At 32.5% G+C, this 72,089-nt stretch overlaps 2 protein-coding genes and 1 long non-coding RNA gene across 4 annotated transcripts; 2 read left to right on the top strand and 1 right to left on the bottom strand.

Moving 5' to 3' along the window:
• Positions 1 to 20,609: 20,609 nt before the first annotated feature.
• On the top strand, positions 20,610 to 21,439 carry LOC134282710 (uncharacterized). Its single transcript, XR_009995340.1, has 3 exons — positions 20,610 to 20,834; positions 21,125 to 21,189; positions 21,310 to 21,439. It is a non-coding gene; the product is annotated as an uncharacterized LOC134282710 (long non-coding RNA).
• A 1,303-nt stretch (positions 21,440 to 22,742) lies between these two features.
• Positions 22,743 to 24,097, top strand: LOC134282708 (uncharacterized). The gene is made up of 3 exons (XM_062765115.1): positions 22,743 to 22,842; positions 23,032 to 23,178; positions 23,782 to 24,097. The coding sequence occupies exons 1-3, from the start codon at positions 22,743 to 22,745 to the stop codon at positions 23,973 to 23,975; spliced, it is 441 nt and encodes a 146-aa protein (XP_062621099.1). The 3' UTR covers positions 23,976 to 24,097.
• Positions 24,098 to 39,620: 15,523 nt separating this feature from the next.
• LOC134282707 (uncharacterized) lies at positions 39,621 to 68,055 on the bottom strand. Of its 2 annotated transcripts, none has more exons than XM_062765113.1 (9): positions 67,969 to 68,055; positions 59,186 to 59,405; positions 58,953 to 59,069; positions 58,750 to 58,834; positions 56,188 to 56,333; positions 49,731 to 49,787; positions 49,392 to 49,463; positions 43,800 to 43,856; positions 39,621 to 40,885 (listed from the first exon to the last, which is right to left on the bottom strand). In XM_062765113.1, the coding sequence occupies exons 1-9, from the start codon at positions 68,038 to 68,040 to the stop codon at positions 40,782 to 40,784; spliced, it is 930 nt and encodes a 309-aa protein (XP_062621097.1). In that variant the 5' UTR covers positions 68,041 to 68,055; the 3' UTR covers positions 39,621 to 40,781. The 2 variants fall into 2 exon arrangements, with proteins under 2 accessions (XP_062621097.1, XP_062621098.1); XM_062765114.1 differs by having other exon boundaries at positions 49,398 to 49,463.
• Between the last annotated feature and the right edge of the window lie 4,034 nt (positions 68,056 to 72,089).

The raw sequence follows: 72,089 nt of genomic DNA, 5'->3' as shown, positions 1-72,089 counted from the left end.
CGCGACAATCCACCCACTTCATCTCTATATCGTCAATGAAACGCAACAAGCTATGAGGCCTAAATGGTGCTTGAAGTAGCAAGTTGCGTTCCAGTCTGCCCATGAAGACATTGGCATAAGACGGTGCCATTTTCGTACCCATAGCAGTGCCATTAACTTGCAGGTAATGTTCTCCATTAAACATTAAGTTGTTGAACTTGAGAACATGTTCAAGGAGCTTAGCAAGGGACTCGGTAGAAGGAACTTGTATGGATCTACTATCCCAGACTTCTCTACAGGCTTCGATACCCTCATCGTGCGGAATATTGGTGTACAAAGATGTGACGTCCATAGTCACGAGTAGGGTATGATCTGGGAGGCCAGTAGAGGGCGTCTTGTTAATGTAGTCCGTAGTGTCCTTAAGATAGGATGGCAAACTTTCTACGTGTGGACGGAGATGTAAATCAATGAATTCAGAAATTTTCTCCGTGGGGTGTCCAATTGCGCTGACTATGGGGCGACCTGGCATGCCTTCTTTGTGTATTTTAGGAAGCAGATAGAATTGTCCTGGTCTACAGTCAATAGGATTTAAGGTCTCATAGACGTTGATACCAATCTCATTTTTCTCAAACATATCGTCAAGAGTTTTGGTAATGGCGGTTGAGAATTCTTTAGTAGGGTCAGAGTCCAGTTTCTTATAGAAACGTTCGTCTGAGAGTTGTCTTTGGGCCTCCGCCATGTAAGTCTCTTTATCCATTACTACAACTGTAGAGCCTTTGTCTGCTTTCTTAATTACAATGTCATCCCGATTTTTTAATGATTGTAAGGCAGATCTCTCCTCCTTGTCAAATTGTCGGGAGTTTTGTCTGGCAGTGAAAGGAGCTTCTCTATGTCTGACTCAACGGCATCAATATACGACTCAAGCGCGCCGCACTTGCCTGGTGTAGGTTCCCAGGCACTCTTGGGCTTATAGAGTTTGTGTTCCTCTAGGTCCTGTAAATCTGGCTTGGAAGAGTCGTATGAATTTGCTTCGGAGTCTTTTCTAGAGAAGTGCTCCTTCAAACGAAGTCTCCGAAAGAATGCTCGGGTGTCCTCTCTGACTTGTTTTTCGTCGACCTCATGTGGCGTGGGGCAGAAATTTAGCCCCTTTGAGAGAAGTGAGGTCTCCAATTCGGAGAGAGGAGCACTAGATGTATTGAGCACTGGGCAGACGTCAGGAGTTTGTATGGGTCCGTCCCTCGGAATTGTCTTAATGCGTTTGAAGCGTCTCGAGCGGGGTTTGCGTGTTTTGTTAACTCTGACCTCTGACCAGTTGTTCCTAGACTGTGGAACACTGTCGCGGAGAAATTTCTTTTTCTGAGTATTGTTGACTTTATTCGTTAGGGCCATATTATAGGTGTCTATAATATTATGTGCTTCATCAAGATCGGCCTGGGACATGATATCGTTGAGGGATGATTCTAAGGACTCTATCTCACTCTTCAATTGTCCTAACTTGTGGATATCCCAAGAAAGACAGAGTGACATCAGTTGTTTAGAACATCTACTTGTAATAACGTCCCAGCGTTCCTGAAAGCGTTTGGAGATTGGCCCTATGTTAGGTGTAACATTTATCTGAAAGCCTTTCGGTATAATATCACACTCTAAGAAGGTCTGTAAATTGGAGACCCAGTGTTCGGTTTTTATTGATTTTTGGTGTTCTTTCTTTAGAAGTTTAAATGTTGGGTTATCTTTAATACACATATTTGAAAGGAAATTACAATTGCCAAAATGATAAGACTACTTTTAAGTTTTTAGTCGTATGAAGTCGAAAGATTCAACGAACGATTGTTCTGTATTCTAACGGATTTCGTAGATAACTCGTGCACGAATTCAAAAATATTAAAAACAAACGGCACGTGAGCAAAAATCGAAAGGGAAAAGCGGAAAGAACTTATTTGCAAAGGTAGGAAACAAAATAAATAGTAAAAAAAGACAGTTTTAACAGCCCTGTTACAGGCCACAGCTACAAAATACTAGGGAATTTGTCCTGTCATACTGACAACTGCATTTATCTTCTCAGTTGCAAAGTTTGCTCCAAACAGTATATTGGTGAAACAGGAGATCTCCGTAGGAGAGTCAATAACCACCGTTCGACCATTAGGACCAAAAAACTCAATGAACCCGTTGGGGAACATTTCAACCTTGAGGGTCACAAATGGGAGGACATGACAGTAGTGGTGATTTACCATAACCCAAGATGAACAGATGCTCAGAGGAAAAGCAAAGAAAAGTTCTGGATGCACAGATTGAAGTCATTCCGCCCAAATGGTATTAACAAATTGAATGACTTCACCAGAATGAACGTAAATTAGACCCAATTCCTGATAATACTAAACAAAATCATTCTCTCAGTTTAGTGTAAACTCTACAGTTAATTTGTGCCACCAACTCTCGAACAACCACATAACTATGTATTGCTTACGCCTTTGTTAATTATTTTTTCCCGATAATAAGTCCTTAAATATTTCAAAATTTATAATTGATCACAATTCATATGTATAAATATCCCTACTATATGATTTTTTTTCATTATTCTTTATTAAGTAAAGTTACGCCATTTTGAGAGAATGAAACAATGTACGATTTACTGATTGTCGTAATTAATTAGCATAATTGATTCGTTCAATTATGTAAATCGCACTTCACCCGAGTATACCCGATAGACCGGACGCATTTCATAGCGGTCCGGATTTCTTTCTTTATTAGTGTTCTTAAAAATTTCCAATTCAACATGTAATTAAGTATGTAAATATCTAGTGTTTAGTAGTTTAGTAGTAGTGCTAGTTGTGTTTGTTTCTCTTTTTCCTTTGTTCTTATGACTTTTTAACTTTTTTCTTTGTCCTGAGGAAGGGACAGGGCGTCCAGAAAATTTGACAATTTTTATTGTTCGTGTCGTTGGTCATTTTTAGTGCTTTATATAAATTTCCATCCGTGACCTTGTATCTACTTGGTAGATCCGACATATAGGATATACAGTGTTGTTGGTTTTTTTGTGCTTTATATATATATATATATATATATATATATATATATATATATATATATATATATATATATATATATATATATATATATATATTTATATATTATAAACTATAAAATGAGTTATTTAGAAATGAATATATGAAAAAAACGTTTATAATGAAACAAACTTGTTCATCTCTCTTCTAATGTCACAGATTGTTTAACCGTATTCCACAGAATTTTATCCCCTTGCACTAAACGGTACAAATAAAATTGATTTCTCAGAATAAAGTATAAAATCACCTGATAAAAAGGAAAAAGCAAAAATATTGTTGAGAATCCATAGCTTTGGTAAAGTGAAGTTGAGGCCCAGGTTAACCATCAAATATACAAAATAAATCCAATAAGAAAGAAAACCTAAACATAAAAAGGCTTAGTATCATCAAGCATTTAAATTTCAGGAGACTGATCTTTTTCTCAGTAAATATAACATTTAAAACCTTAGGATTCGTGAAGGTCATGCAATACTCTATATAACTTTATTATTTTGTAATTTGAACAATCTCAAACTTATATTAAGGACTCACAATTTCTTTCGACAGTGGCACATAAGAAAAAAACTCGGTTTATAATCTGCAAGGAATGTACTTTGCTGTGCTGTCACTAGTCTTCTCTTTTCTGATTACTGAGTATATTGAACGCAGCTAGAATAAAGCCGTCAGTAAAATATCAAACTGTTCATACCGTAGTAACTATAGTAACGTCATAATAGCAACATAACGTATCTACGACGCCATGTGAAATACAATCTGAACTTTCAAAATGGCTCGTGCAGTTTCCTTTCCATCAGCAAGAAAGTCAGATCATGTGACCAACTGCATGTTATTCAAAATATAATATCAATTTAATTACTATTGTTATAAGGAAATACATGTACATCGGCAATTATAAATGTTTGAAATTTAAATATCCCTTTCCGTTTTGCTTGTTCGATATGCACACCTTACACGTCCGTAGACAGGGATAGAATTTACAGCACAAGTGATTAACAGGGGATAACTTGAATGTATAACTTGAAGCTTTTCTGCGTGAATCTACACGAAGAGGACATCCTCTAATTTCATTTTGCTTGGGGATGGTTTGGAGTTTATCCATTTTTGAATAAATCGCGATAAAGAGTGAAAAATAACATTCTAATGTAGGAATGTTGATATATTGCGAAACATTTTCTTAAAGCCGCTTATCCCGAAACAGGCACATATTATCTTACACGATAAAAGTACGTCATTACATAGATGATATATAAAAATAAATTATAAGATTGATTTAATAGTTTATTACAAAAATCCTTACATGGAAAACGCAGATCAAAAATCTTAATGACAAACAGTAGTTCCTGACGGAAGTTAAGATCTGTTGTGAAGTCAATTTTGAAAAAAATAAGTTTATCGGATATATCTAATAATGAAGATAATTCAAACCCGAGTATTTTTTTTCTCTATTAGTAGAAGCCTTAGTCATAATACATCTTTTCAAAATTAAGAAATTAATTGAATATAATCCATAGTAATTTTTATATCAATATGCATATTTAAAGAATAAAGGAAAATCATATATTTTAAATGATTTTTTGTAAAGGAGCTAAAATAGTGTCCGTGTACAGGTAATATATGTAATTTGTTGTGAAAAAAAATACTCGGGTTTGTTCTTTATGAGATAAACATGTAAGCGATCAATTTAATTTTTCGAAGGAGATTTCACGCGATATCAACAATGATCAACATAGGATCATTTTTTGTGTGACCTAACAAAAAAATATTTTTTTTAACTTTTGAATTTTGATATCTTTTAAAAGAAAAAGACCTTGGAGATATAATTTGACAAAAATTGAAACAATTTATGGACAATCATTTTTCAAGAAGAAAAACGAATATATATTTTTAGGGATTAGAATCGGACCAAGCAGCTTTAAGAAACAAGCAAATTCAAAGAATTGGGGGGGGGGGGGCACTTTCGGTGTCTTTGTGGGTGAGATGTCATTTTAATGACATACTGTGTCAAATATGAACGCCCTATCATATGTAATTTTGAAATTTTCACCGAAGTTTAAAAAATATAAGGTCAATCGAATCGCGAAGATCAAGGAGTTAGAAATAATAGCATGCTCGGAAATGTCTTTCCACAGGTAATGCACATGTCAAATATGAAATCCCTATCTCATCTCAATCAAATGTTAAAAGGAACTAGATGTGAAACACTGATGACCCCGTTTGGCACCATCGCGAAGATTAAACTTTTCTTTAATGCAAATTAAATATATTTGTACCCAAATAGGGTCTTCTCACGAGAAATACAATTGTAAAATATGAAAGGTCTTAAAACAAGGGTTATATAAATGTATGTGAAGTATGAAAGTTATGGTCAAGATTTGTGTTTTAAAACTAGGTCTAACTCTAAGGTCAAATGTTCAAAGTTCTTGGTATCCAATGAAAGGACGTCTTAGAAGAATTACAAATGTGAAGTATGAAAGCCCTAGCCTTTACATGTACCATCCAAAAGTTATAACTGAGGTTACAATTCTTAAAAAGAAGGCCAAACTCCAATGTCATGGTCAGAGGGTTAACGTTCTTGATTTTCAATGAAAGTTGTTGTCATAAGGATTGCATATGTGAAGTATGAAAGCAAAAGCCCTCACTCTTCAAAAGTTATTCTCAAGGTTTGTCGTTAAAAGTAGGTCAAACTCCAAAGTCAAGATCAGATGGTCAAAGTTCTTGTTATCCAATGAAAGCCTTTTCACATGAATTACATATGTGAAGTTTTAAAGCCCTAGCCCTAACCCTTTTAAAAGTTATGAACAAGGTAAAGTTTTTAAAAAGTAGGTTAAACTTCAAAGTCAAGGTTAAGTCAAGGGTCATTGTGCTTGATATCCAATGAAGAGTCTTGTCACAAGAAATAAATATTTGAAGTATGAAAGCCCTAGCCCTAATTCTTCAAAAGTTATGGCAAAGGTTTAGCTTTTTAAAGTAGGCCAAACTCCGAGGTCAAGGTGAGAAGGTCAAAGATCTTTTAATCCAATGAAATTTCTTCTCACAAGGATTACTCATGTGAAGTATGAAAGCCCTAGCCTTTACCGTTCAAAAGTTATGGCCAAGGTTAAAGTTTATAGTCAAAATGTCAAAGTTGTTTGAATCCAATGAAAGGTCTTACAACAAAGAATACCTATGTGAAATATGAAAGTCCTAGTATCTACCGTTCAAAAGTTACGGACAGAATAAAAGTGTCGAATTTTTGTGTAAAAGTTGGCCAAACTCCAAGGTCAAGGTCAATTGGTAAAAGTTGTTGGTAGTCAAAGAAAGGTCTTGTCACAATGAAAGTACATGTGAAATATCAAAGTCATAGCTCCACTAAATCAAATGTTATGGGCAAGGTTTTAGTTTTTGTGTCAGACTGACAGACAGACTGACTGACTGACTGCCAGTCGGACAGACGAATGAGATTAAATGTCCCCTCGCTTTCGCGAAAGCGAGGGACAATAAAAAGCAGACTTCCCCCCAGCACTTATTTATATGTACCAGATATCACGATGAATTGAACTATGTAACAAACTTTACTCAATAATTTTGTTTTGCACTCGTGCCGATGCGATTTTTTTGCAACTTTTTAGAATGCAATAAATGTCCGTCACGTGATCAACAAAGTCATGTGGCATCGCAAAAAAAAGAATTATTACAATGCCTGATTAAAATCGGAGTCGCTGTAAATTTAAGCGAGGATTTCAGTATATTTTTTGTTACCTGCAAGATATATTACTGTATAACAAATCAATTGTTTTTTCAAAGAGATTTTCGATATCCCTTTAAAATTTCTTGGATCAAACACTTTCCAACAAAGGATCAGAAGCATCACTACATTTTAAGTCGCAGCAACTCCTGTTAAATAATTTTACAGTTACTGTATTTAAAGAATACATTAAATAATGCGTCAATTCGTTAAATAGCATATTCCGATAACACACACAACTAATATGCATAACAATACAGGTAAAGTATTTTGGATCATATTAGATCAGAAACACACATAGATTGTGTAGCCTATACAAACTGTACCGTACAGTTTTAAATCACCGCTATCACAAGATTACTGATTTTTTTTGTACAGTTTTTGTACAGATGCATTAAATAGTGATATAAAAACATTTAATTTTATATACCTACTACTGTTAATATTAATTTTCATATTTTACCTATCAGCACTTATTTTATACAATATAAAAGTTTTAATGAATAACAGCTGCCATACCCCTTTTAATTATACACAAACCAAAGTTGCAAAACACAACGCAATTACTTGTATTTAAAAAAAAACGAAAATACCGTACTTACCTATTGATATAGATGATTTAACTATTTTTTCACAAAATAGTACGTTAATGCTAACGAAAACGGTAAAAAGCAATATCCAAAGTAAAAGTGGCTGGTGATAGACCTTTTCATATGCCGACATATTTGTTTCAATCAAAACATGTCATAAAACTTTTTTATTAGTCATTTTTACGATAGGTTTTTGAAAAACTTGGTATGTTACATGAACTTATAGATAATAAATACCTTGCCGAATAAATTTATGGTTATGTTTGATACATGACATTCATAACAGTTTATTGGGTTTGTGCTTGAAATGACATAAAAGGGATTTGAAAACTATACAGTTGTTTTTAGCGGGGTGTTATTTTGGCGGTTTTCTAGTAAGCCGCCAAGATTCTAATCGCCTAATTGTTTAATGTACACTTTTTACTCTAACTATTTAATAAAAGAAAAATAACACATAAATGTCAATATCTTTGAATACGCAACATAACTTTCATCTGGTATTACAGTTTTCAAAACTGTGCTTTTTGTATACAAAATTTAATTTCTTATATCTCCTGAACTGTACAGAATTAATATCAAGACAGTGCAACCGTTAGGGCGAGTTTTTCAGTGCATTGTTATGAAATAGTATTTCGACCCATCTCTTCAAACCGCACATGAAATTTGGTGCGTCTAGATTCTGATGAAACATGACGTCGTATACGTATGTACATTGCATTTCCAAACAGACGCCTGAACAGTGCCGAATTTAATGAAGAATGTTTAAATTATTATTAATCTGCAATAATTGTTTTTATTAAATCAAGGTGAGTTAATTTTTAACTTGTTATTCTCGTCAGATTGTAGTTTATGTATGATAGAGCAGTGAAAAAAAATAACTTAACACAAATATATGCAGTTTTGTCGATAATGTCATTTAATTGAATGACATAAGATAAAATGTTTCACAAAACATTGAGGGGAAACGCCTGAGGTAGGGTTTGAGTTTACAAGGAGGTCACCAAAGCGTTTGAAACAGGCGAATTTAAACCAGCGATGCTAAGCATTCGCTGGGTAACGAATTTCCTCTGTCATACTTGATGTTTGTCGTCACTTACTGTTAGGACTGAAAACAAGGACATTTTCATGAGAAAATCTTAAAACAATTCAAAGCATAGAAATCTTAGAAACCTTTGAGATTAGCTTGTTTATTGACTTGTTTATTTTCAATACGGAACGTGGCAAGTTGCACGGTCAATCCAGTCAGAAGAAAGTCATTAACGCAGTAATTGAATATTGTGTGTTTCTCGCTTTACCACTACACTAAAATTTTAAGTGACAATGGGAAAGAAAAAAAAGACCTGAGAATATCCCTTTACGCTATATGCAGTCCGAACAGGGAAGGAAAGTCATGTTGACATTTTGATCGTTGATACAATGATAGTATTTTCATCAAGTAATAATTTAACTGTTCATTTTACTGAAAGTAATGAATGATCTACTGACTACGGATTTGAAAACGATGAATTAACGGCACGAGGGTGTCAGGATGTGACTTATATCCCAACATTGCCCAAAAAATGCAGTCATATAAGAAATTATGAAAAATAAAATCCTAGGAATTTTTAGGCTTAATATTTGTAACATTGGAACATGCATTCAACTGTTCAAGTTACCATCTGTAAATGAAGTTTGTTTTTTATAAATATCTCATTTAAGAGAAGAGATACAGATTGTGCATGACAAGAACATTCTTTGTCAAGCATTTGCATTTAACTTATTCAATTTGTAAATTTTACAATAGTTCCATTTTGATTCTTCATTGATTATATTGGAAATTTATTTTTTTCATTAAGTTTTCTCCTTTCTTGAATGTTATTGTAAAAATGAACTCATGATTTCAGATTATAGGTCATGAATTGGAATAGATAAGAATCCCAAAAAAGGACTTCAGTGTTTCCTTAAAAGATTTGTGCCATCAATCAAAGTAGAGGTCATCCTATATCAGCTCAAGAATATTAAAGAAAGTTGGATGGATCAAGCTAATTTGTTGAGCCAGACATGGCAATATCAATTGAGATTTGGAGAAGACCTCTGATTTGTTATACCAAATGCATATTTTTATTTGTCTATAGATTATAGAAGAAAATTTAATGTTTTTACAACATCCTGTCTAGTATATACGTGCTGTTTTCAGTAAATGCTCTGTTTGTCCATCTTTGAACTTGTTTTTAGTAAAATCATAGACATAAATCGATTTATGTCTATCATAAAATGTATGTACATCATAGGTATTAATTGTAGGTTGCTTTTGTCTATACTTTACAAATTTCTTAAAAAGGTTTGTAAAATTGCAAGGAAATTAATACAAGAACAATTAAAATTTATATTTTTATTCAGTAAATTTTGTTCTCACCAGGACCTAATATTCTCAAATAAGTAATTCTGAAAACTGATGAGTTTTGTACATAAAGTTGGAGTGTACATGTTTAATCATATCTACTGTACTGTTTAAAACATGGAATTTGGAAGTTGTAAGGTTGTTTATTTAGTAGGAATGATAAGACCAAATAAGTACTCAACTAAAATTAAAAAAAAATCCATAAATACGTGTACTTTATTTTAAAATTGTATACATTTATAATCTTTTAATTTTCTTCTTCATTTGATTTTAAAAAGTAGAAAATTTTGTTTTAATTAAATTATTATTTAATAGATATCCAGGAGACATACCTTTCATTGTAGCATTGTTTCCTTTTCCCTGTTCTTAACAAATATTTATGACAGTGTTAGGTCATTTTGCAAAATTTGCATTTTCTCTGAAATTGGTAATACTCTGTAAACTCATTTAAGTACGAGGACCGTTCAAAAATTACGCGGACTTGTTGCACAGAAGAAGTATTTGACGAGATAATCGGGCAAAATTTTACAAATAATATAAAAGAAACTTTACTTATATGGTCTCCAAAATTTCATATCAAAATGTTGTAAATTGGTATTAATTTTGAGTGATTTTTCAGGATATACCATTAAGTCACGGCGCAGTAAAATCTTCAACGTCACAAGGATTATAAAAAATACGTGATTGAGCTTTCATTTTCTCAACATTTACCCTTGAGTACCTGTATAGTTTGAGTTACCTTATCCACTCAACATCAAAACACCATTTCTTGTCAAGCTTTAAATCTATTAAACAAGCGAAGAATATTCGTTTTTTTTGTTTAAAAACCCAAAACTACCTATGAGATATAGTGTGATATTGATGACTCTCAATCACGTTCTTTACAGTCTGGCTAAAGTTAACTTTTCGTTTATAATCTTCTTCCCGTTCTCCCGTATCATAGTCGTCGGAACTAGGAAGGGGGGGGGGTGGCTAGGGATACTTAGTATAGACATTGAACATTGTTTCGTAGGTTTAGCGCCCCTCCCCCCCCCCCATTTTCCACAGACACGTCGCAGTATAGGTTAAAAATGGAGAAAGTTGTAGTGTTTAAAACTGAATTTCGAACTCTCCTCCCCCCTCCCCAATCCCCCCCCCCCACGAAATAGGATTTTCGTGGGACATTTACCTTTTTTTTCTCGTATGAATTGATGTCACTTAGAATTCATCTTTACTTTGTTCTTACTTTTAGACATTTCAATTTAGATTCTCAGATTACCTAAAACAATGATTGATCTAATGTCCATGAAGTGTAGAAATAGGTTAGGCCATCTTTAAAAAAATGTTTGGTTGCCGACCTCTCCCAACCGACTGACTAAAATGGCCAGACTCAAAGCTTTTTTTTTCTCAATGCAGGACCGTAATTTTTTTCTGTTAATTGCTCCTATCCTCTTAAAAAAATATGTTGTTGATGATTTTCTCACCTACCGACAAAATAATTTTACCCTGAGTCAAGAGAGGGCAAAGAAACATTACTTTAAAGTTAGCATTTCTACTTTTCGAAGTAAAGAAAACATTAAAAATAAAAACAACCGATTCGTGGATGCAATGCTAACATTACATTTTACTCAAAAAATGACATGCATGTATAATGACAAAGTCACTAGCCATAACTGGATACAGATTTTTTGCCAAAAAGATTTCTAGAAGTTAATACATTTTGGAATGACTAAGTCAGCATGAGGTCAAATTCATAGGCTTTTAATTGGTTTAGTGTTCCTGAGTATGTTTATATACATATATATCTAAAAGTGTTGCAGTATAATTCATGGACAATTTTATCAAAATATTCAGATGTCAAGATTGCCATAAATACTAGAGTTCTTCCATGGAATAAATTTTTAGACCATCATGTAGCACAGTAGGGGTGTTATTTTTAATATTTATGACCAATTTCTTCATGAAAACAATATCAAAAATAACATTTAGTCTGATGAGTACACCATGACAAAGTGATATCAATGTTGTCTTTCAAAGTGTAGAAAAAGCCTAATTTTTTGTTCTGAACCCATTATATAGCCCCTGTTCCCATGGAAATAATATTGGGAACATGCATATTTTCTAAGTTCAATTAAATGAAACTGATCATATTCATAACTTCATGAAGGAATCGGTAGATATGTTAAATGTTGATTTTTATATTTTTGTTGCCATGGCAACAGTTCCACTTTATCAAGGAAAATTGCAAAATCTTCTTTTTTACCCATATTTTCACTTTTATGATAATGGAAAATTAAAAGTGTAAATAATATATGCATATATTATACTAATTCAGATCATTTTTTTTTTGTTTGATAATTTATAAAATAAATGAATTTTTTCAATGAAAATAAAATTCGAGGTGAAATATGAAATACGTTAAATTTAGCGTCTTTTATTCAAAAAATGGGACGGGCAATATTTTTGAAAATCATTTTAAATGATGAAGCTAATCTTCCTGAATAAATTTATATTAAGCATGTGTGCATATTTAAAAAAATATGACTTTGAGGGATACGCAAACCTTACCTTAAGTTAAGTTAGATCGGGGTCATAGGATAAACCGTAACCTGAAATCAAAAATTAAAATAACACCTAAAATAAAGAAATTATACAAATTTTATCTAAATTATACCTTCAGTGTATTAAACTAAAGTAGAAAAATATTCAAAAAGTAGTTGAATTGCATTAAATTATAAAATATAACTAGCGTGGGCTAAAGTACTCTATCGTACTAGCGTACTCTGCTTAGTAGGACCGGAACACAACACCTGGAAAATCTGTAGGGTGTATCAAGTATCTAGGAGGAGTAAGTATTTCCTGTGGACATAACACTGTTAGCTTAACGTATCGATAAGGAAAACGATTATAAATGACTGCCGTCATGAGAAAAGGGCCATTATCTTTTGACGTCACAATGCTCAGAAAACGACGTCAAAGTCGCGGTATTGTAAACACGGAAGTAATTTTGTTGACTGCATTCTGTGAACAAGAAATAAATACGAATTTCAAAGTGTATCAAAAATTTGAAATTTGATGCGGACATATTTAATAGGTATATGATATTATTTACTATTTAGTACGTAAATTTATTCATAATTTTGTTTAAGTATTTAACTTGTTGATATACGGAACATTGGACATGCACATTGCTAAGAACAGCGATTAAAACGATGTCTATGCATGACTAAATTAAAGCTGCTGCATATTTTTTCTCTGAGCAATTTACAAATGCTGAAATTTGAATTAATGATAAGAAGTCTTAATATTAACATATATATTCTCTATACATATACGTATATATATATATTTTTTCAGAGAGAGAAAGAAAGAGCGAGTGAGAGATCTAAGCACATATAGTAATTACCGTACTTATAAGCGCTACTTATATACCATAATTAAAAATGTATTTAGCCATTTTAATTTTAATCCATAATAATCTTACTGATGTACCCCGATAGCCAGCCTTCGATGAACTGTCGATTTTAAAGTGTGTAAAAAAAAAGGGGGGGGGGGTAAAAAGACAAACCAAATAAATTTCCGAATTAAAAGATCGGTTAAAGTTCAAGGTAAAAACATAATCACTCTTTGATTGAATAAAAATACTGGGAAACCTTTTACATCAACAATAATTTTTTAAAATAAATTAACCGTAAGAGAACATGCTAAGGGGGAAAAAATACGGAGGATGGGGATGCCACGAAAATTTTGCTAAAAAAATTGTTTCAAAAACAAATTTATAATGATCAAATAAATACATTCAAAGGAATTGTATTTTAAAAATTACTCTTGTTTTCAAATTTCTAAAATTATTCCGATGAAATGATTGAATGAAATCCCACTCGAACCTGTATTGCAATATGTTAAGAAATTGAATACAGCTATCGTAGACTTTTCCCAAAAGCATTATACCCAATGTTGGTGGAATTAACAATATTGCATCGTCAGTGATATTATGAATGAGAATATTTATAAACCATGAGAAAAAAATATATAGATTACAGTAAGCGAAAAGACGTACGAATTTCTTGCTTATGTCAGATATATGGGTACATGTATTGAGAATACATTACTATAGATAGAGCAAAAAGTATAAGTGACAAGTGGTTATGGGTGTAATTTCCAAAAGTTATGAAAATGTGTGTAAAATATATTTCACTGACTATTGAATTCATGATATGAAATAAATAAGTCACGTTCTGCGTTGAAATCTTCAAATCTGATACATGTATCAAAATATCCCGCATATCTCTGTCGACATTAATTTCTTAAAGTTTCGTTGAAATCGAGATAAGACTTACTAGTACATGTATATCATAATCCTACATGTAACATGACTCTACGGAAAGGAAGAATTCCTATTAATTATTAATAAACAAACAAAAATATTATTTTTCTACTTTTAAAGAAAATATTGGCCATTACAGTCCACGCAAGTAGCAACGGGGGGGGGGGGCTACATTGAAAGTCCGCCACTCCCCCTCCACACACACATACCACACATACACACTTTTTGTTGCGGCATAGTCAAATTCGTGCAGTACGAAAAAATAAGGCAGTGTGTTATGTTTGATTAAAAAAAAATGATTCTGAAAGAAGCTTGAACCTAACCCCCCCTCCCTCCCCAACGAGAAATTGGATTCGAGTTTCGACAACCCTCCTCCCCCATTTTTTGGTCGAGTAGTTTTTTTTCCGGCTGCCCCCCCCCCCTTTATTTCAAATGAGTTGTGAGGGGACAGGCGAAGATACGAATCAAATGTGTGGGTTTTTTTGGTATGTTTTGAAGTAATAACTAGGAAAACAATGGTTTGCATAAATATTTTAAGCGAAAGAGAGTCAAATTAGAGCGGTATATTATTACTTAATTAAAAGCATCGCCTCATACAAAAAGCATGAACGTGTGCTGAACGTAATATTTCATTACTGGATAAGACTATCGCATCGAAATGTGAAAAACCTATAAGGTGTCAAGTTAATTAGCCATTTTTACGGAGGAAAATGAATAGATGACCTTTCATGGACGCATGGAGCATTTTTTTTTTTTTTTTTTGCTTGTCAAGGAATATTTGGTGGTTGAAAGTACCCACAACTGAAAAACATATAGCCCCCCCCCCCCTGCACACCCACACCTACATATGTAATATGGCTTCCTACGGGCCTGTCGTTCTTGCGTAAAAAATACTAGTATTTATTCAGTTTCATACGGAAGCCCATTAGTGCAAACTAAAAATATATAAAGAAAAACGGAATTAATATATAAAGGAAAACCAAAAATATATAAAGAAAAACCAAAAATATATAAAGAAAAACCAAAAATATATAAAGAAAAACCAAAAATATATGAAGAAAAACGAAATTAATATATAAAGAAAAACGAAATTAATATAAAGAAAACGGAATTAATATATAAAGAAAAACGAAATTATTACATAAAGAAAAACGAAATTGTTAAAAGTAGAAAAACTTCAACTAAAATACGGAATTTATTGAGGTGCACAGTAAGGGTCTGAACCCATAAATCATTAGTGCACCGCGTCTGATAGACCTGATTTTGTTTCAACAATAAACAAGCGTGGTGTTTGCCTTTACATTCACCTTTTCCTATATCGAAAACACATCCATTACAATACATGAATGGGGAGAATTTAATCTTTGATATCTAATTGCACAACTATTTAAGAAAACATGAACTTTAAGATTCTGTTGTTTACAACATTTAACATTCAGGAATCCCTTATCCATTATTCAACTATCGCACAATATATTCATTAAAAATGTTGTAAAATAATACGTTATCGATCGGACTTGGGTTTGTTTGACATTTTTAAAAAAAATTGTTTAAAGAGAACAGGTGCAAAAAGTAAAACAAGTCAAAGTGGTTACAAGTAGATTTTTATGATTGTTTACTATTAATATTAGAAATAAAGCAAATCACCTTCAGTTGATTCTTTGATCTTATCAACGCATAATTAGAGGTGATGTACTGGCTACTAAGTACTTGCTCTCACATATTATAAATGTCCAACTCTCAATATGTACTATTTATGAGTCAGTGGTACTATAGTTCTTGCTCTCATATATTTTAAATGACAAACTCTCAATTTGTGTATTTATAAGTCGGTGACAATGCACACACTTGTAAATAACAAATCCCACAAAGTAATGAAATCATTTTTCTTATAGTTTCAACAATCTAAGATTTATGGGTACACAGATTCGGACGCTAGGTTTAGTTCGTGGGAATCCAGTAATACGATACGCAAGGTCGTGACCTTCTAGCTGAGCTCTAATGGGCTTCTACAAAGTCCAATAGTGCAAACCAGAAATAAATAAAGAAAAAACGAAATTATTAAATAAAGAAAAAACGAAATTATTAAGTAAAGAAAAAACGAAATTATTAAGTAAAGGAAAAACGAAATTATTAAATGAAGAAAAACGAAATTATTAAATAAAGAAAAACAAAATCATTAAATAAAGAACAAGAGGCCCATGGGCCCAATCGCTCACCTGAGCACTGTGGCTAGGAAAAAGTATAGAAATTGGTTTATTATTAAAAAGTTTAAATCCAAAAGCAATCCAATGACCAATCATGGCTTTAGTACTATTTAGAACATACATTTTAAAAGAATGTTCCTATATATGTCTATGTAAAACTTTATTGGTCATTGTGGCTTCCCCCCCCCCATCCCAGGGTCATGATTTGTACAAACCTGAGACTGCACAAGCTGAGGATGCTTTCATATAAATATAACCAATTATGGCTTTGTAATTCATAAGAAAAAGATTTTTTTTTTTTAAAAATTCCTATATATTTCTATGTAAAACTTTGGTCGGCCATTGTGGCCCCGCCCTACCCCCGGGGGGCATGATTTGAACAAACTTAAATCTACACTACCTGAAGATGCTTCCATATAAATATGATCAATTATAACTTTGCTATTCTTGAGAAGAAGATTTTTAAAGAATTTTCCTATATATTTCTAAGTAAAACTTTGGTCGGCCATTGTGGCCCCGTCCTACCCCAGGGGGTCATGATTTGAACAAATTTGAATCTACACTACCTGAAGATGCTTCCATATAAAGATGATCAATTATAGCTTTGCTATTCTTGAGAAGAAGATTTTTAAAGAATTTTCCCATATATTTCTATGTAAAACTTTGGTCGGCCATTTTGGCCCCGCCCTACCCCAGGGGTCATAATTTTAACAAACTTAAATCTACACTACCTGAGGATGTTTCCACATAAGTTTCATCTTTCCTGACACAGTGGTTCTTGAGAAGATTTTTAAAACATACCATCAAATTTTCATTAATTCCCAATTATCTCCCCTTGAATGAGGGCGTGGCCCTTCATTTGAAGAAACTTGAATCCCCTTTACCCAGGGATGCTTTATGGCAAGTTTGGTTGAAATTGGCCCAGCGGTTGATGAGAAGAAGTCGAAAATGTGAAAAGTTTACAGACGGACAGACAGACGACAGACAAAATGTGATCAGAAAAGCTCAGGTGAGCTAAAAACGAAATTATTAAGTTAAGATAGCATCGTTGATAAGTTTAACAAAACAAAACGCGAGGATAAGGGTTCCAGTCACGCGTGGTTCATTCCACAGTGAGTGTGTCTTCAGCGCCAGACAGGGACATGCTGGACGAAGAATTTTAGAAATGTCCACAAGAAGAACAAAATGCCATTTTAGAAATGTGTTCTTGTATTGCTACGTCCTTATGAAATGAGGGGAATGTAGAAGTAAAAATAGTCACGAAGTAATCAAATCATCCTCGTTTTTGTTTCAACAACCCGTGATTTATGAATATACAGATGGGGCGCTAGGCTTATTCCGGAGGGAATTTTTTAATACGATAAGCAAGGTCTTGACCTTTCAGCGATTCAAGCGATTTGAATTGGATGTCATTGATTTCAATCAAGCAGAAACATCCACCCTCATGATCCTCTATGCATAATGCTACACATCAACAAATTACGTATACCGCTGAACAATTATTGACAATTTACTTCAAACATTAAATTGAAGTATTTGTTTCAGTTGATGTTTTCTCTTTCTCCCTCACTCTTCTTTTTATTTAATAATTACGTTTATCTTTATTAAATAACTTCGTTTTTCTTTATATATCAATTCTGTTTTTCTTTATATATTAATTCCGTTTTCTTTATAAATTAATTTCGTTTTTCTTTATATATTAATTTCGTTTTTCTTTATATTAATTCCGTTTTTCTTTATATATTAATTCCGTTTTTCTTTATACATTTTTGGTTTTCCTTTATATATTTTTGATTTTCCTTTATATATTTTTGGTTTTCCTTTATATATTTTTGGTTTTCCTTTATATATTAATTCCGTTTTTCTTTATATATTTTTTGTTTGCACTATTGGGCTTCCGTAGTTCCAAATAGATTTCGTCAAAATTTTAATGGAACTGTAATTTCGCATAGAAAAGTCTAGCTGCATATCTGTAGCGTTATGGTTTTACATACCGGTATTTGTCTTTGACCATGTTCAAAAACAAATAGGGCCTACATGTATGTAAAACCATAACGTTACAGATCTGCAGCTAAGAAAAGTCAAGCTTGGCGTTTATGTGTGCATATATAAGAAAGAGACAAGAACAGCACAATTCATATTCCCTTTTGATTATATCATACAATATACATAAATCTTTTTTTCAAATCATAGTAGCGGCCCTTGGAAAAAAATATAGTAATACAAATGTTGTGTTCAGGTTAAACAGGGTACAGGTGTCCCAAAATTAAAAAAAAATTAAGGTTCAGAAATATTTATAACTGATTTTAATTGTGGTATACTTTTAAAAAAGTAAGAATTTAAAAGACTGTTTCAATTTGAGGTATATATTCAAAGAAAGTTTCAACTTAAGGTACGGTACATGTATATAAACCATTCATAAGAGAATCCTTTACTAGTATTTGCCTATTTACTAATGTTTTTACTCCAAAACTAAGTGAAAAAATAAATTGTTTAAACAATGGAACCTTAGAGCTTTAAGAATTTTAAATAAAATATTCAAAAAAGTAAAAGTTTTAAAATCCTCTTGCATGGAAGTAGCGAACGTATAATATATTTTAATTCATGAATTTTTATAAACGGAATACACGTCTTTAAAAACAACTTTACATATCTTGGCGTATCTGATTTTTTCCAATTGAATTTTATCAATGATACAGAAAATACATGGTGTTTTTCATCCTATTGTAACAGTTATAGGGAATAAAGTTACGTGCGTGTGTGTTGGTTAGTGAATGCTGACTCATATGAATTTTTAATATCGGGATCGATGTGCTTTTCGCGAGGGGGTGCCCCGTTTTTCGCGCGGTGCCAATCTGCATGGGATTCTCTCTCTCTCGGTATATATTTCCTTTAATCTTTAAGTGTCCGAGTGCTTTATATATTTTATAAATTGAATTAGATTATTTTATATAAAAAGAATAATTTGTATGGATTTAAACAAATATTATTTCCCTACTGATTATGTTACATGTATAAACTATTCCTAGATTCTGTCTAGACCCCCCCCCCCTTTCTACGAAATAACTAGATCTGCTCTAAAATAGTATAAGCATAGTAATAACATGCGAAATTCCTTAGGAATATTTACATACTAGTCACTTTGAAGAAAACAACTTAAATACTTTCTCAAGTTTTTAATTCTCAAAACGATTGAGGTTATTTAAATAACGTAATTTTAAGAATTTCTGAAAAATGAATTAGACGCAGGCGACGTCATTACCTTTCAGTGAGTAACGTCAAAGTTGTTTTTTTTTTGAGCGCCTCACTAAAATGCTCATAAAATACTGAAAAAGTTAGATATTTTCAAAGTTTATGTATATTTGCATTCAGAAAGAGTCCGGCTATCAAAATTCACCTAAAAGTCAATTTATGAAAATTTGACCGTAAGGGCCCTTTTCTCGTGACGGCAGTCAAATAAATAAAATTTAGAATAAAAACAAAGGCGTAAAATTTGGTATGAAGAATATCAGTCTAAACCAAGAGTGTGGTGATCCAGAAAATTAAATAACAGCTTCATGCAATTGATCTACATTTATACACAGTTGGCTACAACAAAAATAATTTTGATTTAGATTGAAATGAAGACAAATTGTATACGCCTGCTTTAAACAATGTTTCCTGTGTTTCCATAGAAAACAAAATAAATCCTCATGAAACAAATTCTGGAATGAGACATTGATAAAAAGAGAAAAAAGTCGTGTTTAAAATTGAGTTAGTAAATGCAGGATTAAACAGATTTGAATGCAGATAACCAAAGACCTCAATATTTGAGTCTGAAAAACACCGCCTAAATTTCAGAGATTGTAATTTCCTGGTCTGTTCTGTCCTCTTTTCTTCTCTTCCTTTGATATATAAACCAATGTGGCGCTATAGTGAGACACGTACCAGGCTTAAACCTTAAATAGTGTTATTTATAGGGTAATGGATGTGGCAGTCTATCAGGTACAGGTGATGACATAGCTCATTTAATAAAGTGGCAGTAAAATATTTTTTTTTCTGTGATTCTTTATAAACTTTAATAGTAATACTGAACAGAGAAAGAGAGAGGCAGAGAGAGAGATAGAGGGAGAGAGACAGAGAATTTGAATCGTACATTAAATGAAAGCCATTCGTTTTTGAGTCACTAGATGTTATGTCAATGATTCATTGCCCCATTGCTAAATATATGTTACATTCATCGCCAGCTCTATTATGTTTCAATTATTGGAGTATTCTTGTTAATTTTAGTGATATTTTTTCCCGCTATGTCGTATAAATTTATTATGTCCTTATTTAATTTAATGAAAACAAGTGAGGAGTGCTATATTCATGATTTTCAATGTGCAATTGATATGGAATGTATGATATCTTTCTTGATGAATAAACATTTTGAAAATTCGTAGGAAATACAAAATAGGAGATCTACTTTCATTTAGGGGTTTGAATACTGCATAGAGAATGCATAAACCCAAGTCTTTAACGTCTCCAGAACGCAAATGCATTCAATATTCATTGTTAATTCTAAGTTCAGTGGTGTTGTCAAGTTGGAGTCAGAATTGTTCAAGGTAAGATTTTATTTTATTTTTTTATAACTTACGTCAATATCTTATTGAAAAATATCAAATATATAACGCATATATACAGTAAATCACGGTTATAACGAAGCCACTGGGACCTATGAAACTGTTTCGCTGTATCCCTTATTCGTTATATGCGTAATATCAATGTATAAGGATTTTTTATATAAGATCCAAGATCGTTTTATCCATAATCTTGCAATATCCGTGTTCGAATTAAAAAAAAAATTACTGTATAACTATTATTAATACATTTTTTATTTTTTTTTTATTTTTAGCAAAGAAGATCCGAATAAATGTTGCATGGGTTATTGGTATGACCCTAATTTTAACCAATGTTTAAGTAGGTCAATAAAATGAATTTTTTAGTATGTAAGATTGTTATCTTCAAATACAAACATGTACACTGCATAATTATATAATATATAGTAATAGATACATTTGGGGAACGTCTTCGCTTCAGAATGTCAAGATGGGTACTACGGTAGAAATTGTTCAATGGTATGTCCATATCCAAACTTTGGAGAGCTCTGCAGATTTAAATGTAACTGCACGTCAGCTTATTGTCATCCGACCAAGGGATGCTATCCCGAAGGCTCAGGTAAGCAAAAGATGAGTATTGAAATCCAATTATAAAAGAATAGCTGAAATGAAATTGTGATTTATTTTTAAGAGATTGTTATTTTTAGGTTATTAAAAGTTGTAATTATATACCCGGTTCTCACTTTTTTACTGTGTTTCCAAAACACTTGACAGGGATTTTTTTTTCAATTTACAAACAAATGAAAGAAAATACAAATATTGATTTTGATGCATTTTTTCTCTCATAACCGAAAATTTCTGGATGTATAGTTTTTCTTCTGACCGTCTGTCTGCCTGTCTATCAGTGAATCTTTCTGTTTCTCTGTCCGCAAAAACTCAAATACTGTCGATATTTGAGTAGATGGGGCCATGGATTTTATATATGAGTTGTATTTCTCATGAAAAGAAATTTCCTTGGGTTCAACTTAATTTGACCTCTTTACCTTGACCAAAGAATTTGACCGACTTTCACAAAACTACCAATTTTTCACGTGGCCATAAATTTCAAACAGTTGGTAGTAGGGCTTTCATACTATAGATGTGTATTCATTGTGGTAAGATCCTTTTATGGGTATAAATAATTTTGACCTTTTGACCTTGACCTCAACGTTTGACTAACATTTAAAGAATTTAAACCCATGGCAATAACTTTAGAACAGTTAGCATAAGGTCTCAAATATTAAACATATGTATTAATTCCGACAAGTCATTTCTTTGGATACCATACATTTTAACCTTTTGGTCTTGACATTTAAGTTAAACTTGCTTTTGAAAACTTAAAGCCCCGCCGTAAATTGTAGGAAACTAATATTGTTACAGTATCTATGCTGATTTGTATGTTTCCTTTTATTATTGATTTAATGCCAGTAATCCTTATCTTGATGCTGTTGTATAATTAGATCAGGAAGTGCTGCAACCACTATTGAATTAACGACCACTACATAGAAATAATTATTTCATTGGTGAACGTCATTTCAATAGTGGTTCAGCCTTTGTTTTGTTTGAAATGCATGATGGTGCTGTTGGTTATTGGTTTATACAAATGCTTATCCCTATGCCAACTACAATGTAGATGCTAATGCTTACTTTGCTTAATCTGATGCTGATTCCCTGTACTGTAATTTACCATATGGGAGCATCGATGTTTCATCAAAACCATCTCTGTGCGCAAAAAAGAGTACATTTTCCACCATGAACATATTTCTCAATTCCTTTCAGCAGGAAGAAGAGTTAGCACTAGGTAAGCTCTATGCTATCAATATTTCATAAATGGATTTCCTGGTCTTATATTCTGTGCTTTTTATGCGCTTTTTAATGCAGAATTATTCTTTTTTTACATTTATTTTATACAGAAACAAGGGTTCAAGGTGTTCGACTAATTATTGGTATAAAGAGGACAGTAATGAATGTGTTGGTAATTGATTGGATAAAACCTATATTTTTGATTAATTTACTCAAAACATGAAATGTGTCTCTTTTGTTAAATATATAAGGTATGATACGTTATTTGCGTACAATTTGCTGTTATATGCGTCCGTCTATTGCTTTATTTGGTTTAAATTACGAGTTAAAAGGAGTTTAGATTTTTTTTATTTTAATGAAGCGTGCAATCAAGGATATTTTGGTAACAACTGTACAGAGCTGTGTCCATTTCCATTTTACGGAGTAGTTTGTGTTAAAAAATGCAACTGCTCTGTAGACGACTGCCACTACGCTACAGGATGCCCAGTGCTACAAATTGAAACTAATGGTATGAGTAAACTAAGGTTAAGGTACTTGTTATTTGATGTTGAAAATATCTTATGCATGCATATAGAAATGATCAGAAAATGTTAGTAGATAAGCCTTATAGTCAATGCAATTAGAAATAATAAATGGATTTTCAAATGATATATTAACAAAAATATCCAACTCATTATTCCTTAAATAGTTTTCAAACTCAGAAACGACCAAATCTAAAGGAAGCTACCATTTTTATGACAAACTAATATGTTAATCGGGGATTTTTAACCTTACCCGAAATGTAAGAATTAGAAAAACAATATTCATTTATATCAAATGGAATTATAACATATTTTAAATTGTAAATAGATATTCAATACATGCAGTTATTAATTGTACGGCAGGATTTGCTTTATTTTTAATTCGTTATAAATATTGCAAAACCAGAGAACTTTCAAAACATGCATTTAAGACGTAAGTTATCTACTAAACACTATAGCTGAAGCATCATGTCACTTTGCTAGAAAAAAATCAAAATATCACTGTATTGTTCAAGAAAAGTAAAGCAAAAGTATAGCAAAATATCAAACATAAAAAGGAATTCCGAAGGTGTGGAATTATCATCTTGCAGGGACAACGTCTCCCAGTGAGAAACGTGACACTTTTAACCGGAAACGTCTAAATCTTCGCATAGGTGTGTTTGTCTACGGTGGTATTCTTATTGTTTTTGTTCTGCTCTTTCTTTTGATTGAATTGCGTCGAAGGACAAGACAAAGTGTCGTTGAACAACAAATATTTACTGAAAATGCACCAGCGTATGAGTAAATTCAAATCAATGAAGAGCATCCGTGTTAAAATATAATGTGACCCATGCAGAAAATAGCAAGAAAGGAATTAGAGAATTTGTTAATAATGATACGCGAAATTTCGAGAAAAAGGAGGTTAAAAAGATGACAAAAAAGAATTATTGTATCTGACTCCAGTTATTAGAAAAATACATTAAAAAAGTCTTACACAAACATGTTATTTGAATTCTAGAACAAAAATAAAATAGTCACTTAACCACTGATGTGTAGGTTAAACAAATGCCCAGAAAGTATTTTACAGACAAAACTATCTATGTTATAGCTATTTCAAGAAGGATATGAAGGTTTTCAATCTCAAATTCCATAGCCGATACAAAATAGGAGCAGAGCAAATACAGACCTCCGAAACATCAGAGGTGAGATCAGGCGCTCTGTAGGATTGAACATCCCTTGCTGTTCGGTCACACACGCTGTGTGCTAAATGATTTCAGGAAATCCTACAAATGCTTGAAAAAAAAAAACCTAGTGTTGTAAATAAGCTGCGTTGGGTGCATGTACAAAAATCGAAAGCATCGATTAATATTAATTTTTATTTTGCAATACAATTTTAATCAATTGACATATGTGTTTAAATATGAACATGTATCTTTAAAAATCAAAAGGAAATTATTGTACTTAGTAGAGATAATGTATGCAATCATATTCAACAGAGTGCCCTCGATTTAAAGAAAGCAGCAGCACTTTTCAAGTTAAGGAAAATATCCTTTGTCTATATTCAAAAAATGGTTCAGATCTATGCAGTGTATGCCCTCGCGAAAGTACGATTTTATTAGACATCTCGATGTAAAGAATCTTTTCGAAAATCATCAAATACAATAAATGCGAGATCAGATGACATGAAAGAATCAACCATTAATTATAACATATGCCTTTTGCTCCTTGCCATTGTCAGGCACTCGGAAAAAATCCGTAGAAAATTATGCATATACATTACGATCTACATGTCTCAATTATAGTTTAAAAAATTTAATAATACTTGTTGTATTCATTTGCTGACAAGGTCATATAAAATATACCGAAAAAGAATTCGTAAACCGTTGGCATTGATCGCAAGTCTTGGTATATAACTTTTTATCAACTTATTTGTCTCTTGTTATTAATAGAATTCCAAGTAACATACATCGAGAAATATTTTTGTTAAGGAAGTTACATGTATATTTTAGGAAAACTATTTAGTTTTAAATTATATTTAACATTGTCGAAAAAAGACACACATCCTGGTTTTTATTTAAATGTTTTAAATGCATATGATTTGAATATTTTTTATTTGTGTTCATAATTATTAATTACATAATATGTACTTATCAATGTGAAAAATAAAAGGAAATATTTCAACAAAGAAAAAAAAATGTAATTGTTCAGGAGATTAAATGAGCCACAAGATATGCAGAAACTCATGTTTGTATTGATTTCAAATGGGAAACACATCTGTCTTTTATCATTTATTCTGTCTTTGGTGGGTCCATCAAATTTGAGTCAGAATTGTGAAAGGTAAGATTTCATTTTAATACACGAAAGAGACTTTTATAGCGGAGAAGTTCAAATTTCATAACGCAATATATAACGTTCTATTTGTTTATTTATCTTCGCCTGCTTTTTTTTTGTTTAAATTTGTTTTGTATTTTTAATAGTGAAGATGGCCAGAAAAAATGTTGCACGGGTTATTGGCACTCACATGAAATCGACAAATGCTTGATTAAGCCAGTTAGATTATCTCGTAAAATTATAGGAGCATTATTTCCAAGAGATATCCATTTAATTGTTAATGGGTATTATGGAGAGAATTGCTCAAATGCCTGTCCTTATCATGCAGGCATCAATGTAGCTGTTCAGCAGCCTTTTGTCATATGGCGGGGGGATGTTTTCCTGAAGACTCTGGTAAGAAAAAAAATCTTAAATCTATTAAAGATATATTTGTTTTGGTTTTTTTCTCAAATTAATTTTGATTTCTTTTTCATCAATTTAAAGATTTAATATTTTATTCATCTTAAACGTGTACAAGTTTTGACAATTTTTTTTATCAAATTCAAAAATAAAAAAATCATGTTTCAATTTGTTTTTGACATGCTCAACAAATATGTTAATGAAACAGAAGATGTGAATATAAATTTAGCATTCATGCATAAAAACGGTTTCTATTAACAAAATGTTTAACATATTTTTTATCTTATTTTAGCAAGAAGTTTACTTTGTAATGGGTAGGTTATATTATAACAATTGTTCTTTTTTAAAAAAAGTTTCTTCTATCAGTACAGAGATTAAAAATAGGTTCTTCAATTAAAATATACATTGAAACAATTAAATATATACTTTAGAATTGATCTCTCTCTACTTAGTATGTTTTTTTTTTCATATAGACGCAGTGGTGTAACATGTTGCAGTAATTACTGGAATAAAAAGGACACTCAGGAATGTGTTTTTTATAAAAGAGAAATATATGATATATTACCCACCAATTTGCCATTTGGTCATTGACTTTAAAAACTATGTTTAAGTACTTCGAAAAATCCCCTTTAAATTATTTTGTAACGATTTATGGATGTAAAAAATAATCATGTTTCTATTCTGCAATGTATAATGTATATTTTTACATTTATAAAGGTGCATCATTCTTTTCTTTATTATTTCAAGCTTCTAATAATGAAGAGATAAACGAAACCTTTTAGATTGTGTTGCATTGTGCAATCCAGGATACTTTGGTATTGATTGCGTGGAAGTGTGTCCATTTCCACAATATGGTGTTCTTTGCACAGAGAAATGCAACTGTTCTGTAGAAGACTGCAACTATGCTACTGGATGCTCTATACTAAATAATAAAACTAATGGTAAGATTAATTAATTGGTGCTTTACACCTAGTCGGCAATATTTTCAGCCATATTTCGGCGGAAATATGCGGTAAGATTCAAACTGTGGACGTTATTTTATGTTGGTCTCCTCTACTATTCTGAAATGATGATAAAAACGAGCAATTCTGGAAGTCAGTTCAAGGAGTAATTTACATGTAACAGACAAATTAAATAAAGAGATGGTAATTTAGCAGAAATACCCATGTAGCTGATCACTTGTAATGGATATTTTTTTAATAAAATTAAAATGTAAGAAACTTATTTGCAATTCTACCACGATTATTGCCGAAATCAAAATAAATGCCGCGGGCATTATTCTCCAATAAATCATGAATGTCATCAAAATATTATCAGATCAGAAACACATATCAAATCTGAACAATTCAAATGCATATTTGGCTGTGGAATGAAATACTTGTTTATACCATATCAATGTGTCGTCTTTTGCAGTATAAATACTGTAAATTTCATAACGTTGCAGATGAATGTCGGTTTTTATAGCTAAGCAGGGCTATTCCACGGATCTCCCTACACATTTAAACAACGTGATTTTAGTCCCAATAGAGCAGTAAAACAGGAACATGATTTTGTTATTGTATATTCATTAAAATTAATCAATACTTATACCGAACAATTTTTTTTGTAATATAAAAAAGGCTCTTTTTAATGCAACGAAAGCTCAAATCACCTTCATTCCATACACAAGTTAGCAAACAAATTTTCCCTCTGGTGTTAAATGAAACAGCGTAATCGAGACATGGTGACCAATTTCATTTCTCTATAGAAGAAAAAGATCAGTCGCATTTAGTCGATTTGATCGCTTTAAACCGATTTTAGCAAAATGTTGAAATGATATATTGTTTAAACAACATTTCTCGACCTCGAAGGTTCTCCTGCAACATGCACGAAACACGGACTTTATTTCTTAATTCAATATACCTGCATGTTTTAAAAAGTTTAAAAAGGTTGGATATTTTCTGACTTTATGTATACATTTATAGAACTCTTTTATCATTTATCATGTTTTCATATTTATGAACAATTGTGTTTAAAATTCTGAAGACTCTGTTTGAGAATATTCTAAGAGACTCTTTTTTTTACTTCAGATACAACGTCAATTATTGAGAAAGGTTTCGAGTTTAACCAAAATCGATTTTTTTGTACATGTAAGCGTTCTTGCATTTGTGTTTGGAGGTGTTCTTTTGCTTTTCGTTCTTTTCTTTATTTTGATTGAACTGCGTGAAAGAAATGAAAGAAGCATCGGTGAACAAGAGATATCTACTGAACACGTACCAGCCTATCATGAAATTATAATACGTAAAAATGGGGTCATATTATCTTAGACAATTAATATATATCAATTTAACATGCAATAGTAGATGTGTTACCTGTGAATAAAAATTGAAAATTGTTAAAGAATGGGTTTAATTTAAGGACATCTGATCATCAACTAGGGAGGATATCTCCAAAAAATTATATTTAATTTGAAATGCATCAAAATGAAGCTTGAAAATAAATTTCTTCATGCAACAATATTCATTTTATTCATCTTTGCAAGATTCAAGTATTTTAGAAGTCTTAGAAAGGGTTTTATAAAAATTGACATTTGTACCCTATAAAAGGGAAAAAATCAATACAGTACGTTTAGATAAATAAGATTTTCTTGCGTCCAGCCTTAGATAGCATTGTATATTAATATGATATGCAATAAAACGTGATTTGTGGTGTCTTTCAATGATAGCAAAAATCCTTTACACTATGTATTATGGAATCAAGACGGAAATAAAAGACAAAAAACTACACAATATGTATAAAAGTCATGAAAAATTCTCTGAATGCCTGGATACCTGTCATTTTTTAACCTAAAATATACATGTATTTGTTGATCAATTTGCTATTAGAAAATGCATTTTTGATATTCCAATTCGCTTTTTCCGCAAAAATATTGGATACTTGACAATTTTCCATATAAGATATGATTAACCTTAAACTTTATCTTTAAAGAAATACTGTGGATAAATTTACATAACTCTGTGGATTCAGAAATACTTTTTATGAGTAATCGTGATTTCTTAACTGCTAATTTTAAAACCTGAAGATAGAACTACATCAAAATGCAGTGAGATAAAGAAAAGTAATGGAACGTTTGACCAACATGTCTTAGAAATTTACTTAAATTCTGTAACATATGTTCCTAGAAATACCAGATATCGAACAATGGGCTAACACATTCATGATCACATATTTATTACAGAGGAGGCAAAAATTAATTCAAGTCAAAAGCTTTTTTATGAATTTGTAAACATGTTATTTTGTGAGGAATGTGAACATGAATAATAACCAAAGAGAGTCTCATTGATGAATTAATTAGATTAATAAGAAAAGAGTTGATTTGTGTAAATTACTAAAACTAAAAAACTAATTACAATATGAAAAGTAGACATGTATTCATATTATATATAAAATATTATTTAATGTAGGAAATAATTTATCGACGCTGTTCTGTTTTTAATCTTCATTACTGCAATTTCGCTACTGTGGCGCAGTGGGGGAATCATTTGCAGTGGAGTTATGAAGTAGGGAGTGATTCCTGAAAACGCGGATTCATTGCACTGTGGCACGTGGAGACCGTTTATTATGTTAATAATAAACAGTGTTTCCCTGTCTCAGTAACAACAACACGAGTATTGATTTTTCTTAAAATGAATCAGCCAGGTTTTCTATTTTTATTTACAAAACATTTGTACACTAGTATAAAAATGAAATAAAATTAAACAGAAATTATTTTTTTCAAATTTTTTTTATGAATGTACACGTACTTAAAGTTGCATGTAAATACTAGTACATGTATAGTGCATAATAAATAAACACAAACAATTTTCAATATTTCTATAAAATTTCAATTTATGTATTTTAATCTATTTTTTTAACTGGCTTTAGTTCAAAATTTAGATAAAAAACATCATGACTATTTATTCTTTTTCCTGCCTGATATGCATTAAAAAACGTTTTGTACGAGTGTTCTATGTTTTAAAGTTTACCGTTGTCTTAATAAATAAGTTATTAAATTAATAATACGTCAGGTTATTATGTTTATCATATTAAACGTTTAAATACTTGATAAATTTCATGCAAAACTTTAACAATACACATGAACAGTGATGTGCCATAAGTGGCCGCCATAGTAACGAGAGGCTTCGGAAGAATAAAACACAGAAATAAAATTATTTTATATACTTAGTTATATACTTATTAGTACTTTTACCTTAGAACTTTCTTTATCCGTCTTGGGATCGACTTTAATAAGCTCTGAACATAATAAATCTGAATGTTTATCCAGATACGTCGAAAGTCTGCCTCCAGCTGATTTTTACACAAGAATATTTTGTTGCCATTTTTCAGTTCTCTTTCCAGTGCTCAATGCTCAAATCAGGAATCTGAGCGGGCCAAACTATTCAATGCATATTATTCTGTAATTTATATTCTTGAACAATTCGAGCTATGTGAATAGGGGCGTTGTCGTCTTGAAATATATAGTTATTTCAAGGAAAGTGGCGTGCTTTAACTTGCCAAAGTTGATCTTTAATTATATCAATGTACATGTATATTCGAGCATTAATGTAACCATCTACTACAGTCACAATCCCTAAACCGTTAAAAGTGACGTAGCCCTATATCATTAAACTTAACTTCGGTGTTGGAGTTTGCGAGAGACAACAAGGCATCCACTGTTCGCCAACTTTCTCCATATAATCGGTTATCAGTCCCAACGTTTTCTTTTCATTCATCACTAAAGATTACTCTGTTCCAGTAATTATCGATACTTTTTTATCTGTTTCCTCTACACTAGGAGAACGGTTTTAATCACTTCGCAAATTCTGGTGCGCTTTCGAACAATTCTTATTAATTACCCCTATTTGTACAAATTCTTTTGAACTGTCCGTTTAGATATTGCAGTGTTTCTAATTTCATTGAATATGACTGTTATGTTTGATACATGTAATTTTCTCCTTCTGTTTTATTTTACCAACCTCAAAATGTTGCGACTGTCTATGTCACTTACCATTGCCTGCTTCCCTTTCCTCGGAATGTTTTTCTACACTGTCCCGCTTTCGATATCGGTCAACTACAGATTTTATTGTCGACCGGGAAATTTTTAATCTCCTTATTATTTCTGAATGTTTTAAGCCAGACAGGTAAAGAGAAACAATGACTTATTTCGCATCAGTACTCATTTCTTTACGCACGGTAGCCATTTTGTTTAGATTGTAAATACACAGAAGACGAAAATAATTGTTGATATCATGGATATGCTATAGATAGAATCTTATTTAGTCAACATTGACGCTATGGTTAAAAGATACAGCGTCAACGAAGTCGTGTGAAAATGTAATGTGACGTAATGAAACTTGAATTTTGACGAACACTTATGGCACGTCATTGTGCATGTATCAGCTTATACAAAGAAATTAAGAAAAACATTAACTACGCTTTGTAGCATTATTTAACTTTTCTGTGCCTCAATTTGATTATTATTTAGATGAAATGCTTTAGAAGTTTGTTCATTGATTCACAAAAAATGTGAACGCTTGTATAGACAATTATTTGAAAAGTTTTTGAAGCAAATTAATGCTGAATTTTATAATATTCGCATTTCATATACAATAAAAAATTCACGTTTTTGAAAACATGCAAATATATGATAAATTAAAGTTCTTAAGCTTAATTTCAAAACATTATGCACAGAAAAGAGATTATGCCTTCATTCGCGGAAGTTTATATTTAAGAGAAAAGGCGAACACTTCTACACTTCAGCTGTTTGATGATTAATATACCATTAATGAAATTAGTACACATCCACATCATTACTTAAATAAAGTAGTTCCTTGTTTGGTCATGAGATACAACCTGTGATATGTTGCACTTGATTCTATATGTTGTAGACGTATGTGTTCATGATTTGAAAGTTAATTTATGTATCAAATGAGTTAGGACTTTAGGACGAGTAACCATTTCCTAAAAATCCATAGGAGAAAACAAAATGGAATAATGTTTAAAGATTTCACTTCAAAATAGTTGTAGTAAATAGTTAAAAATAAAAAGCCAAACGGTCTCTGATGTTTCCAAAAAGGAAAGGTACGCACCTTCTTTTTTTAATCACCTGTCTTGTCGGGTTGGATTGTTGGGGTCAAGATTGTGGAAGGTAGGATATCTTTTCAAAAATGTATTTCAATCACATTTTAAATTTGATAGGAAAAATATTGTTGTAAGGAGTCTTTTCATTGTAGTGAAATTGGTCAGAAAATATGCTGCAGTGGCTTTTGGTACGACCAAAAAACTAACCTATGTTTACGTAAGTTTATGTATATCTCATAAGCATGTTAAGAGTTCAGATTTTTTGTTTTTAAAATCATCTCTCCTTCTTCAAATTTCAGTCGAAATTTTGTCGAAAGATAGTCTTAGATTGTAGGCAGCAGGGAATGCAAATTGTATGAGGTCGTTCGCGGTCCAGATTGTTCCTGTTTGCATTTATCAAATAGTACTCTATTTAATTACATGCCGTAATTTACTTATTTCGGTACAGAAGAAAAACTCTCATTGAATATCGTGCAATTTAGAAATAACTTCTTTATAAAAATCTGGTGTGTAATGTCACTTTTGCATTCTTTTTTCCCGTCTCTGATGTATATTAACCATACTCAAGATATTAAATTTTATTACATCTCCGTGTGCCGACTACGCGGTTGACGACGTCATTTTTATCATACCCAATTTCAACGATACTAGGAAAATCATGACACCAATCGTCTGTTTCTAATGATATTTATATGAAATTTTGACATAACATTAAGATGTTTATTTTGGTTTCAGTGATTTAAATTTGAGTTCAATGTATTACATAGTACTAAAGAAATAAAAACAAATGTAATGATTATATGTGTAAATTATTCCGATTTTTGTCCGTGCACCGACAGGCCTTATCGGCCTTCATATAAATCGTGCTAATATTATAAGTATGAAAAATATGTATCTAAAAAGTCACAATTTTAAAGAACATTGACCATATCATGTCTATGCAAAATTTATAAGTATTGCTTGCATGTTTAAACAAGAGGCCCAAGGGTCACATCGCTCACCTAAGCAATTGGCTAGGAAAAAGCACATATCATATCAAAACTGAAAATTTACTGGGGGGGGGGGGGAGCTTGAATTTAACCCCCCCAGGGGATCAAGAAATTGAACAAACTTGAATTTACACTGCCTGAGGATGATTCCACATGAGTTTCATTTTTTCTGGCCCAGTGGTTCTTGAGAAGAAGATTTTTAAAGATTTTTCCTATTAATTCCTTTGTAAAACTTTGATCGGCCATTTTGGCCCCATCCTACCCCCGGGGGTCATGATTTGAACACATTTGAATCTACACTACCTGAGGATAATTCCACATGAGTTTCATTTTTCCTGGCCCAGTGGTTCTTGAGAAGAAGATTTTCTTAAATGCCATTATTTTTTCTCTAATTCATGATTATCTCCCCTTGAAAAAGTTGAACAAACTTGAATCTCCTTTACTCCAGGATACTTTGTAGCAAGTTTGGTTGAAATTTGCCCAGTGGTTCTTGAGAAGAAGATGAAAATGTGAACAGTTTATGACAACGACGACAACGCCGACAACGACAACGACGACAATGAGAGACAACGGACAAATAGTGATCAGAAAAGCTCACTTGAGCCTTTGGCTCAGGTGAGCTCAAAGTTATTAACATTGTCGTCGACTTTTTGGGACAACACTCGTTTAATTTATTCTAATTATTTGATATTACATTTTTGAGATGTTAGCATGATTATTTCAGTAAAACACTCTATTTCAATTAATCAAGCTTTCATCTTCATATATATGTTCATCAACTATTTCTTTCAGACGTTTGAAATTTATCAACTAACTAACTAACTAACTAACTAACTAACTAACCAACTCTAAACTCTTTTAACGCGGCATGTTTGGCTAAATATTAATCTAAATTGTATAACCTGTGTTGCCTTAGTCACAATGACTTTCGTCAAACATGTATCAATATATGCGCTACATGTGTAAGCGTTACGTTGGAAATAGTTTTAAATTGAAGACGTTTTTCACAGAGAAATCGTCTTGTTTTATATATTACATGATTTAAAGATTGAAAAATTATTTATAAGAAATGCATTTTAAATACAGCTTCTCCGATTATAAAGCGTAAACTGCCTAAAACCAGGTATACAGTATAACTTGGGTTGCTAATTAATTCATTCCTTAAACAATTTTTGTATTTGGCATTTGTATTGTACTTTTAATATTTCAAGAAATCCATGAAAAGAATTTTTAGAAAAAACCTAATCTATTTTAATGTAGAATGTAATCCAGGATACTTTGGTACAAATTGTAAACAAAGATGTCCTTTCCCATCATATGGCAAACTTTGTAGTCGAAGTTGCAACTGTTCGGAGGTTGATTGTAATATTGAGACAGGATGCCCATTTCCAAATTCCAAACCTTACGGTAAGAATTGATGTTATACATGTAACAGGCATATTGACGCGGTCTGTCAATTTTGTAAACCAATGCTTATTCAATTTTTGAACAACTAAAGATATTTTTATCTAATGTATCTGAAATCCTGTGGATTTCATTTTTATCATGATACTGAATTATTTGATAAAAAACAATGAAAAAAATAATCCTTTTTTATATAAAACACAGAAAACATCACAAAGGTTCACCCACTTAGCGGCAAAATCAATGAATTAGGACGAAAGCGTATTTATTTCCGCTTAGGCGCATTTGGTATTATAGTTATTATAACAGTTTTTGTTATACTCTTCGCTATGAACGAATTTTACCAAAGGAGACGAGGAGGTTCGGATGAACAAATTGTATGTGCTGAAAATGAACCGACATATCAGGAAATAACACTAAATGAAGAAAATGGGGATCTTTAAATATTGGATCATTTCCACCGTCTACAAAAACCATTACATAACCAACTAGAGATAGTTACAAATAAGAAAAAAGAAAGCACTGAAATGCAGACGTATAATTTAGAATCATCATCAAAATGAGCTGTACTCTATTGTCAAACATATGCAATATACGCTCTGAAAAGTGGAATCTCACAAAGAAAGAAATTCACAAGGAAGTAAAAGAAAAAACTTGACCATTGTTAGAGAAATCAATATGTATCAATCACCATTTTGACTGAGGCTCTTACTTTGGAAATATTGGAACTTGCTGTTGAGGATGTCTGGAAAAGAAATAAGGAACAGTACACGAAGACTCCATGTAGAATTTAATTTTAAAAAGAATCAAATATCATCATGATGTTAATATTAAATAGATTCTGTTGACGAGTAATCAATATAGTTAATATGTAATTTTCAATTTAAATCAATAATGGGGAAGTTTTTTTGTTGTTATATATATATGATTTTTTACAAGGAAAATATGATCACAAATTCCTCAAATTGATTGTTAAGATTGTCAAGGAAACAAAATTGCACGTTCATAACTGGTGCCTATGTGAGAACTGCGTGTACACAAGTAGATCATGTCTAATGTTCATTGATACCCAGATAACTGATAAAAGATAACTGTTAATGACATAAATTTCTATATATTCCTTTACAGATTTGCCAAGTTGAAGTATCTTTTTTGTCCAACTTTGCCCCGCAAGCCTTGCTATAATTGTTTGTATTTTACTTATAAAACACATTCCAGTCAAGCATTTTATATAGTATCTATAATGCATAAGCTATTTTCAATAAGTTTAAAATCATAGGAAACCTACATGTTCGCTTTTCCACTACTACTGGAACGTCGTCAACACTCTTCGGCTTTCTTGGCTGCCATGTTTGGGGGCCACTTTCGAGAATGGACATGTAGGCCTACATGTAACTGTGATATCGGCGATTTTTAATGTTTTAAGGTAGTACATAACACCCCTGGATTCTATGTTTACTAATTTTTTTTAAAATACTGGATAAATAAAGAATAATTTTCTATATTTATAAAAACCAATGACCCCTGTATCACCGTGTATATCCCAACATGCGGGGTGTATACTATGTTGTGCGCGGGGTGTATGCTTCCGAAGCGAGAGAAAGGGGGTCAATGTAGATTCTTTGTCCATTTTCTCAACTTACGGATATTTTTCGCCAGAAAGCATATGCCTACGGAAGAAAGCATTATCTGAGGAGTATATGGATATCTATGAATTCACTGGAAACCTTCTAGTTTTATCAAACACCTCAACACAATACCGAGGATCGGAGCAAGATTGACGCAACACTGTGTTTATGATCAAATATCTGAAGAAAGCTTTGCTTTATCATCACTTTTATATTATTGTTAAATACATGATTGCTAGATAAATGTTTGTACAAATTGTCTGTTAATAAAACAGTTCGTATATAAAGATATTGACGAAAAACCTATGTTGTGTCCGGGGTGTATGCAACATGTTGTACGCGGGGTGTATACCCAAAAATTTTCTTGGGATTGTTAGTGCGAAGTTTATATTGTGGAAATACTTATACACGTTTATAAGCGACATGATTTTGAACATTTAACGTTTTCTCATAATTTCTGTTTAACTTTTTTCAACATTTATTAAATGATACTGCATACGGAGTGTATATAACTCAGTAGATTGGAGACGCAAGAGCATGCTCTACGTATGAACAATTTCTAAAACGAGGTAAATTATTGACAAGCAAGTTGATGAAACAAGAATATCAGCAGTCTTGTTTAAAGACATCATTTCTTAAGTTCTATGGTAGATACAATGACCTTGTCAGCAAATACAGTTTATCATTGAGTCAAATGCTGACTGAATGTTTTTCAAACCAATTATTAGTCCATTATTTATACACTGAATGGACGACGGATTTTTCCGTTATTTCACGATCATGACAAGGAGCACACGGCGGGTGTGACCAGTCAGCAGGGGATGCTCACTCATCCCTTGGCACCTGATCCTACCTCTGATGATTCGGACGTCCGTGTTTCCTCTGCTCTTGATTATTGTTTTATGGACTTTGAGATTGAATACTGTTCGTTATCTCTACACCCCTTTTATTGAAAATATTAAGCTTTTTGTTTTGTCTTAAACACCGCAAAAAATTTTTCCTTCATGTAGTATTTATATGCTGTGTACTTTGCCCCCAGGAGCTCACATTTGGCAGTAAACTATTTGTTTGATATTGAGGCATTGTATTGTACCGAGTACATATTTTTTAGGAATGGACCGGGGGGGTGTCTTAGGTCATTTTGGGGGGGGGGTAACTTTACTACGTGTATATACGATAATAAATTAGAGGAGGGGTGAACATTAATTGATATTAATTATACGTCAACGTAAAATTGTAATTGTACCCAAAACATTTTTTTTTCAATTATGCTTGCCCTCAGAAAATTGTCGTCCCTTATTACAAATGTGCATTTTTACAGCTGGCTTTACATGTTTATTGTGACTTGTAAAATATGAAATCTTTTCAGATAAGGAAAAATGAATCCACATATTGCAAAAATTGAAAGGAAAATTAATTTAATATATCATACAAACACGTAGTATCAGCCCCCCCCCCTTTGAAAATATAATGTATAGTGGGGTATTTTTGTGGATCGATTATTTTGGGGTTTTGACGATTTGTTCCTATTGCAAACATGTTGAATAAGGTTACTAAATATAAGTTGTGAAAAAAAATGTCAAATAAGCCCCGGGGTTGAATATCGTGTGTGTGTGTGTGGGGGGGGGGGGGTCCTGTCCACAAGTACCTGTGTAAAGAAAATGTTCATCGAAAGTCAAGTTGCCCCCCCCCCTTTTTTAGTTGCAGCATAGTCAAACAATGATTATGTAGTATGTTTAAGTTAAAAAAAAGAGAATGGTTATTGAAAAAAGATGGGACCTTCAACCCACTCTGAAATACAGTAGTTATGAGTTTCGATACCCCCCCCCTTTATAGCTAGTCAACTTATGTCAAGGTTTTTTCTGGTATCCCCCCTCCAAAAAAGATTCTACATCACTGTCATAAATGCTTAAGAATGCATGTATTGATAACATAAAAGTTGCAGAAACAAAAGAGATTTATTCATAATACACCATTCATGTAGTGTTTCTATTATTTTTAACAGGCGAAATATATAGGTTAAAATGATCCGAAGAAAGGACAAAGTGTACTCAATGCAGGGATTGGGCGAGGGCCCCCTTTGGAGAGATTTTATCTTTTATGATTACGTAGATTTAGACCAGATAACAATCGCTCCTCGCACATCTAGAGCCTGTTATGTTTGAATATGAAAGTTAACTTTGTTTTTAATTGTTTTTATTCTTTTGATTTTTTAAAATTAAGTTGATTTGTTTTATACTTCAGTAAGTTTATAGACTTTACTTTTTGGTTTGGCATTAGTATTAAGGTCTTTTATCAACACTACCTGTCGCTTATAAACGTGTATAAATATTTCCACAATATATACTTCTACATTGACCCCCTTTCTCTCGCTTTGGAAGCATACACCCCGCGCACAACATAGTATATTGTATCCTAGCACAAAATATCAAAGCTTCAGAAAAAATGAATTTGAGGAAAAATATGGCCTATCTATTGTGTCCTACCTTAAAATGTTCGTCGGTTGGCTCTTTTAACGGAGTGTCATTCTCCTTTTTGTTTCGGATTATTCAGGTATAGGATTAAACAGTTTTCATTATACAGTGGACCTTCAGATATTCGGACGCCAGATATCCGGATGCTTCAGTATCCGGACGACTTTTCATTGGAACAGAATTTTTAAGTGTTAGTTTGTCTTGTTTAACTGGTAATTCATGTAACCGGACGTTTCACATATCCGGACATATTGACTGGGGACCAAAGCGTCCAGATTAATGAGGCTCCACTGTATATGAGAAAGTCAATTTTGTTTTTCTTAATAAATTTTAAAATCTATCTTAAAATTAAATTGACCCTAAGTTTTATATACAGGATATTGCCCTTCTATTGCCATAATGGCTGTACACTCAAGGTGTATATGTTAAAACTTTCACACCTCATGTGAGTTAAGATTTATTGTGTGTATTCGCTTGTTTTTTCTTCATGTATGTCATATGGATGCTCTGCATGTTTCATGTTGTGGCGTACTATTTTTTTTTATGTTGGTTTTATTTTGATTTTGTTTCCTTTCATTTCGTTTGTTGAGAAATTGTTTATCATTCATTATTTATTTTATCAAAGATCATCTGAAACAATTAAGAAGTTAAATGATTTTATAATGACTAATTATAAACAGCAGCAAGTAAAAAAAGTAAAGTAAAGTAATTCTTGGCTAAGGTTTGTGATATAAGTATTGCATTTTATTTTATTAATTTTATTATTTTATTATCAGGCTTTTTTTTACATATACCATTTATTGACATCAATAAAACATATCTACATCCAAAAGAACTCATTCCTCTTTACTGGATACCGGGTTACAATATCAATAGATATTTCATATAAGAGTTTGTTGCTTTTTGACTGGAATGTATTCTTACAGCCGATGAAAAACAAATGATGAGATTTCCTTCTAATTGTATTTATGGAAAAAATCGATCAAACAAGCCACTACCACAAAACATTTGAAATTCTTGTCACTTACGCTATAAGACACTATTAGAAATATTTGTCTATATCGGTAGTACCCATATATATATATATATATTTATAATACATTTTAAAGAGTTTTACATGCTCGAAAATACTTTTTATCAATTGGTGCTACATGATCAAAGTCATTCAACAACGCAAAAAAGATAGAAGGAACAAATTGGTACAAAGTAAAAAACTATTGGCAAAATATCATTCTATGAATATCTTTTCTGACTGCCTTGTGACAAAATTTTCTGCTGAATTTAGTTAATCTGGCTTTCTTACGTAATGCATAGAAATCCGATATTCTGGTTATGTTTACCTGTATGTACATGTAGATAATAGAAAGTATATAATTAAGAACTACGATCTGTCTAGAAAATTCTACATTTAATATTATGACATTTTACTAAACGCTAAGAATGTTTTACATATATACTGTAAAATCACATATTTTCGTGAGGTCAAATTTTCGTGGTTTGAGTTAAAATTCTTGGTTCGTGGGGATTTGAATTCGTGGATGAAGAATTGTTGAGTAGTTATGTATTTAACATTTCGTGGTGGACATGAATTCGTGGGTCTCTTCATACCTCGAAAACAACGAAAATTAAACCCCCACGAAAATTTATGATTTCACAGTATATCAATCCAATTAAAATTACATGTAAGATTCTGTAAGATTCACTCGTATACCTGCTACATTAACATCAAACAACATCCTGTAGAGGGTCACGTCAAAGGTCAAATTCTATCAACCAATCAAATTGTTACCTGCAAAATCATCGTATATTTGTTCAATCTAATTAAAATTAGATTTAAGATCCTCTCGCATACTCGTTACACTAACATCTAACAACATCCAATAGAGGGCCATGTCAGAGGTCAAATTCGGAACAACTCTAGACTTATTCGCTGTATATTACGTACAAAATAAGTGTAGAAATGAATTTCTAAAAAACTATGTAGATATGCCCATGCTAAAAATACTAACTCACATGTAAGAGGGTTAAATCTCTAAATTTCGTTTTTATAGAATGCCCACAATTCAATTTATTTTATCCTGTGTAACCGACTAGAATTACTGAACGAATTGATACATGTAAGTGAAAAGGTTAAGCATAATGTACACTTAAACAAGCAAATATGACACAACTACACTGTACAAAAAAAATATGCTCTCAGTCACATGTTATCTTATAATGTATACTTATAAACCACAAAGTATTTGTTTTTCTTTTGAGATGTAAGTGTAAAAAAGCCATTAATATATCATTTTAAATCCATTTTTAACTTAATATCCCCTACAGTGTAATTCGATTGATAAACTTTACTATCTCTACTTTTTTCCTCTTCTTTACAGACATCAAATTCACCTGAAATATACATATGCAAAATCAAATGTATGGATTGCTATTGCGCATGCAGATTGTAAACTAAAATTAATAATTAAAAAGATAATATGCAAACATGTATTTTAAAGAATTGAAGACGTAGATGCTGTTTATATTTTCTACCTTACATTCTTCACAAATACTGAGAAGGAACTGTTTTTACATTTGCAAGTGATTTGAGGAGTAAATACTGCTGGTCAAAATTTGGATTTGTTAATAGTTATTTTTTCTATGGTTATATATACAAACCTTTAATTAAAAAGGGCCTGTTGTGAAATTTTGTTTGAAAAAAAAAATTATTTTTTTTAATTTTAGAATGGTCTTTCTCCTCTCCGAGGTATAATAATTCCAGTAAATGTTCCGGATATTTTATTATGTTGTATGCTGTAAATGCATTGGTTTTAAGCATTCGTCTTGACAATACCAATTCTCTCGAAAGTTGTCATACATTTTCGATTGTTCTACTTATTGAGAACATACATGTATTTGGTTCGGGCAGTTGTCAGCATAAATGTCACGAAATTAAGGCTATGTTAGCATACTCAAAATGTACACTTAACAAAACCTCCTAGTGTTCACTTTAATGAATGTTCTTTTTCAAAATACCGCATGATACATGTAGAAATGAATATTTTCACATTATTATATAACCAATGGATCTTCTCTACAATTGTCGAAAGAAAATCAATAACCAGCGATGAAAACCAATGTCCCATGACAATTTTCAAAAACTATCATTTGTGGCACGTGTTTTGTGCAGTCAGCTTCTTATTGTGATAAACATTTATGTTTAACAACTGGTTTGACTACGAAACACAGACCATGGGCAAAATGACTAGTTACACATGTAGGTTTGAGGGAGAGCCGGTGTTATATTGATTTCTGGATTATCCTTACGACATGTTTTACTCACTTTAAGTTAAGTGTTTATTTGTCCTTGATATTACTTTAAAAAATTAACAACCAGTATGACAATCCATTCCCTTTTCTCTATTTTTTGCGTCATTTTTGTTGTAATTAATCAAAATTTTTCATCACAATTAACGAAATAAATTTAAAACTGTATTTTATAAAAAGATGAAGTTCACAGTACTAAGTTTCATTAGGAGGCATGTATCAATGAATTAGTTTTATTTATGCAATAGAAATATTTCTAAAGCTAAAATATCCTTCAGTTTTACAATTTGGAAACGAAAAGATTATTAGGTTTCTTCAGAAAAATATTCTTTCTGTCTCACAGTCCAATACCTGATATTTCCATGAAATAAAATACACTATACAATACATTTATTACCAATGCAAGAGTTTTAACGGAAAGAAAAAAGGAAGACACGCTCATACGACATATAATTAAAGTTTCGTACGAGTATTGGATCATTATTTTTTCATCAATTGAAGATTTTTTTTCTTCTGGATCACTTCTAATGTAACAATTCAAGTATTCAAAACTCAATGTATTCATTGTTGAATTGGTGCAATATATTTTTAAAAAATACATTTAGACATAATTATGGGCCCGGATTGATTGATTGGTGGCGCATGTTGTTTTTGTCCTGTCTGTTTGTCTGTTCGTCTGTAAACTTTAACCTTCACCATAACTTATGAACCATGAGAGATAAAGACTTCGTATTTGGTATGTACGCATACACCACTAATTAAGTTCTTTCAAGAGACACTAAGGTCAATGTGCATTTCACCAAACACCAAAGGGCCGACCACTTGACATTCATTTTTCTTACACTTGTTCTCGTTCTATAATTTCTTTTGTCATTGTTTTAATTATTTCTTTGACCACTTAATTCTGCTTTCACGAGATCAGCAACTCTGAAGCGCCTATGTCTTTCAATGACGTTCCTGTTCTTGGAAGATGACCAGTTTTTATTCAGATTTTACCAGATAACCCTTTTCTTCGCAGATTTTCCTCGTCCGTATATAGTCTCTGTCACACAAATACCGCCTGTACCATTCATAAACACATGCATGACTTACTTATGATACTTTGTTTTATTCCTTTAACATTTTTAGGTTTTTATTCAGGATTTTTCCCGAGTATAACTTAAAATGGCATCGCCATCTGTACGTGTACATAATTTGGCGTATTCAAAATTTAGCGTTATCACTGGGTATGGAGTTGTTGGCGTTATCATAAATTAGCGCTACACATGACCCTTCAGTGTAATGTATATGTAAATGATTTCTTAGCGGTATTCCTGAATTAATCTTTGTTGTCTCCGCCAAAGCAGCTAAAATATGAAGCCCGTTTTTATAGTATACATACAGTATATGACGATAGATAAGAAAAAAATGATAGGAGTCAACGAACTTCCCAAATAACCCTATTATGTGCCAAAAAAATCGTTTTATTCAAAACGTCAATCACTATTTGGCTTAATGAAAATTAATAATTTTTACTCGCTTATTGCATATTTGTATCGACCATAAAATTTTCGAAATGTTGACTTAAGACGAAACAGCTTGTATTCTTGTTTTACCTTCCCTCGTTTTAGAAATGTATGTAACTATGAGTATGCTCTAGCATATCGATCAAACTAGGAGACAAAACCCCATTAACATGCAGATAATAATGGTATACTTGACGATGGGAAAGTTGAAGTCATAATGGATATAACACTATTTTGTTGTGATATTATCGTTCACGTCAAGATTTAAAAAAAAAATTAAACCTTAAAACCATTAAATCCGTCTCGAATCCTTTTGAAGATTTTGAAATGCACAACTTCTGACAGATATTACTGCGATTATAGAACAAATACATATATAAATGTTAACAAAAGTACCAGATTTATTAAACCCTTTAGACTACAGTAATTCTGTCGAAGACTGTAAAGATAAGGGTGTTTCATAAACATTGTAACAACATGTAAGTAAAACCTACCTGAATTAGGTGTTTGTAATGGAAATTCTACCGCCTCATCGCCAACTGTACGATTACCTAGTGTGAAAAGTTTTTTTTAGATACATGTAAACTTTACTTCACAGGTACATCTTCACCCCTACTAATGTTATCGTGATTTAAATTCAAGACACGTGGTTTAGGTTGACCCATTCAAATATTATAGGATGGGACCGGTTTTATGAATAAAGTTGGCAATAAAACAAGAAATATTGGTATAGTCTGTTCGAATACCTTCTGTTTCTTTCGAAAAGATTTCCTGTGAAAAATGTGTTTCCAGACCTTTCTGAAACACTTTCATGATTTTTAACAGAAAAATGGTGGCTAAAGGGGGTGGCTTAAAATAACAATATATCTTATCAAAATTAGAGCACACTTGCGATCGATACGCTGGTAAGAATTTGTATTATCATCTACACTGACAACCTTTGTTTGCCTGATATGACTATTGTTATTAATACGCACAGAGGATCTTACCACGAGCAACTGACCAATCGTTGAATAGCAACGTTTACACCAAATACAAGTACATGTTTACATTTTATTTCGAACACGTTGTTCAGGTCAATCTATGATCATGTCAATAGAGTGCAAAATTAAAAAAAAAAACTGTTCTTATGAACAAAATCCAAAGATTAGAAAGTATGAAATATTTCACGGGCGTTTTTAATCTTTTGTAAATTAGACAGAAATATGTTTAATAAATGTGCTTTGTGTCAAGTTCAGAACACCATCGCTTCAACAAAGGTACGGAAAACGAGCATCGTCTCATGAATTTAAATAAACAAAACAGTTGTACATAACTATTCTCGTGTTTTGGCCAGGGACTCCACCTGACAACTGTATTCACCGATAGTACAACAAAAGAATTAATAGAGACGCATGTCGCTTTCAATGGCAGCATGACTTTGAGAAACCTAGACTGCCACTGTTTATATAACAAATGAATTGTTTGTCAATGTGAACATGAAAATAATACAATTTATTAAACATAGGTAATCAAAGATTACGAAGCTCACCTCGACGAATGTTATCAGTTTAAGTTATGCAAATCTCACATCATATTTTCTTAATATTTAGTATTCATCCCAAGAACAATATTCTTGCACGTTGTGTTTAACCCCTTACATGGCATTTAGACATTTCTACACGTGTAGCGTGAAAAACATGTATAGTGTAAACAAATATTCATAACTGTTAATACTGCAGATATCAAGGACTTCAAATTCATTCAAATTGATCTGTTCCAAAAACTTTAACCTAGTCTCTTGTATAGAAAATATAGGTCAGATCCAGCATCCGAAGCAATTCTGATAGTGTCCATCCTTAGATGCATCATCCATGCAAGTTTGGTTTAGCTAGGGCTTATAGTTACTTGGGAATAAAAATGTAGGACTGATCCAGCATCTGAAGCAAGTCTGGTAGTGTCTATCCCTAGATACATCATCCATGCAAGTTTGGTTTAGCTAGGGCTTATAGTTACTTGGGAATAAAAATGTAGGTCAGATCCAGCATCTGAAGCAAGTCTGGTAGTGTCCATCCCTATATACAGCATCCATGCAAGTTTGGTTTAGCTAGGGCTTATAGTTATTTGGGAATGAAAAAGTAGGTCAGATCCAGCATCCGAAGAAAGTCTGGTAGTGTCAATCCCTAGATGCAACACCAATGCAAGTTTGGTTCAGGTAGGGCTTATAGTTACATGGGAATGAAAATGAAGATCAGATCCAGCATCCGAAGCAAGTCTGGTATTGTCCATCCCTAGATACATCATTCATGCAAGTTTGGTTTAGCTAGGGCTTATAGTTACTTGGGAATGAAAATGTAGATCAGATCCAGCATCCGAAGCAAATCTGGTAGTGAACATCCCTAGATACATCATCCATGCAAGTTTGGTTCAGGTAGGGTTTAAAGTTACTTGGGAATGAAAATGTAGGTCAGATCCAGCATCCGAAGCAAGCTGGAAGTGTCCATCCCTAGATGCATCATCCATGCAAGTTTGGTTCAGGTAGGGCTTATAGTTACTTGGGAATGAAAATGTAGGTCAGATCCAGCATCCGAAGCAAGTCTGGTATTGTCCATCCCTAGATACATCAGCCATGCAAATTTGGTTTAGCTAGGTCTTAAAGTTACTTGGAAATGAAAATGTAGATCAAATCCAGCATCCGAAGCAAGTCTGGTAGTGTCCATCCCTAGATGCATCATCCATGCAAGGTTGGTCCGGGTAGGGGTTATAATTCCTTGGGAATGGTCCTGCTCAAAAAACTTTAACCTGGTCACTCATCTGGAAAATGTAGGTCAGATCCAGCATCTGAAGCAAGTCTGGTAGTGTCCATCCCTAGATGCATTATCCATGCAAGTTTGGTCCGGTAGGGCTTATAATTCCTTTGGATTGGACCTGCTCCAAAAACTTTAACCTGGTCACTCATCTGGAAAATGTAGGTCAGATCCAGCATCCGAAGCAAGTCTGATAGTGTACATCCCTAGATGCATCATCCATGCAAGTTTGGTCCAGGTAGGCCTTATAGTTCCTTGGGAATGGACCTGCTTCAAAAACTAACCTGCTCCAAAACCTTCAACCTGGTCGCTCATCTTCAAAATGAAGGTCAGATCCAGCATCCGAAGCAAGTCTGGTATTGTACATCCCTAGATGCATCATCCATGCAAGTTTGGTTCAGGTAGGGCTTATTGTTACTTTGGAATGGACTTGCTCCTTAAACTTTAACCTGGGACGCCGTCGCTAACGCCGACGCCAACGCCGGGGGTATAGCATAAGCTCATCTCGACTTCGAAAATGCTTTTCATTTTTACGAAATGGATGGAAAAATGGTCTTTGTGCCTTTCCGATCGCCATAAGATTTTCCTTTTCTTTCAAGCGTAAAATCCCAAGTATCCCATAATGCAATTCTCAATCAGCTGATTTGTCAGTTAAAGTCATGTTTTTTTTCCTTGTTTGCTAATCTTACGCCAAAAAATATAGTCCCGGTTCCATGCAAAAATATTTGTTCTAAAAGAAATTTTAATTCATTACTGCAGAAATTGTATCATAGAGAATACTTATTTAAGTTTTAATTAATTCAAGAGAGTACATTTGAAGTACATGTACATGAAGTACATTTCTACAGATATTATATGGTGGTGAAAACTGATTTTTTTACCGTGTCTTCACGTGCAAGTCTCTCCCTAGCCACATTTCCGTGAATAATTTACCCTATCTCGCTCTAGTCTCCCTAAGTCTCGCCAGAACCACCACAAAACCTATTATGAACTTATCGGGTTTTATAACGTGCAGAACACCGAAAAGTAAAAAGGTTCCGAACACATTAGTAAGGGTGATTATTACTCAATAAGTACATGATGTAAACATATTTATTCGTAAAAAAAAATCTTGGAATATTTTTATACTGGCTCACACACATTTAATTTCAATTTGTTTTCATCCAGGAAAACAACTTAAACTCAAGTTAAACTTTAATTTAAAACATTAAACATAAAAAAGATAAGTAAAAAAAATATACGCATTTAGATTTTTGTGGGTGTATGCAAAACTTTAAGGACAAAAACTGCTTCATACTTATATACATGTATAAATGTATATATGGCAATAGTTTGGCTTTCTATTTAATGGCATTTTTTCTCACATTTTTTTTTAAATTTAAGAACGAACAATATTCTTCTGTATGCAGGAAAATCTATTCATGAAATTTAAACATGTAAATTCGACAAAAACGAATGCATTCTTACATGTATCAATATTTGGCTTAATGAAAATTTATAATTTTTATTCGCTTATTGCATAATTGTATCGACCATAAAATTTTTGAAATGTTGTCTTTAGACGAAACAGCTTCTATTCTTGTTTTAGCTTCACTCGTTTTAGAAATGTATGTGACTTTGAGCATGCTCTAGCATATCGATCAAACTAGGAAACAAAACCCCATTAACATGCAGATGATAATGGTATACTTGACGATGGGAAAGTTGAAGTCATAATGGTTATAACACTATTTTGTTGTGATATTATCATTCACGTCAAGATTTAAAAAAAAATCAAACCTTAAAACAATTAAATCCGTCTCGATTCCTTTTAAAGATTTTGAAATGCACAACTTCTGACAAATATTACTGTGATTATAGAACATATACATATATAAATGTTAACAAAAGTACCAGATTTATTAAACTCTTTAGACTACAGTATTTCTGTCGAAGACTGTAAAGATAAGGGTGTTTCATAAACATTGTAACAACATATAAGTAAAACCTATCTGAATTAGGTGTTTGTAATGGAAATTCTACCGCCTTATCGCCAACTGTACGATTACCTAGTGAGAAAAGATTTTTTTAGATAAACTTTACTTCACTGGTACATCATTACTGAATAAGTACATGATGTAAACATATTTATTCGTAAAAAACAATCTTCGAATATTTTTTTACTGGCTCACATGCATTAAATTTCAATTTGTTTTCATCCAGGAAAACAACTTAAGGACAGATGATACAAACAATTTTTTGTTTGGAAGAGACTTAATAGCATGTCACAAGTTTAGAAAGGTGTATACCGGTAATTCTTAGAATTTTTTATCCTAGGAACTGGAAAATGAAATAGACTTGGAAAATATTAGTAATATTTCAATGAAAAAAAAATAGACAAATCACACTAAGTAAAGGTTTTCAGGTGAAAACAAATTTCATAATATGTTATCTTGGTGCTAAAAGTGCAATATAAACCTTAGAAAAATACAAATTTTTAGGAAGAAAAACAAAATGACAAAAATTCATCTATATCATATACGGTAGTATTTACTATTTTACTTTTCCTGATAAAATTCACCTGGCTTGGTATACTTTTCTGAAGATTATATTACACTTTTAGCACCAAAAAAGCATATTCTAAAATTTATTTTCATCTGTAAACCTTAACAAAGTGTGTTTTATCCATATTTGTAATTTTATTGAAATATTACTTAAATTTTCCAAGTCTATTTCGTTTTCCATTTTTATTTTGAGAAAAATATCTTAGAATTATCCACTTTTCTAAACTCGAGACATGATATCAAGTCTCCTCCAAAGAAGAAAAAATGTTTGTATCATCTGTCCTTAAATTCAAATTAAACTTTAATTTAAAATATTAAACATAAAAAAGTATGTAAAAAAAATTAAACACATTTAGATACTGGTGGGTGAAGGCAGAACTTTAAAGACAAAAACTGCTTCATACTTCTATACATGTATAAATGTATATATGGCAATGGTTTTACTTTCTATTTAATGGCATTTTTATCACATTTTTTTTTATCTAAAAAAGAACAATATTCTTCTGTATGCAGGAAAATCTATTGATCAAGTTTAAAAATGTTCATTATCTCAAACAAATAAATAATTTATCGTAAGGAACATTATATATTTAGGAAAGAGATATTTTTTTACGAAGAAAGAATGTACATCATGAAGAAAAGACACGAAATCAAAATTTAATATCAATTTGTTATAATTTTCTACTCGAAATTATGCTTTTGAAAACTTTTGTTATTTGAACGATATTAGAAATAATACGTTTACGGCAATTTAAACCTTTACCATCTGCATTGCTTTGAGTTTTAGGGTGCTTCGCTTCTTCTGTTCCTTCTTGAACTTCAGGTGCATCTTAAGTAAACAACTAAATATTAATCTAGATTATTTTTGTTATTTAACGTACAATACTTATTTTTTTCAATATTTTGTTCAAGCGTGTATACATGTCACATAGAGTGCAAACTTAAATAACCACAAGTTCTGACAGATATTACTGTGAATATACAACATATATTTATGTTAATAAAAGTATCAGATTTTATAAACATATTGATATAGACTACAGTGATTCTGTCGAAGACTGTATAAAGGTATTTCATCAACATTGTAACAACCTACCTGAAATAGATGTTTGTAACGGAATTCCTACTTCCTCATCGCCAATTGTACGATTGCCTACAATGCAAGGTTTTTCTTCTTTTTTAATAAACTGTCCTTTGCTGGTATCTGTTCACTTTAATAGTATGATGTAAATATGTTTATTGGTTAAATGTTCTTTCGAATATTTTTATACTGGCTCGCATAAATTAAATTGTAATATTTTATCATCCATGGAAAAACTGAAAATTTGAGTTTAACTGTAATTTAAAACATAAAACATAAACAAGAGGCCCAGGGGCTACAGCACTCACCTGAGCACATCGGGCTTGAATTTACTCCCCCCCCCCCTCCAGGCGTTCATCATTTGAACAAACTAGATTACATCTACACTACCTGAGGATGATTCCATATATATATATATCACAAATCATAGCTTTGAAGTACTTGAAAAGAAGATTTTAAAAGGTTTCCCTATATATCCCTATGTAAAACTTGGGTCGGCCATTTTGGTCCCACCCTAGCCCCAGGGGTCATGATTTGAACAAACTTGAATTTACACTACCTGAGAATGATTCCACATGAGTTTCATCTTTCCTGGCCCTGTGGTTCTTGAGAAGAAGATTTTTTAAAGATTTTTCCTAAATATTCCTATGTAAAACTTGGTTCGGCTATTTTGGCCCCACCCTTGCCCTTGGGGTCATGATTTGAACAAAATTGAATCTACACTACCTGGGTATGATTCCACATGAGTTTCATCTTTCCTGGCCTAGTGGTTTTGGAGAAAAAGATTTTTTTAAGATTTTTCCTAAATATTCCTATGTAAGACTTGGGTCGGCCATTTTGGCCCCACCCTTGCCCCGGGGGTCATGATTTGAACAAATTTGAATCTACACTACCTGGGGATGATTCCACATGAGTTTCATCTTTTCTGGCCTAGTGGTTCTTGAGAAAAAGATTTTTAAAGATTTTTCCTATATATTCCTATGTAAGACTTGGGTCGGCCATTTTGGCCCCACCCTTGCCCAGGGGGTCATGATTTGAACAAACTTGAATCTACACTACCTGCGGATGCTTCCACATGAGTTTCATCTTTTCTGGCTCAGTGGTTCTGGAGAAGAAGATTTTTCATATGTATTCCTATGTAAAACTTGGGTCGGCCATTTTAGCCCACCCTTGCCCCGGGGGTTAGATTTGAACAAACTTGATTCTACACTGCCTGCAGATGCTTCCACATGAGTTTCATCTTTCCTGGCCCAGCGGTTCTGGAGACGAATATTTTTTAAAAATGCCATTAATTTTTAACAAATTCATGATTATCTCCCCTTGGAAAAGGGTGTGGCCCTACATTTGAACAAACTTGAATCCCCTTTACATAAGAATACTTTGTGCCAAGTTTGGTTGAAATTGGCCAAGTGGTTCTTGAGAAGAAGATGAAAATGTGAAAAGTTTACGCCGACGACAGACGACGGACAAATTTTGATCAGAAAAGCTCACTTGAGCCTTCGGCTCAGGTGAGCTAACAAGAGGCCCATGGGCCACATCGCTCACCTGATCAATGTGGCTACATGTAGGAAAAAATAGAAATTGGTTTATTACTGAAAAGTTTAAACCTAAAAGTAGTCCCATGACAAATCATGGCTTTGCTTTTTTTGAGAAGAAGCAGCCCCCCCACCCCCCGGGTCATGATTTGAACAAACTTGTATTTACACTACCTGAGGATACTTCCAAATAGATATGATCATTTATGACTTTACTATTCTTGAGAAGAAGATTTTTAAAGAATTTTCCTATATATTTCTATGTAAAACTTTGATCGACCATTTTGGTGCCACCCCTACCCCGGGGGTTATGATTTGAATAAACTTGAATCGACACTACCTGAGAATGCTTCCATATAAATATGATCAATTATGGCTTTGCAAGTTTTGAGAAGAAGATTTTTTAAAAAAATTCCTATACATTTCTATGTAAAAATTTGGTCGGGCATTGTGGCCCCGCCCTACCCCCTGGGGTCATGGTTTGAACAAACTTGAATCTACACTACCTGAGGATGCTTTCCCATAAGTTTTATCTTTCCTGGCACTATGGTTTTTGAGAAGAAGATTTTTAAAGAATTTTCCTATATATTTCAGTGTAAAATTTTGGTCGGCCATTGTGCCCGCCCTACCCCCGGGGGGTTCATGATTTGAACAAACACAAATCTACACAACTTGAGGATGCTTTCATATAAGTTTCATCTTTCCTGGCACAGTGGTTCTTGAGAAGAAGATTTTTAAAGAATTTTCCTATATATTTCTATGTAAAACTTTGGTCGGCCATTTTGGCCCCGCCCTACCCCCGCTGGTCATGATTTGAACAAATTTGAATCTTCACTACCTGAGGATATTTCTCCATAAGTTTCATCTTTCCTGGCACAGAAGTTCTTGAGAAGAAGATTTTTAAAGAATTTTCCTATATATTTCTATGTAAAATTTGGTCGGCCAGTGTGGCCCCGCCCTAACACCGGGGGTCATGATTTGAACAAATTTAGATCTACATTACCTGAGGGTATTTCCCCATAAGTTTCATCTTTCCTGGCACAGTGGTTCTTGAGAAGAAGATTTTTAAAGAATTTTCCTATATATTTCAATGTAAAATTTTGGTCGGCCATTTTGCCCGCCCTACCCCCGGGGGGTCATGATTTGAACAAACTTGAATCTACACTACCTGAGGATGTTTCCCCATAAGTTTCATCTTTCCTGGCACAGTGGTTCTTGAGAAGAAGATTTTTAAAACATACCATCAAATTTTCATTAATTCCCAATTATCTCCCCTTGAATGAGGGCGTGGCCCTTCATTTGAACAAACTTGAATCCCCTTCACATAAGAATGCTTTGTGGTAAGTTTGGTTGAAATTGGCCCAGCGGTTCTTGAGAAGAAGTTGAAAATGTGAAAAGTTTACAGACAGACGGACGGACGGACAGACAGACGGACAGACGGACGCCGGACAAAATGTGATCAGAAAAGCTCACTTGAGCCTTCGGCTCAGGTGAGCTAAAAAATGAATGAAATAAAATTATTGCACCTAAAGATACACGTGAGAGTAGGAGAAACTCAAGAACTGCTACATTACTTTCATACGATGGTTGTTAAAAAGTTCGCAGACAACACTGGATGAAAAGGCCAGTATCCGCAAAACAGAAACTATATGGAAACCTTGTTGTACTTAGCGTTGAAGTTCTATTGTTAGCGCGTTATTTTCATGAATCTGGTTATACTCCTCAGATAAAACCTTTACCTTTTTTCCAATATACATGTACGAGGGTTGTCCGGTAAAATCGTGGACAAAGCGTTTTTTTTCAAACAGTAATGGGCGATCTGAGCTGAAATTTTCAATAATTGTTTACTTATCATATTTAAGTGCATCATAGTATTTTTGCAAATATATAGACAGAAATAGATATTTTATTATGCTTGAAAGTGTATAGGATACGGTCCTACGGCGCACAGTAAATGAACAATAATAAAAATTTTAACTACATAAGATTGGGATGAAAATTATCCTAATTCGATTCCTTGATAAATTTTCTCGTTTTTTTTTTATTTCAAGACATTTTGTTATTTTTTGTCAGTTTCCCGAGCATTCGAAGTGGGAAAGTGGTAAACTCAATACACACAAAAAATGTCGACGTTTGATGACGTTACGGCGCACCGTAGAGCAGTAATTGTTGTGATTGCACCTTAAAAGACACTATATGACTACAGATGAAAAAAAAATATAAAAAAGATCACCAGGTCTTTAGTTTACAAATGAAATGGGAGTTATCTGAGCGAATATTTTTAATCGAGTCTCCTGGTAGTACAAAACATACGGACAAACTGCTATTGTAATAACAGAAGACGCTTTCACTGTCGAGTGTCGATACATTATTCTCTATTAGTTGAAGAATGGCGAGAATACTGTCCGTAACTTGCTAATAGATCTTCAGAAGTTCGCATGAATGTGCCAGATTGGTTCCTCAACTGTTTTTGGAGAATCAAGTATGTGAATCGATGCATTTCTAAATTTATCTTGACTTAGCCAACTCTATTTTTAGGAAAGATGAAACGTGACACTGTATTAGACACTTTGACGTTATCATCCGTGCGCTGTAGGGCGATACAATACATAACATAAAATTTAACAATTTGTTTATTTATGCATATAATTACTTAAAATTTGCTCTGTGTATTTATCATATGTGCTAAATGGAGTAGTGAAAATTTCAAAACGCAGTGAGGATTATTTTTTAATCTAGACAACTTGTCCACGATTTTACCAGACAACCTTCGTATATACACTGTACCAATATTTGGTGTTTTCCGGTAATTCATAAAAGATATACAGCTATATTATCTTGAAAAAACATGCTTCACAGAGCATGCAACTTTTTCGTACCTTTACATTACATTGACTTTAAATGAAATTAAAATTGCACTGTTGTAGCGCAAAAAGATTTATGATAATAACCTGTCGCTACAGTATTCATAACACATCACTTGGCGAAAATTTGAATTAATTGTAGGGTATATAACCGTCTCATAGCCATTTTTATATAACCAATGCATAAAAACAAAGCCAAGATTGAAACGCCATTGAACGTTCTGAAGCACGAGCTACTACAATTCATATTTCCACATAGGAAAATGTCTAAAAATAGACAACAATGCTACTTTGCAATTATGATAAGGCTGTCCGAAGGCTTAAAATGCCTTTAAAATATACATTTCATTTTGAGCTAGATTTTAATTTCAAAATGTGATCCTTGTTTGAAACTGCAGTCAACTTGAAATAATAGTTTAATCAGGTATTATAATAAAGCATATTTGTGATGTCACATGACTGTGTTGATCACGTACATGTAACGGACATTTATGATATTCTTAAATGTTGCACAAAACTTGCTTCGGCACAAGGGCAAAACAAAATTATTGTGCAAAGTTTGTTTCATAAAGATCAATTCATCGAGATCTCTGTGCTGGTGCAGGCTTATTTTTTTTACTTCTTGAGAAAATAATTTAAGAGAAATTCAACTCACCAACATAAGAAGGGGTATTTTCCACTTTTTATCGCGATTTATTTAAGAAATAAACAACGTTATTTAGAGAACATGGTGTTATGAATAGCAATTGCTCTGCTGGCATATTCCATGAAGCACGCTAGCGCGCATCATGGAAAATATGCCAGCAGAGCTATTATTATTCATAATGCCATGTTTACTATATAATCGTTGTTTATTACTTGTATTTGCATTCTTTGATGGTGTCAAGAATATCAGAGGAAATCCTGGCTTACATAAGGATGTCGCTTGTTGTCTCAGTAAAGAAAAACACACGGCTTTAAAATTAGCCTCTTTTAAAACAGTTATCAGATAAAAGCTGCGCCGTCGTCACACTCTCTTAATTTTTGTTTTGATGCAGATGTGACGTCATCGATCAACGTTATTGAAACCGTCTGAAAAAAAGCAATACTGTAATTTAACCTTATCATAAAAAAGAGAATGCTTTAATAATCATTATAACTCCAGAATGCTTTTCTATATTTTTTTTTTTATATATTTTCTATTTGCTTTTAAGAGTTTAAATCTTCTTGAATTTTGCTTTTTCTGAATGTTTTATCACCCAAATATGAAGAGTTATCGATCTGAGTACAAATATGCAAAAATACGATAAGAAAAAATAAAAATGTCAGTTCTCTTCAATTTTTAAAAAGTTTTATTATACAATTAAATACATTGACCAAAATTAAATTTTTAAAGATATAAATCAGCAATTTTAAATTGTCCTGAATTATTTTCCCAAAAGATATTATTAAAAAAACTTATATTTATTCCTTTTACGAAACATTTCATATATATACTTCTCAACACACATCATAACTCTAGTAGAGCGTACACTTCACGAGTGTGATATAGCAGTTGCGTTCATGGTAGAAGCAGTTGCGTCTGTAGTGCCATGAATGCAAGTTGATGACTACATGTTCATAGTGGGAGAGAGCAGTGAATATGCAAATATATAAAAATGGATAAACTACATACGATTCCCCAGCAAAATTCACGTAGAATATCTTCAATTTATCCTTGTCTTTCACTTGTGCCAGTCAAATACAAACACGATTCATAAATTCTAACTCTGTCTACGGACGTGTAAGGGGGCGTTTTACACATAACATAGGTCATACTTCACAGTACACAGTAGATTTTCCGTAAATCAATGTGTCCGCGTACTTATCAAACAACCCTCGTACATATACTTTTATAATTGTATATATGGCAACAGTTCGGCTATTTAATGGAATTTCGCATCACATTTTTATTTAAAAAGAGGAATATGACTATTTTTTATATAGAAAAAAATTTACACATTATTAGAAGAAACTACAAGTAATCATTTGCTTTCTATTTTTAGTGCAAGGTAGAAGAATTCAGATGAAACCAGTTTGAAAAAAAATACATACCTGCTTGTCGTCTCTTTTTTATCACTTTGCAAAGAAAGAAGGTTCCTACCGATAAAATAATTAGAAACGTAGCTGGAATAACTATCACGAGTATCAAATGAATTGTTGTGAATTCAGAAGACGAAGAGATGGTAGTATCAGTTGAGCTAAAAAGATAACATAACTTTCATTAAACTTAAAAACTTTTTAAGTTGTCTCTAAATAGAAGAAAAATAATACATGACCATTTGTTTTAATTAAGATAGCATTTAATGGGCATACTGTTCCATTTATGTACGTTTACCTTACAAATATATACTCGTCTATACGAAAGTCAGTCAGCCTACTTGTATAAGTCGGTTGTATTATGTTTTACCTTTTTTTTTGGGGGGGGGGGGGTGCCATTGACCAACTTTCAAGTACGTCCAACTTCTTGACACAATTGGTTGACAATTTCAAGTTAATCTACTTTTGTTTAAACCTGGTTTCAATTTCTTTTTCGAAAGACGCCGATATTTGATTTTAAAAAATTAAACAAATGAGTAATGCACCCTCAAAATACAAACAAAATTATTTAAAATGTAGATACTTGTACTATATGTAAGTATTTATAATACATAGGTGCTCATCTATATCAAGATTATGTTTTTTCCATAATCGTCTAAATGCATAATTATACAATACTTCATTTCGACTTCTGGAAATGCCAATCTCTTAATGATTCGGACATGGAGTCTAAGATCAAAATTTAAGTACCAACAAAAATAATTCTGACTTATAGTTTTGAATAAATTTTAATACAAATTGGGATTGTATAAATTTGCAAAATCACTACAACGCTTACAGTTTGAATATTGACATTTATCGATACTATTTATATATCTTTTATCCAAACAGAAAACGTAAATATTAAAGATGTTATACAATACAATCGAAAAAGTAATGTATGATTTACTTTAAAAAGTTATTGTGCTAAAAGTATAGAACAGAATCAGTGATTACCTTGACGAAAACGGAAACGCCAGTTGGTTCCGTTTGTACATAATGTACATATATGTATGAGGGAAGCTACTATTATTTTAAAACTATAACTAATATGTAAATTATGCAAACCATAAAGGGCTGGCTAGGGCCGTTGAAACGTAAATAATGTATCTAGTAAAGTTGAGTAATACCTGCTTAATTATTGAATATCATACACCAAATAATACCCGGGGTGAGCAACAGAAAATCGGCGGCATAAACCGAAGGTTTTTACATCGCTTGTATCTGTAGTTCTCTGCTGCATATATTCAAATATTCTCAACTAGAGAGCTAAAATTCTGCAGCTAGGCATATTGTTTTTCCCCTAGTGAATCCGTTCGTCCGTAACACTTTCTTCTTCCTAGGTCCTCTTAAATTTTATACATTAACCACGTAGCTATGATAATACTGTCCGAAGGTTTATACGTTGAAAATGAATCAATTTCCTAGTATTTTGATCTAGATTTTGGTTTTAATATGTAATGTATGTATGAACTTGCAGTAAACCTTTGATGGAAGTTTGATCGCGTGTATTGTAATAAAGCGATTTTGTGATGTCACATAACTTTGTTGATTACGTCACTTGAACAAATTCAAAGTAATGCTTTGTACTCGAAGTTTAAATTTTAGATGATTTTCCCCACTCTACACCTAAACTTAAACTTATCATCTGTCATAGGTTTTATCAAACCAGACTGATATAATGATGTTTACACCCTGTGCATCCTAATAATGATAATAATAGAAAGAGAATCCGAATGGTGAAGTAAGTCCAATGTAAGGCACAGGTCTATATTTTTTTCTTCAAAAAAGCTGTACAAAATGAATAATACATGTACATTTTCTATGTAATAATTGCAAACAATGTTAGTTGTACATGACTTATTTATGAAAAACCAAAAAAAAAAAAAAAAAAAAAAAAAAAAAACTGGGAAATTGTAGAAGAGGGAGAGAGATTTTGTGGTTTTGTCAAAATTTATAAAGTTTGGGTTTTGGAGCGAATGTTTGCCAACCCATATATTGATATAAAATAATTTAGGCAAATTAATCCGGTAAGTGAGCACTTTATTTTTTTTCACTTCATCAAAAACATTTGAACAAATTAATAAAATTTGATGTTTTGAAAATAAATTTATTAAGTTCAAATGATGGACCATATTGTCTTGAAGCAATTCAAAGAGACTTTTAACAGATAAAATACAATATGATATAGTATCATGTCGTTTCTTTTTTAAAAAACTTGACAACCGTATATTGTGGGCCACATGATAAAATTTTACCCATCATATTTCTAACTTAAAGAGCCGATGCTCGACCAGATTATTTGCGTCAATTATAAACAATAAAATTGGAATTTGAATTAAATAAAACAACAAAGTGTATTCAAGCTCAAAATTACTTAAACTCTACAAACTAGGAGCAGAGCAAACACGGACCCCAAAAACATGAGAGTTAGGATCAGGTGCTAATCATCATTTAAATCAATATTCCTTGAGATTCAGTTACTAACAGTAAGTTGAATAAATGCTTCACATGCATTTTTTCCGGCTAATTTCGTACCTGTCTGTTGGTCTCTCCTGTGTTAAATTCACTAGTAGAATGGTCTGTGTTGTTGTAGGTCGTGCAATGTCGTAGCAGACACTATCTTGATAAAATAATTAACCACATCACAATTAAATTAAATCTGGAGAGATCGTTTATTCCAAAAAATCAAAAAGGAATTGATTGAAGTAATGGAAAAATGCAATTTTAAATTATCTTACATTTGTAAGCCTCTGACGATAAGTAACGTGGTGGACATGGAGGGGTGTATTTTGTACAGTCGTACTTTTCATTGTCAATTACTCTAGCATCTGGAACACTGTACATTGCACAGTAACCTGAAACGAAATAGCTAAATTCAACATAGATTTTTATATTATCAAACAAATTAAATATTTTTGGATAGCAATTAATCATATTAATTCTAGTTGTACATTTAATTTGCAAAATGCACCTGATATGTACCACGTTGGAGCACAGACTTCCACAGTTGCATTTGCCCATGCATTTATTAGACAGTGATACACAAACGGAGTGTTTTCGATATTTTTTATTTGGTCACAGTGCTTTCCTTCTGCAGCTACTTGCCAGTCTTCCTTATTTCTAGGACAATTTGGAACTTCGTTTAGCGTTGGCAATGACTCTGGGTATTTACCTTCATTAAGTCCAAACACCTTTTAAAAAAGTAAGTCTGAGTTAGTTTTTACAACCTGAAATTTTTTTTATAGAAAATCCCATGTCTGTTAATCTTTCTAGGAACGTATGTTATCAGTACTTTAATTCAAGTACATTTAGTATCTTATTATATAAAGTAAAAACACCTGAAAGTAAATAGGCGTTCGCTCTAATATATCGAGGTCATTGCAAAGGGAGAGAACCTCACCTTCCTTTTATTTTGTATCAATTAAAGAAAAAAAAGGTGCACATCTCAGAAAGAAAAGAGTGCAAGCAATCAGTGATCTTGTAAGTCTCCTTCTAAAATGCAGATATTTTAAAGAGGGCAAAAATTACAGACACTGGAACCAAAAATCTAAAATATTCATGAAAGTAAAGTACCAAATAAAGATCTGTATTTAAAGGTGCCTAGACACGTATTTGAAGTTAATATTTTCTCAAATTTTCCGTATAATATTACGCATACGACTTATATATTGGATCTGTATTTAAAGGTGCATAGACACGTATTTGAAGTTAATATTTTCTCAAATTTTCTGTATAATATTACGCATACGACTTATATATTGGAAAGGCATTTCACAAGAAAATTTTATAAAATCTTATTTTATTTCAAAATTTGAAACTTTGAATTTCTAGTCGGGTTTGATTGACACGTCCTTGCATTTTAACGAATTATAATTTTGTTCTTAATACTTAGGAAAAATGGAAATTTTGCTGTATTGTAAGGTAAAATATTTGCAGGTATGTTAAGGTTACAACCAGATATTCTGCTTGCCTAGCTATAGAATATGGCGTCAAATTAAGCTACATGACATGAACTTTAGAGATAACGATCTCTTAAAATCCATATTTCAAGATTGATTTGAGGTCGTCAAAATGAATTGAAACATCCACAAGCTTAATATAAACGTTCTTTTTTCGTTTCTACGTGGTATAAATATCTATGTATTTGTCAAGGGGGTTAAATAACAACCCGAGACGTCATAACTGTTGATCAGTATTAGCAGAGTGAAAATGAAACGTAACGAGAATTTATGTAAACAAACACAAGAAATCGGAGATTAAAAGCATTTAATAAATATCACGTGTGATTCATGCGGGAATACAGCTCATGAATAAGGTATGCTAATTAATATATTTCTACAATTTCCTCGTACAATAAAAGCAGACAGTGTGTTTACTTGCATATCAACCTTTCTTCTGTCGTTCGTAACAAAAAAGATGCAAAAGTTCAACACTACGCTGCATACTTTGAAACATAATTTTTATGTCTATCGAAAGTTCTTATTCTATTGTATTTGGAAAGTGCTGCTAGAATCGTATAGTTAACGGGAATTGATAAGTTTTCCTATCTCTTGTACAAAATGTAAAAAATTTTGGCAAGGTTTCATCCGAAAGTATTGCATGATTATATTTCTATAATAGGAGTGTAGCTAGGATTCTAGCAGCACTTTTTATGGTACAGAGATTACTTTAAATAACTATTAATTCAATAAGGAATTATTTATCCCCAGGGTAGTGTTGAACTTTTCACTTTTTATTAAGACACATTGAAGTCTAAAGAATGGATATCGATAGCAAAAGTTTTATATACAAGAATTTTCTTATATATCAGTTTTACATATTACATAAATGTTTAAATTCTAATCTATTTGCTGCCTTAACATACCTCTGTTAAAACTATAATCTGAAAATTTCAGAGTAAACATATTCGAAAGGAAAACGCGCTCACAGTTTGTTGTCAGTCCGTGTCTAATTGAATGTGCAGACTTTAAAGCTGACATGAACTCTTTAAAAGGCATCATTTTTCATCTTTGTACGACTTACTACATTCCTGTACGCCTCTCTCCGCCATATTTCTTCGATTCCGCCATATTCAATCTAAAAATTTTGGTCACCTGTACCTGCTATATATAGCCTTGTACGATTGCTTCAACTGAATGATTTTCTAGCCTGACTGTCGACATGTACACATCTCCGATAACAAAGTTTTTAGAAGTCCATAAACTGACCAAATGCATGTAGGAAAAGTAAAAATCAACAAAAAATAGAACTATACCGAGAGTCAAATTATTATTGAATGCATTTGCTGCAATATAGAAAATAAACTAACACGTAATACATACATGTACATCAAACACCTATGCAGGTCGAGAAAACGCGTCAAACGCAGTGATAAAAACATTTACCTGACTTCTGCTATCGCTACAGGGATGTGCACATGTCGAAAGAATTATCCTATTTTATATTTATTGAAAAATGCATTTCAGAAGTCATGTAATCCATTGCTAACCCAACAGTAAAAGATGCTTGGACACACGTGGCCCATGCCGATCATTTTATTTGGTCAGGGAAAATATCAAAGGTTGAAAGCTCAGTGTGGTTGACTGAAAAAAAAAATGCAAGTAATTTTTTCAAAAATAAACATTACTCTTGTCTGTACATGTTGTTAATAAAATTTACGATTAAGTACATGGTCTAACTTCGTCAAATTCATTTAAAAAGCAGGCATTATTATGAATCATTCACCTTTTGAAGATATTTTCCCGTGATATTTTCCCGTGATATAAAGGGGGGGGGGGATAAAACATGCATAACACTCTCATAAAAATAATGTAAGAAAAACGTCTGAAACAGATTGGATTTCTTTATGATCAATTATTATCAAATAAATACTGTGTATTGGCTTTATTAGACCTAATATAATTTGATTTAAAGTTATTTATAATTTTATGCACTATGAAAGAAAAAGTGAGCACGTTAACATACACTACGCTCCCCCAAAAGTCGAAGTGCTAAAAATTCCAAGAAAAAAATAGAGGAATCGTAATTTCCTTGTAATATGCACATCTATACACATTGTGTCCTAAATATCTGCAAAGTTTGACGAAATTGTGTGCAGAGGTTTATGAGGAGTTGCGCTGACAAATTGCTCACCTCTATATTTAAGATATGGTAAATGTAAAAGTGCGGAAGAATCTGGGTGGATTAGGCGAGTCAAATGCCTACGCAAGGGCAGATAAAATATTGATTAAAAAATTATTGCAAATTCAACTTTTTGTTAAATTTGGGAATTATTTATAACCATATGCATAAAGTAAAGATAAAACCTGAATCAAATGACTTACAAATTGATTGTAATTAACCCACCAAAATGGTAACACGCCTTAGAAACCATAAAAATGATAGTAATGGAATGTTAAAACTGTGTTTTTTACATAGAGTGGGTCTTCGTACCATTTTTTCGTAAACAAATATTGAAAGTGTGTGGAAAGATGTTTCTTTCACCATTTTCAAAAAAATGGTACGAAGACCCACTCTATATAAAAAAGTTAGTTTACCTACTTAAATTTCGGAACATATTCTCAAAAATGTGCGTTTGCTATACATATAGAACTGTTTGCTATTTAAAGGGCACTGTATGTGCGACTTCGTGGCTCAGTAGTCATAGCGTCGGTGTTGAAGCACCTAGTTATTTGTCGCGAGTGTTCGAATCACGAATTTTTAAGTTTTTTTCACTTAAAACAAAATGAATAGATAAGATGATGAATTTATTTACGGTCAATTAATATATATCCTATAATAAACAAGTTTTCAAGATAATATAATATTTTGAATGCATTCAGTTCAAGACTGTAAAACACGATTGAAATGTATATAATCATGGGTAGACCAGCACGGTACGGCTATTCTGCATGCAAAAACAGTTAAATGGAAAGGTAAAGCGTACCATTTCCAAACCCCTGAAAACATATTTGATAGAACAATTAACACACAGTATGAAAAGCAGCAGGTTAAAAAAAATTGTAGCGATAATCGCATGGTTTAAAATATAGAAAATGTCATTTGGACAGTACTGTACAAAGTTTAAATGTTTAGGTAAATTGATCGTATAACTATAAAATTTCCGATATGCTTACAGAGCGACAAAATCCGTGTGGGCATATGACTCGCCTAATCCACCCAGATTCTTTCCCGAAAAAATAAAGAATTCGGAATTTCCTGGTGATGTGCAAATCAACACACACATTCTCTCCTATAAATATCTGCAAAATTCGACAAAACTCTGTACAGTGGTTATGAGAAGTTGCGCTGACCAAAAAAAAACAAAATATAAAGGACTGACTGACGGGTCAAAAACATTATACGTCACGCGTGGGGTATAATAAACGAGTTTGATTCTTTGGTACAATGATAATTAAAATAAAATTTAATGTGAATTAAATTTCTAGACATAAATAATTAATGATTATTGGAAAAAGCATATAGGAAGAGAGCTCGAGTAAACTCCTCGTGAGAATTCCACATTCTACCTAAAACTATAGCTTTTAGGAAATTCTCTTGTCTGTTGTCCAAGCTCGACACATACGTTTGAGAAGGTATTCGAGAAAATTCCCATTGTTCCCATTCTTGTGATTTATATTTCACGTTTATTATATCCCCCGCCTGAAAAGTGGGGGGGGGGGGGGGAGGGGGTAATCGTTATGTCCGTTCGTCTGTCTGTTACGCTTTGGGGTACCCATCTCTTATCCGCAAATCCTTTTACACCACTTAGAGTAATTTAATGAAATTTTCAAAGAATCTTAAGTTTAATATTACATATTACCATAATGCATCTCCTATTTTACTTTTTGATCTGACACGTATGGGTTTAGCGAAATATGGACTTTGCCATTATAACCATATGAGAGGTAGGAAGTATCATTTAGTGAGTTCATTGCTCATAATACATGTACGTCTAGTTTCTCTTTCAATTTGGGCGTTTGGGTTAATTTCCTGTCCAAAGTAAAATTATTATTCAATCTATGAAGTTTCGACATTCCGCCTGAAAAAAATCCTTGATCTGTCCTAAGGCATAATAAATGATACAGCACAAAGTGCGTAGGATTTTATACTCATCATAGCCCCAACGGCTGGTTACAGACAGAGAGAGAGGGAGAGAGAGTTCAATATACAAAAGAATAAGTAATAATTATCCGTATTCAACCAGTGTCAAGTATCCCTACCCTAGCTTTTAAAATTATCTCCCAAATTCACCTACAAAAATTATTTATATATAGAAAAAAAAATACCTAGACTATCAGGCAGGGGTACTGAAATCTCGAAATACTTCCTGTAACAACATAATTATAAAACAGTTACATTCCTCAAAATGTACATACTTTGTGGTCGGAGTGACAGTCATTTTAAAAAAATCTCAATACTGAATTCGGCAGAAATGTCTGTCTTCCAAGAATATTTAAATAACGGTCATTTCAATTATTTTGTGTGCCCCCCCCCGTCCAAACAATCAAATGCCTAAATGTCAATCTGAACAGGGGATGGCCTTTCTCCGTGTGTGTATGTGTTAAAAAATGTACAGATGTACAAATAAAAATTTGTTTTCTGGTTAATTGCTTTTAAGATTTGAAGTAAATTATAGCCGTACATCAAATTACTTTGTTTAGATTTGAGATTAGTACTAAAATACTAGTAATCAGTTATAATTGACAAATGAATTTTGCGACGCAAACCAACTGCAGACTATATACGAGGGTTGTCCAAAAAGTTCGTGGACAATGACGTTTTTGTTAAAATAAATGGTTCTATATTCATCTTTTGTATATCAAAATATTTCTCATGAAAAAATAAGTAAGAAATATTTAATGTTTATTGATGAAACTTAATATTTTTGTAAAAATCGGGGTCTTTAAAGATCGCAGATTGTGCACACGGACCAGTCTGACGTTACGCTAATTTCATTATAACGTCAAACATTTGGGTTTTGACTTAACACGTTCATGGACACACACTACATTTCTTTTTTTAAGGCGCAACGCACTTCGAAGTGCTAGCAAAAATCTTAAAGTATAAATTATAATTTATTCAATTTTGAAAATTCAAAACAATGCACACAAATTTACGAGCGTCATCTAAATTAACACTTTGTATACCCAAACTGAACAGCCCAGTCCGACGCTGCGCTAGATTTATAACAACGTCATGAATAGAAATCTCCATTTACAGTTAATTACATGTGTTTTTAAATTCTTGTAGTGTCTTCGAATTTGTACACACTGTTGAAAAATCGTATATACGAATCTCAAATCGATACATTCAATATAATTCAATAATTTTATGTCGTTTTAACAAATGTTGTGTCTCTTACATCGTTTCAACCGTTATAAAACTTAAGTTTTTGACCGGACGCTGCCCCGTGCCGACGGGCGACGTCATTTTCTCTGTTGAGTTTTGACAAGTACATGCTAAGGTTTTCTTTATGTATTTTCGTTGTCTATATAGTAAGCGATATTTAAGATATCATAAAATGATAATAACCTCTTTATTTGTGTTACATAAAATTTTTATTAATTTTTTACGTGTTTTATATAGAAAATAATCATTTTAATCCAAACTCTTTATATCAGAGTTTACATCATTTTAACCTTGGTCCGTGCGCACTCTCCTCGATCTCTAAAGACCCCGATTTTTTACAAAAATATTACGTTCCATCAATAAAAACTTCATCATTCTGACTTGTTTTTTCATAAGAAATATTTTGATATACAACAGATTTATATAGAACCATCTATTTTCACACAGACGTCATTGTTCACGAACTTTTTGGACAACCCTCGTACATGACTTTGTATAGAATGTATATTAGAACTACATGGAGATAAACAATTCACAATTATAGCTTATAAACATAAGTTATAATACCCCCCCCCTTTCAGCCGCGCAAATACCAAATAACTTCTCTATCCACTTTTGATATTTTCCCTGACCAAAATCTGATCAGCACGGACTAAGTGTATCGTCGTGCTAGTGTGTACGGAGTAATGACAGTGTGTTTACTATAGAGCTTTTATGGAGTTTATTTCTTTTTTGTGATGCATATTTCAATAAATGGAATTCAGGGTATATTTCACTTGACTTGTGCACATCTTCGAACCGATGCAGTAATCTTATTACCAGGTATAGGTACGTTTACAGCGTTCGAGGCGTTTTCTCGATATGCATCAATTGCATAGGACCTGCAAATCAAAAACGTTGGTTGTTTTGTTCCATTCAAATGATATAATTTCAAAATGTGTTTGCAAATTTTACTGCTTTTTATTTCAAGTGTATTCTGCATAAATTGGCGCACTGTAAAAATACGTACTCATGCATCTAAATTTCTCTTCCAAACTTGCTTTTTTTTTCTTTTGATTCAAATCAATAATCATTCAAAAATATGATTATTATGTTGTTTATTTTGTTTTTGAAATGTCTTGATCACCTCACATGCTTTGCCATCGGAGATGTGCACAAGTCAACACCCAAACCAAAAAATCATTCAAGTGTAACGAGCGCATTGGGGTATACATCGTTACAATGAGACAAGGTATCTAAGAGAAATATGGCGGAATACGGCTATGAAACAAGTCGTACATAGATGAACATGTTGCGTTTTTAAGAATTCATGTCAGCTTTAACTATTATTTCAATATCGGACATTATTTCACTTGAAGTTATATATGTGTGTCAATAATTGAAATAATAACCATTTTCCGACATGTTATACATGTGATGTTTATACTACATGTACAGTAACTCCCTTTCAGTTTTATTTTTAAATGTCTCGACGAGTAGGCGTTGGATTTATTATCCCTATTTGTAGTGTAGCAAGATTATAAGCATCCTCACAATGTCAAGGGTTTGTGATTTCTCTGGAGTTCGAGAAATCACAAACCCTTGACATTGTGAGGATGGATTATAAGTATCTGCGAGAATTTAGTTTTGTGTTTTGAATTCAATTTCAAAGCTGACAATGCGTGGTTAAATTCAATAATAAACATTATTTCAATAATGGTTGCAACGTTGTTAAGGTTTTGAAATGCATTGACCTCTATTGAAATTATTGTCTCAATAGTGAACTTTATTTCAATATTGTTTGCAACCTGTACTTATTTTTGAAATGCCCCTTCAACAACTATTGAGATAGTACAACAGTGAAAGATATTTAAACTGTGGTAACCGTTATAATATGTGTTTGGTTTTGAAATGCACTCTCAATTACTATTGAAATAAGAATTTCAATAATGGTCTTTTTTTCAAATAGTAGTTGCAACAACTGCTCACAGTTCCTCTAGTTGTTTCAAACTCATCGAATAAATTGGATGGATATGTCAGTGGAACTAACTATTGTTGATTTAAAATACATCGTCGATATATCGTAAGATTGAGTTGAAAACCATATCAGTGTTTTTATGTCTAATGTTTTAAATCCTCAATACATTTTGCTTCATATTATTACAATAATTGGTCATAGCTCTACATGTAATTATGACGGGTGCGTTATTTGTACTTATGAGAATTCTAAAAGATTTTTAAAAAGACCAGAAATCCAAAACTTTTATTGGAACTGTTAATCAAAAATTCAAAATATGATAAAGGTGCATTGTGGAAAAAAAACTAGGGGTACAAATTTTTTAAACAAAATTTTACCCCACTGTTTAAATGCTAAATGATAACTCTTACATTGATAATATGAATCAAAGGCATACAATAAAAAAAGAATACATGTATATAACTTACAAATTTTATCCATGCTATTGCAATAAGGTACCTCAAAAGGCGTGCCTTCTTCCCTTTATTTTCAGCATTCATTATACACGTATGTCTATATCTAAATGAAAATATGGTACATGTATTATCATGCAATTTTCTAATCTTGACATATTTGCATCTTTATTAAATATTGTCCTTATCCTTTCCTTAAAACATAAAATCAAAATATTATTGGAATATTCAAAGGGTCCCAAGTGGTGTCGGCAAGTACATGTATTTCATATTACGAAGGCGAGCTGGATCGAAAGTGTAGGGTACTAACTGATGCTTTGTTACATGTACATAAACAAAATATTCAAAATTCCTGCCAAATCTTGATTTTTTTCTTTTTTTAAAACAGTGACCAATCATACAATTATAGTTTAAAATGGTTTAAACTTTTTTAATTGATGTATACAAATTTTCAAAGGTGTATAAAATTCTAGAGACACTACAAGAAGTGGAAAATTACTTTTATTTCATAAAGATAGGACATCCTTATTCATTACGTTGTATTTAATCTAGCGACGTCGGCCTGGACTGAGCAGTCAGTGAATACGAGGTGTTGATATTGATGACGCTTGTAAATTATTGATTGAATTCTAAAAAAAAATATTTTAATTATAGTCTTAACATGAATATTATTGAACATGCTTTAAATTAAAAATTAATTTAAAAAACACTAGAATTTCCAAGAAAGTTGCTTGTTGTGGGCCTGAGGAGTTCATGTAAGGAATGTTTTTAAGTTTTGTGTGAGATATCGGTGTGTGAATCACACACAGACTTGTCACGTAGGCATATTTCATGAAACGCCCCTTCCTCTTCATCAACGATGATGGGGGCAGGGGTCAGATGGTTTTAATCTGACAGCATTTCGTTAGGGATTACATGTGTTACAATTGTCCCTCTCCTTATTTATATTTATTACACATTGAAGCAGTATTTATACAAACATTAAACATATATTTTGACGGAGTCAGTATTATTTTTGTCGCCTGCATTATCTTTAACTTCCAGGTTCAGTTATTTTAATTTCCGTGCATTATAAGAAGCACCGGTATGTTAATATTGACTCATTTGTCAATGAGGGGAAACTCTACGCCTCAATAACATTTGCAATACAAACAACTGAACCTAATCATTGAATTGGTCGATCTATCTCTTTCAATTGTTTAATAGCTTTACTCGTATATCCAGGTTTTACAACTTTAACAGAAAAAAAACACAGAGAAAGGAGGAGTACAATCTCTGCTCTCTCAACGAACAGAGGTGTTAAAACCCCCCACAGTCTTTCTTTAGTAAAGCAAAAGCTAATTATGTAATATGTGATAGTGGGTTCATGGATTTGGACTTTTTAAAGACACATTAGTGCTCTTTTATTTAAAAAGGTAATTCAAAGTTAAAGCTATGAATTCCAGTGTAAACATTTTCTTCCTAAAATTCATAATTTATGATTATACCGTAAATAAGATAGTGAGACTTGCCTGTTCGTCTACAGTGATCTTGTGAAGGAAACTCCTACTTTCGTTTCACTGAACAACTGAATTTTAAAGGTACTTTGATAAATATTACGGGGGAGGATACCAGATAACAAGTTAAAGAAGACTAGGCATGTTTAATTAATGAAGGTATACATTGTACATACATTTACAAAACAGAACCAGAAGATCTATAAAAGAATTTTGCGCTGCTTTGATATGCTATAGTATTTAACAATGGGTTAGGATATTCGTACTGTGAGAGATACATAGATTGAGATTGCAAAAAAAAATATGAACAGCTGTCGAGAGAGCAAGCTGTGTTACATGCAGTATTAGCCAAAACTCAATTGAAAGAAAATGGATTTTTTTCCTCTCGACAATGAATCGTGGTAACTACATTTAATATTTCAAATTTGATATAAGCTGTAATTTGTCGATATAATGCATGTAACTTCATCGTGTTTTTGACAAAATTTATGAAAATTGGTGCATATGTAATTTTTAATAAAACAATGAAATAATATGAGGCTATGAAGAGGCAACGTTGATGTCACTTGTTTTGCATGAAACTCGAGGCGCTGCAAGGTCCATGATTCTATTTTTTAGTAAACTCGGGTGACCTGTAGCTATCTGTTTTCGTGCGTCCTCCGTCGTGCGTTAACTTTGAACAGCTTCTTCTCTGCAACCACTCAACCAATTCCAACCATTTTGGCAAAAAGTATCTACGGGAAAGGGGGAACAAAATGTATAAATTTCATGGTCCCTGCCCATGGAAGCATGAGGGATTGAATGATTATTAGAGTATTGAAACCTCTAAAAAGGTTATGGCCCCAGATTGAGAGGTTCTACTTCTAGGGCTGGGCTAAATATAAAGTGAATTTCATGGTCTCCGTTTTTGCAGTTCTAGAGCTATGGCGGGGCCATATAGATTATGTAGTGAAAATGCATTATTTCTTTGAAAATTTTCTCTCCTCATAGGCATTTTATAAACAAAACAAGTTCATAGTTATGCTGAATAAGGCTTTTTCTTACTCCAAAACTGTTAATTTTACGGCCCCAGGGTCAGGGGTTCTGGTGTTCGGGTGGGCTCTATTGATTATTTGTGAAAAAGCATAAAATTCTTTGAAAATTTTCTCAGTCTGTTCTTGGGTATTAAAAGACAAACCAAGTACATATTTATGATGAGCAAGAATGTCTCTTCCAAAATTGTGAAATTTTGAATATCCTGGCCGCTGTGTAAGGGATTCTGGAATGGTGTTAGGTCGGGCCTCTTTTGATTATATAGTGAAAACACATTACATGTAATTCTCTGAAAATCCTCTTCTCTTCATGGCTATTAAACAAACAAAGTACATAGTTATAATGAGCATCAATGCTTATTCCAAAATTGCGAATCTGGGTCAGGGGTTCTGGTATTTGGGCAGGGCTCTATTGATTATATTGGTAAAATACATAATTTTTTTAAAAACATTCTTCTCTGCGACTGGGTTCATTAAATAAAATATCCAAGTACAATATATAATGTTATGTTGAATAAGTCCTCTTCCAAAACTTTGCAGTTCATGGCCCCAGTGTCAAAGGTTCTGGTGTTATGGCGGGGCTTTATTGATCATATAAAGGGAAAATGCAAAAATTATTTAAAAACTTCCTCCTCAAATTTGGGCAATGAAGTATGTGATAAAGAAGGATATTTCTACCAAATTCGTGAATTTCAGTGTCCCTTGGTCAGGGGTTCTGATGTTAAGTATGAACTCTAATTATTATAACAAGTTGCTGTCCTTTAAAAAAGGACTGCAATACGTGGACCATATGCATTTGTTTCTAACCAAAATTCATTTTAAGAAAATTTCTATGTGTAGTGAATATTCATCTTGGTTTGTTCATATTTTCTACAATGATCTGCCTACTAATGACTGTATTGTTAAATTTTATCTCCGATTAGACTTTAGTTTTGTCAGTTTAAAAAATCGAGATATTTTGATACATGAAACCCATAATGTCTGGGACTTGACATTTATTCTGGATTTATACGGAAGAAATCTATCATGGGAGAAGTATATCTGATGGTACACGTATAGCACAGCTATGTATTACGCAGATTTTTTTTTCGGAGGCAAATTACCTAGGGGGCGAACTCTCTAGCATTCTCGCGCATGCGTAGCCTGTCATTTGCCCATGACATCCGGTTTAACCTCGCTTATATATTTACTGCGTGGACCTCAGGGTCCACGCAATTATAATGAATATGCATGGATTCCTTTAAAATCTCTTCCTTTGCTCCTGGATATGATGCCGATGATCTACGTACATATTTAATATGAAAGAAGGTGCCTCTTTAAAAATGGTTAATTTCAGGGCCCTGGGTCAAGGGAACTAAAGAAGTTGGATTCATTCTTTACTTAGAAATTCAAATAGATTAAAAACGTTATATTTTTTTCCGGTAAAGTGTCAAATAAAGTGTAAAGTGTCCCCCCATTTTGTTTAGAAATTGAACTTCGTGTCTTTTTTTTACATGTACTTAGCACCTAAAATTTAAAAATTCGAATTTAATATACAACTGTTTATGTTTAATTTATCTCAGCTTCTCTAATTGCCTTTGAAATTTGCTACGACTTGAGGAAAACAAAT

This window comes from Saccostrea cucullata, unplaced genomic scaffold (genome assembly GCF_032062105.1).
Source record: "Saccostrea cucullata isolate Sc308-1 unplaced genomic scaffold, CSIRO_AGI_Scuc_v1 ctg3159, whole genome shotgun sequence".
Lineage (NCBI taxonomy): Eukaryota > Metazoa > Mollusca > Bivalvia > Ostreida > Ostreidae > Saccostrea > Saccostrea cuccullata.
Note: the sequence above shows the minus strand (reverse complement) of the source record. Positions and strands in the feature narration are given on the sequence as shown.

What these genes read in the sequence shown, in the direction of transcription:
- LOC134282708 (XM_062765115.1), top strand. Translation starts at nt 22,743, where the DNA reads ATGCAGAATTATTCTTTTTTTACATTTATTTTATACAGAAACAAGGGT. An exon ending in GGACAGTAATGAATGTGTTG is followed by an intron (nt 22,843 to 23,031) that starts GTAATTGATTGG and finishes ATTTTAATGAAG; the next exon opens with CGTGCAATCAAGGATATTTT. An exon ending in GCTACAAATTGAAACTAATG is followed by an intron (nt 23,179 to 23,781) that starts GTATGAGTAAAC and finishes ATCATCTTGCAG; the next exon opens with GGACAACGTCTCCCAGTGAG.
- LOC134282707 (XM_062765113.1), bottom strand. Translation starts at nt 68,040, where the DNA reads ATGAATGCTGAAAATAAAGGGAAGAAGGCACGCCTTTTGAGGTACCTT. An exon ending in AAAAAAGAGACGACAAGCAG is followed by an intron (nt 49,788 to 56,187) that starts GTATGTATTTTT and finishes CTTGCATTGTAG; the next exon opens with GCAATCGTACAATTGGCGAT. An exon ending in ATTACAAACACCTAATTCAG is followed by an intron (nt 40,886 to 43,799) that starts GTAGGTTTTACT and finishes TGTATATTTCAG; the next exon opens with GTGAATTTGATGTCTGTAAA.